Consider the following 72,089-nt stretch of genomic DNA (forward strand, 5'->3'; position numbering starts at 1 on the left):
GTGTTCAGGTGTTGTGAGGTGAATCCAGTGTTAACCCTGTCAGAATGACTGCTGAAAGATCATCCACTTTCTTGTGCCAATCCATGTGATTAATTATAAAGTACAGATGTTTAAGTGAATCAGGTTCTGCCCCACATTAACTGTCAGCTATATTGCTTTCAGAGCTCAAAATGAACAAAGCACTAAAGCTGCAAGAAAATACCTCAACTTCAGTTTCTGTCAAATTCCTTTTCGTTAAGGACATCAAACATCACTGACTTTACTAAAGTGGATTTCAAGAAAAAAAATACCATCATTGAATGCTCTCTGTGATGAAGAGACATTAGACATGATTGAAATTCAAAATCTTTATTTTTTTAAATAAAACTTTATATTAGAATTTAAAATAAATTAAAGATGGTGAAACAACATGCACACTAAAGTACATGAAATGTTCGTATTTCACCATCTTTCTCTTTTCCTGAATCATTTTCTATTTCTTCAAGTTGCTTCAACAGATCCTCGAAGCTGTCGACGTCAAAGGCTGGTACAGAATCCAGGATCTCTGTGCTGTTGTGGGGGTCTTCAGTATGATTCTGGGCTCCAGACTGGTTAAAAAATCCATATTCCTCATTTAACATGGAAAAGATGTCATTATTGAGCAAAGTGATTTCCTTCTCGTCCTCGAGCTGAACCTCACTGCTTGTACACTCAGACCCATAGCAGGTGCTGTAAACAGAAGTGCACAATTTTAGCTGCATATTAAAGTAAATGAGTGGCGATTATGGCGATTATTTAAGATGCAAAGTAAAACTTCATTTGCATGTCATTCTTCTGAAACTGTTCCAATGCAGTTTACTAACTCACTTGGTCTGGCAGAAAGTCGACTCAGAAACAGAAGGGAAAAGAGGAGGATCAAAGCAGAAGTCTTTAGGAGACAGCAGTTCTTGGTGGCTAAGGCCGGGGAACTGATCACTAACTTCAGGCACGAGGTCATGGACTGGTACTTCTTCTGGCATGTTCATGACTATATGGTGGTTTGGTTGATGATCAGGTCTCCTCTGTGAGTCACTACTCTGCACACTGCCTTTTCTCCTTCCCTTCTTTGGAAGCGGTTTATAAACCCAATCTACATGATAGAAAAGAAGAATTTAAAGAGTAAGAAGCAACATAAAAACAATAAAAATAGCAGAATTGATGTATTTGTTTTGTTATTTTGCCATTTGTCTATAAAGAAAGTTCACCTACCAGGAAACAACTGTTCATGTTCCTGTTTAAGCCTCCATGATTCAGTGTAGTAGGGTTTCTTCTGTTCTTCACTCAGTTTGTTCCACTGGATCCCAAGCTGCATGCTGATCTCTGCAGAGCTGCTATTTGGATTGGCCTTGGAAAAGATGGGCCTCTGTTTCCTCGCCCAAACCATGTAGGCATTCATTGGCCTTCTGATGTTGCCTTTTTTATCTCTGCACTTGGCAACGTTAAATTTATCTACAAAATAAAAGCTGTTACCCGTCTTATTATCTGTCATTATTTCTCCTTCTTTCTTCTGAAAGTCGCTCTTTCTGGCTGAAAAATCTTTTTTGGTGTCTTGGAGAGCGGATTGTTCAAAACATTGACACTTATCACTAAAAACAATTAAAAACATTTCAGCTGTTTGTTTGCGCTTCATTGCTGTGATCAGTAAATGTTTGTGTTGAACTGCAGCACAACAAAGTTGTCATGACAATAAAAGCGAGTCCAGGGCGCTATCAGAGATACCGACGTCACAAAAGAGGCGGGGCTTCAATGATTCAAATGCAGACACGGAAGCTGAAAACGGGTGGTGTAAAGACAAGCGAAGTGGTGTGTAATTGTAAACCCTACACGAGTTCCTATAGCGCTCCTCTGTTTAGACACAGTAAGGTATTAAAATATTTAGAATTATATTATTTAATAGAAAACACGTGTTTGCACTTTGGAATGTGATTTTGATAAAAAAAATTATGGGGTTTAATTTGATGGGTAATTAGTTTGTACTGCATGTGGTGACCTGTTGTTGTTATACTTAAAGTGACCATTAGGGGGAGTAGAAGTGCATTGAAAATAGAGAATGAGAGAACACGTGATTAGCGCGTGTCAGATGTGTGTTATGAGCTATTAGAAAATAAATCATTCATTCATGCTACCTGGCCTCATTTCCTTCTGTTTCCTGACAACACTGCACTTTTAACAAACACTTTATTAAATTTCCCTTAGATTATTCATTATACTTACCTTCTCTGAACACAAACAGATGTTTTACTTAAACACATGGTAGTATTTATAGTCTCTGTTTATCTTTCAATCATAATCATCTACTTATTAAGACGTTTCTAGGCAAGAAATTATCATAAGAATAAAATAATCTGGTAAATTAATAACAAGGTAAATTAACTGTAATACATATTTTTTATTGAATACAATCAGGTCCAAAAATGTATTTAAAAAAGAAAAAACATTAATGAAAGATGTGATTGATTTTGATCTGCTGCCAGTCTTTTTACAAGCACTTAGTGTTTTCTCAACTGGTTCACGACTACACCATAATATGTATGGGATTTTTATATCTGTATTAAAATAAGAAACTAAACTCCTATAAAATCATCTCAGCAGTATTAAAATCAAGATTTGGTGATTTCTGTAAAAAGTTTGGTGTGGAATGGACGTCTCTGTTCACCTGTGTACAGCAGCACATGGGGAGGACAACAAATAATGACAAGAAACAAACAAGTGACAAACTTCATTTGGATTTGACTTTTCCTTCATCACCCTTATAGCTGACATGCCATCATTATACACACACAATGAATGTAACACTGATTTGAGGTGATCTATGAAAAAAAAAAAAACTTCTATTAGTCAGTTCTAAAAATGGTTGTTTTAAGACTAACGAGGCATAAAAACAATTCAAATGTTTACACGTGAGATTCGTAACACCACTTCCACAAATACAAAGTGCCCTAGTGTGAGATTTGATCAGTTATCAGCAAAAACAACTTCCTCCTTTTTGCAAAATCTTGATATTCAAATCCTTGTTTAGTCAATTATTCCCTGGTTCTCCTACAGCTGATGTTCTACTGTATACACAACACATCATCTACAGGAATCTTTAATATCCCCAGTCCTGAGGTGAGATACTGAACAGGAACGAGTGAGATGAGACTTAAAACTGTTGCTCAGAGACAAGTCCATAACATCTTCTCTTCATCTTCTTCCTCTTGATCTCTTCATCTTTTTCTTTCTCCTCCTGATCCCCTGGTGTTGGACAGAAATCCCTCTGTAACCTATAACATAAAGCTGTTCAAACACTATGTGCTCTGTATTTATCTCTATGTGAGGCACATGACTGGTAGGAGACGAGCTGCTTGGAGTAGACTGAGTCCTCACAGGAGACGAGCTGCTTGGAGGAGACCGAGTCCTCACAGGGGACGAGCTGCTTGCAGGAGACTGAGTCCTCACAGGGGACGAGCTGCTTGGAGGAGACTGTATAATAATAATTTGAATAATATCAAATTTATAATATAAAATATTTAATATAATAAAAATCAAAAGTAATCTTTCAGAGTTGAATCCCAGTGGAAACGCGACTGATCTAAAGCTGCTGCTTTTCAGCTGATACACACTGTGTGGTCAAAAGTATTTGGACACTTGTCTTTTCCAGCCAGATGTGGTTCATAAATTCACATAATTCACATGCACTTTAATGCACCATACAGCCAATTAACATGCAAACTGTTGAAACACTTCATAGAAACAGAATGTAGAATCACTGAAAGCATTTTAAATGGGATTTAAATACCTGGTACAGAGGGAAGCAGGAGCTTTTCTGTAGCTATTATTGCTTTTATGTTCATGGCACAGGACCAAATATCAGTTTATTTTATCTTTCCATAATGAGATGGAATAAATCATAAATGCTGCGGTGCCAATGGAAGATTAAGGAGAGAAAGAGTCTCCAGGGACCATGATGATTTCTTGGCCTGGATGAGGACTGGCTAATAAGCTGATTTAGATTCCTACAGCTGTGCTCCTGGATCTATGTGCTGAATTGGGTCCAGTACTACAGAGGGAAACACACCAGAACCATGCCATCCCCATCCAAATACAGGTCCTCACCACTCTGGGGTTAATGACAACAGGTTGTTTCTAGTAAGAAATGGCAGACAGGAAAATACTTTATATAAATATTATATATAATCAACTTTTTTCACAAAGACCATATTTAAATATAATATAATTCTATTAAATCTCATGCTATAGGTCTGGTATCTGCCCCTGAGTGTCATAATACCTGTCATTTTGGATGTTATTATTAAGGTGGGTAGTCAATACATCAGGTTTCCCTTCACTGCGGCACACTGACCTGCTTCAGCACATGATTCCTTTATCCTGACACATAGCAGTGTAGGGAACAGACTACAGGCAGCTGCAGGACGTGATGACTGGCTTCTTGTTGAGTTTAAAAACATGTAGAAATTGTAAACATTGTCCTGAAGTAGTTTATAATATGACAGGTGACCGAGGCTTCACCCCTCAGATGCTCCTCACGCCTTAAATGCAGATGTGGAGCTCTGGATGTCTCAGCTGGAAGATTTCTATACCACCCGGAAAAAGTGTGTAAGATTATCAGGGTGTGTGGTGTTTTGCACAATGTGGCACTGAGGACCAGTTTCCCTCTCCCTCCTGACCTCCCTCCCCCTCAGCATTATGACCCCGAGCCACAGCCCCCTGCCCCACAAGAGAGATATAAACTAAGTGGAAGAATCCATGAGGAGGTCATACGGCGTTTGTAAGCAAGACAAAAATAATGGTTGTTAATAGTGTTTATTGTGACTCGCTGTAGTAAAAGATTCAAATCAGTATTTTTGACAAGACAGAAATAAAAAATGATCAAAAGACGAGACGATCTACAAGATACAATAGCTTTACACTCAGCTTTATACTATTGACTATAAGTGTAAAACTATCATAAATACCCATTAAAGAAACAGAAAGAGGAAAAAGGAATGTTCAGACTCTGTTTCTCTTGTCTTCTTTTTTTTTTCTATTTCTCGTTTTCTTTTGAATGTTTTCTTGTCTCAGCTGAGCAACAATTTTCTCCCATCGCTCATGGACCCTCATATAATGATCTGTTTTATTCTCTGAAGTCTTCTTTTCTTCGGCACAGAGCACAGTGGCATCCAACTAGCAACACGTTCTTCCAGTTGCTCTTTCTCTCTGATCAAATGATCGCTCTCCTGCTCTGCACTATTTTTTACTTTCTCACAGTGATTCTGAGTATCCTGGAGCTCCATGGTGGTCTGTTCCAAAGTGACCTCAAGCTGAGCAACATGTTGCCCCATATTCTTTTGTTCTCTCGTCCAGCTCCCTCTCTCACATTTTACAGTTTTCTTCAGTTCCTCATTGATTTTCAGGAAAGACTGGAGCTCCATGGTCGTCTGTTTCAAATTGACCTCGAGCTGAGCAACATGTTTCTCCACTTTCTTTTGTTCTCTCGTCCAGCTCTCTCTCTCACATTCTACAGTTTTCTCCAGTTCCTCATGGATTTCCAGGGAAGACTGGAGCTTCTTGGTGGTCTGTTCCAAAGTGACCTCAAGCTGAGCAACATGTTCCTCCAGTTGTTTTTGTTCTCTCGCCCAGCTCTCTCTCTTACATTCTACAGTTTTCTCCAGTGCCTCATGGATTTCCAGAAAAGACTGGAGCTTCTTGGTCGTCCGTTCCAAAGTGACCTCAAGCTGAGCAACACGTTCCTCCAGTTGTTTTTGTTCTCTCGTCCAGCTCTGGCTTCTCTCAGTTATATTCTGTTCCTGCTGCTTTCGCTCAGAAGCCAAAGTAGCCTCCAGCTTTTGCACCGTCTGTAGCAGAATGGCTTTCTCTTCTTTCTCTTCTGTTATCATCTCTATCCTTGGATTAGAAAATGCATCCAAATCTTTTTCTACTTTCTCCATGTGTTCCAGCTTCTCCTTCATTTCAGCAATCTGCTTAGTTTTCTTCTTTCTTCTGGTTTGAAAAATTTCTCTAAACCTTCTGAAGAGCCCCATGTTTACGTGTCTTTACTCAACCGCACAAACCTCGGAAATGAGAAACAGAGACGCATTCTGACTTACATACAGGTTGCCCTGCTGTGACGTCACAGAGAGATGCTCCGCCCTCTTTCTGTGACGTCACCCCTGTCTCTCTCTCTCTCTCTCTCTCTCTCTCTCTCTCTCTCTCTCTCTCTCTCTCTCTCTCTCTTTCTCTCCCCCCCCCCCCCCCCCCACACACACACACACACGCCACACTTACTGTGGCATGCGCACATTACAGAGGGAAAGTGCGGATAAATTATCATGGCGTCTTCACAACTTTTCTGTTGTTCCTGAGAGAAGAGCGATATTACAGTCATAAATAAGATAAAAACGGCTGTAAACTGTGTATAAAGCGAGTGAAGGTCAGCGGGACTCCATGCTCTCTGAGGACGGACCGGGGCTAGCTTAGCATGCTAACTTCAGTAGACATGTCTGTTACATAATACATAGAGGTTTTTAAAGTCCAAACTGTCTTTTATTCACATACAGTTGATAATTGTATTTGATTGATGAGTGTTTAAACTACACTTATTACATAGAGCTCCATAGAGAGAGCAGTTAGTACGCGGTATTTGACAGTAAACTGGGTCTGAGTTGAGAACCGGAAGTTGACCGGAGTGACTCTATGAATGTTGCAGAATCATAAATGACCTGTAGGTGGCAGTGTGATGTGTATTAGAGCTCACTGTCACAGCAGGTAATTAGAAGTAGTGGAGCTCTAATGACGTCACTAATAGCGAGGACAAGACACACAGCAGTTTGGGATTCTGGGGGGGCGTGCAAGATTGCGGCCGGGACAGTTGTCGATATTCGAGGCTAAGAGATGCTAAATGGTTTTCTAACCTTTAACGTTACAATTAATTAGTGCAAACATATCTCTTTTTCGTTGTTGGTTTTCACTGAGATAAAGATTTCGGACTCTTTGTTGACTTGATCTGTTGCCCAAAGTTTATCAGACTATAATTGCAAAAACCAAAAAGATGACAGAAAAAAGACTAAGAGACCAAGGTAAAAAGATGCTTTCATTTACAACAGAAAACAGAGATTTGACGGAGGATATTATGGAAGTTGTTAAAGCAGGTGATATGCATTCCTACACTAATTACGATGGAGGAGTTATCCCTCTTCCTGATTCAGCTCCGTGCACTCCGGTCGCAAAGAAGGGAAAAGCTGAACCAACACTCTCCGAATTGCAAGACAACATCGTGAGACTTGTGGCTGAAAAAATAAAAGAGAATGCGAATAATCTTGCAAGCTTGATAAAGAAAAATGCAGACACCATCGAGGCCTTAAAGGAATCATCAGAGTTTCTCTTCAACGAAGTTCAAGATATGAAAACAGAAATAACAACGATTAAGAAGGCAAGTGATGATCATCAGAAGAGAATAACTGGTCTGGAGGACCGGTTGAACGATATGGAACGCTATCACAGAAGATGGAACCTGAGGCTGTATGGTCTGCCAGAGCAAGAGGGAGAAGATGTTAAACAGCGTGTGGTCGACATCTGCAAGACACTCATTCAAGACTCCGGAGAGGATCTACGCTCCCAAGTTGATGTGAGCCACAGGATCGGAAGGAGAGAAGATGGCAAAACTCGACCGGTGATAACGAGATTTACGTCCAGGTCAACCAAAGAAAGAGTATGGAAATGCGCAAAGAACTCGGAATTCCTCAAAACAAAGAAGTTAAAGTTCGGCGAAGACCTGACCACAAAAAGACAAAGAGACACGCATTAAACTGTGGCCACAAATTGAAGAGGCACGAAAGCAAGGGAAAAGAGCTTTTTTCGTTGGAGCCAGAGCCATCATTGATGGTAAAGAAGTAAGATTGTAATGGTGAAAAAGCCCTGATATGTCGTTAAGAAGAAGAATGATGGGTAATTTGTCTGCCTTTCGTTAAGAAATTTTATCTCATTCTAAATTGCAGTTAGAAAGACTTTGTCTTTTTCATTGTATTCACTTAATGCGAGGGGTTTACGAGAACAGATTAAGAGGAAAGCTGTTTTTTTGTTTTGTAAATCTTTTAAGGCAGATTTTTATTTTTTACAAGAAACGCATGCTTTAGTCTCAGATTTTAATTTCTGGAAAAATCAGTGGGGAGACAATATATGGATGTCTTATGGAAACAGTAAATCAGCGGGTGTTGCTATATTAAAGGGCTCCTTTCAGGGAAAAATCCTAAAAAATGTAGTTCATGACTCAGGAAGATGGATAATTTTAGTTGTTGAATTTATGAAGAATATTTTTATTTTAGGTAATATATATGGCCATAATATTAGCCAAAGAAACACACTTCTTTTTGCTGAATTTGAAGAAAAAATAAATGCCTTGTTAAATTCTTTTGTTAATGCTAAACTAATATTTGGGGCCGACTGGAACTGCATAAATGATCCTATTAAAGACTGTCATCCTCAAAGATCCTTAAGAGGCACTTATGGAGAATTTAATAATCTCTGTTTGCACTTAAACTGTTGTGATGTGTGGAGACTAAAAAATCCACATCAAATCCAGTTCACTTGGAACAACAAAGATTTATCTAAGAGATCTAGGATTGATTTTTGGCTTATTTCAAATGAATTATTAGATAGTGTGAAGGAAACGAAAATAGAACCCTCGTTTTTTTCTGATCATAATATGATCACTTTAGCAATATGCATAAGGAATAGATCAATTAAATTTAAAGCAAATTACTGGAAATTAAATAATACACTTTTGAGTGATGAATTGTTCAAAGAAAAAGGCATAAAAATTATAAATGAAAATTTGTCAAAAGCTAAAAAAGATCAGATATATGGCAAACATTGGGACTATACAAAATTTCAGATTCGAAATATGGCAATTAAAAGAGGAAAATAATTATCTAAGGAAAAAAGAATGAGACAAGACAGAATACTTAAGGGAATTATTCTTATTTATGAAAAGGATGAGCAAACACAAGCTGATATTAATATGTTAATTGAATTACAATCTGAATTGGATGATATCTATCAAAATCTGGCACGGGGGGCCTTCATTCGTTCTAGACGGAAATGGATGGAACATGGTGAAAGGAATACAAAATATTTTCATAATTAGAAAAAATAAATATTAGTGTTAATAATATATATAAACTTAAAATTAATGAGCAGATATCCGAAGATCCTAAAACAATTTCTGATTTTGTGGAAGATTTCTATAAAAATTTATATTCTGAACGAAGTAGCCATATTTCCAAAAAATGTTGCACAAGGTATTGACGAAACCCAGAAAGAAGTTTGTGATCAAGATATATCCTTTGAAGAATTAAAAAAGAATTTTAGTAAGTTAAAAGACAATAAATCCCCCGGGAATGATGGCTTAACAGGTGAATTTTATAAAATATTCCAAGATTATATCTCTGAATTTTTGTTATTGGTTTTTAAGGAAGCTATAGAAGCCCGTAAGCTCCGCCCATCTATGTGTCAAAGCCTAATTACATTGTTACCTAAACCGAATAAGGATTGTTTGCTTCTTGACAATTGGAGACCTATAACATTAATTAATAATGATGCAAAATTGTTTGCCCATATTTTTGCTCAAAGATTAAAATTATGTTTAGATACAATCATAGATGATAGTCAATCAGGCTTTATGCAAGGCTGACATATTAGCAATAATATTAGATTAATCTTAGATTTAATTGATTATAAGGATTATATAAATGATGACAGCTTAATTTTATTTATAGATATATATAAAGCCTTTGATACTGTAAAACATAATTTTTTATTTGATCTATTAGATTTTTTTGGTTTTGGTCAATACTTTAAAAGGGCGATACAAACTTTATACAATGACTGTAATAGTTCAGTTAAACTCCCGTGGGGAACGACTCATCGATTTAGTATTTCTCGGGGCATAAAACAAGGAGACCCAGCGGCACCCTTTTTATTTCTGTTAGTTATGCAAACGATGGCGTTACATTTGCATAATGATTCCTTTCAATGCATCAGTATTAGGGACAGAGAAATTAAATGTTGTCAGCTTGCTGATGATACAGCTATTTTTTTGAAAGATCTATCACAGGCTAAGAAAAGTATAGAGTGCCTTAATCTTTTTTCTGAAGTGTCAGGTTTATGTTTAAACATAAAAAATTTACTGTTTTTCCACTTAAAGATGATGGCATTCCTTTTACCCAATTTGAAGGTATTCCGATTAGAGAGGAAGTAACTTATCTTGGTATCAATATTTGCAAAGATCAGTTAAACAGAGTACAATCTAATTTCCAACCCCTTATGCTAAAAATGAAAAAGAAATTTGATATGTGGCTCATGAGGGATTTATCACTCAAAGGCAGGATTCTTTTGTCTAAAACCGAGGGGTTGTCTCGTTTAGTACCAAAATCTTTTCTTGAAAAAACTGATTCAACTCTATTTAATTTCATATGGAAAAACAAGCCTCACTATTTAAATAAAAATAATTTATGTAATTCATATAATCAAGGAGGTCTGAATGTGATTGATTTTGCTACATCTAATGCAATTTTCAAGTTGAACTGGATTAAAAATTATATTAAACATAAAGATGAGATGTGGTATATAATTCCAAATCTTATCTTTGAAAAAGTTGGTGGCATAGAGTTTCTTTTGAAATGTGATTTTGAGGTCAACAAACTCCCTATTAAGTTATCTAATTTTCATAGACAGACTCTCTTATATTGGATTCTTATATACAAACATAACTTTTCTCCTCATAGGCAGATCATTTGGAATAATAAATACATAAAATATAAGAACAAATCAATTTTCTATACTAATTGGGTTAAAAATGATATTTTAATGGTCTCACAGTTGATAAATAATAAAGGATATTTACTTACATATACTGAATTTCTTGAGAAATTTGGTATTCCAATACCTCTGCGTGAATATTGTATTGTGATTGATGCAATTGCAGCAGGATTTCTAAGGCTGTTAAAGGGCCTCAGTGATTCTAAACCTTCAACATTTAAAAAAGAGATCTTATTAAACGGTATTGACATCAAAGATAGAAAATGTAATAATACATTTTTTTAGATGTTTAATTCATTGCCCTGCAACATTTTGAAGTAAAAAATTCTGGAATAATCACTTTCAAAATATCAACTGGAAATTGATTTGGACTTATAACTACAAATTTATTTAAATTATAACTATAATTTATCCAACTAACTATTTTCTCAAGAGATACAAAGCCGATCTTTCTGAATGTTGTGTTTTTTTGTGGAATGGATATAGAGACTGTTTTGCATCTTTTTTTTGAATGTATGTATGTTCAATTTTTCTGGACTGATGTTGAATATTTATTTACTAGGTTGAGCGGATCTAAAATTAACATAAGAAAAAGAGATGTCATATTTTATTTTGAAAATAAAGATATAGATAAAAGTCACATCTTTATACTAAATCTTTAAATATTATTAGGTAAGTTTTATACACACAAATGTAAATGGTCAGAAAGGAAGCCCAATATCTCCCAATTCAAAGTTGATCTGAGGATTTATTTTGAAACTCTTCAAGGTCTTTCAAATAGGAAAGCAACCAGAACTATGAACATATTCAAAGAACTAAACTCCTCTTTTTTATTGTGATTATTGGTATATACCCTCATTGTTTCTTTTTTCTGTCTTTTTTTTGTTGTTGTTTTTTTTTCTAGGAAATGTGAATACCATGTTTGTAACATTTTACTATATTTTTTATTGTAAACTGTTCATTATATAAAATAAATAAATAAATAAATAAATAAATAAATAAATAAATAAATAAATAAAGAAAAAAAACTTGCTGTGACAGTGAGCTCTAATACACATCACACTGCCACCTACTGGTCATTTATGATTCTGCAACATTCATAGAGTCACTCCGGTCAACTTCCGGTTCTCAACTCGGATTCACTCGCTTTATACACAGTTTACAGCCGTTTTTATCTGATTTATGACTGTAATATCGCTCTTCTCTCAGGAACAACAGAAAAGCTGTGAAGACATGATATTTTATCCGCTCTTTACCTCTGTAATGTGCGCATGCGCATAGTCCGGTTAATAGAGACCGGGTTACGTCACAGACAGAGGGCGGGGCATCTCCCTGTGACGTCACAGTAAGGCAACGTCTATAATTGGGAACGCGTCTTTGTTTCTCTCATTTCCAAAGTTTTGCGTGTGAGTAAAGAGGCATAAACATGGAGCTCTTCAGAAGGTTGAGAAAGTTTTTTCAAAGCAGAAGAACAAAGAAAACTAAGCAGATTGCTGAAATGAAGGAGAAGCTGGAACACATGGAGAAAGTAGAGAAAGACTTGGATGCATTTTCTAATCTAATGATAGAGAAGTTAACAGAAGAGAAAGAAGAGAAAGCCATTCTGCTTCAGACTGTGCAAAAGCTGGAGGCTACTTTGGCTTCTGAGCGAAAGCAGCAGGAACAGGATATAACTGAGAGAAGCCAGAGCTGGACGAAAGAACAAAAACAACTGGAGGAACGTGTTGCTCAGCTTGAGTTTGTTTTGGATCAGACCACCATGGAGCTCCAGTCTTCCCTGGAAATCATTGAGGAACTGGAGAAAACTGTAGACTGTGAGAGAGAGAGCTGGATGAGAGAACAAAAACAACTGAAGGAACATGTTGCTCAGCTTGAGGTCACGTTGGAACAGACCACCACGAAGCTCCGGTCTTCCCTAAAAATCCATGAGGAACTGGAGAAAACCTTAGAATGTGAGAAAGAGAGCTGGACGAGAGAACAAAATAATATAGAGGAACATGTTGCTCAGTTAGAGGTAAATTTGGAACAGACCACCATGGAGCTCCAGGATACTCAGAATCACTGTGAGAAAGAAAAAAATAGTGGAGAGCAGGAGAGAGATCATTTGATCAGAGACAAAGAGCGACTGGAGGAACGTGTTGCTCAGTTTGAGCCCACGTTGGATTTTGAGGAAAAACAAGAGGACGAAAGAGAGAAAACTAAACTTGACATAGAGGAGAGGAACACCTTACAGCTTCAGACCAACAGGGGGCTCCAGGATACCCAGAATCTCTGTGAGGAAGAAAAGAAGACTTCAGAGAATAAAACAGAACATTATATGAGGGTCCGAGAGCGATGGGAGGAAATTGTTGCTCAGCTGAGACAAGAAAACATTCAAAAGAAAACGAGAAATAGAAAAAGAAGAAGTCGACAAGAGAAACAGAGAGTCTGAACAATTTTACTACAGCGAGACACAATAAACACTATAAAATAAATAAAGATTTTGAATTTCAATCGTGTCTAATGTCTCTTCATCACAGAGAGCATTCAATGATGGTATTTTTACTTTAGTAAAGTCAGTGATGTTTGATGTCCTTAAAGAAAAGGAATTTGACAGAAACTGAAGTTGAGGTATTTTCTTGCAGCTTTAATGCTTTGTTAATTTTGAGCTCTGAAAGCAATATAGCTGACAGTTAATGTGGGGCAGAACCTGATTCACTTAAACATCTGTACTTTATAATTAATCGCATGGATTGGCACCAGATTATTTTATTCTCATGATAATTTCTTGCGTAGAAACGTCTTAATAAGTAGATGATTATGATTGAAAGATAAACAGAGACTATAAATACTACCATGTGTTTAAGTAAAACATCTGTTTGTGTTCAGAGAAGGTAAGTATAATGAATAATCTAAGGGAAATTAAATAAAGTGTTTGTTAAAAGTGCAGTGTTGTCAGGAAACAGAAGGAAGTGAGGTCAGGAAGCATGAATAAATGATTTATTTTCTAATAGCTTATAACACACATCTGACACGCGCTAATCACGTGTTCTCTCATTCTCTATTTTCAATGCACTTCTACTCCCCCTAATGGTCACTTTAAGTATAACAACAACAGGTCACCACATGCAATACAAACTAATTACACCCCAAATTAAACCCCACAATTTTTATCAAAATCACATTCCAAATTGCAAACACGTGTTTTCTATTAAATAATAAAATTCTTAATATTTTAATTCCCTACTGTGTCTAAACAGAGGAGCGCTATAAGAACTCGTGTAGGGTTTACAATCACACACCACTTCGCTTGTCTTAACACCACCCGTTTTCAGCTTCCGCGTCTGCATTTGAATCTTTGAAGCCCCGCCTCTTTTGTGATGTCGGTATCTCTGATAGCGCCCTCAACTCGCTTTTATTGTCATGACAACTTTGTTGTGCTGCAGTTCAACACAAACATTTACTGACCACAGCAATGAAGCGCAAACAAACAGCTGAAATGTTTTTAATTGTTTTTAGTGATAAGCGTCAATGTTTTGAACAATCCGCTCTCCAAGACATTAAAAAAGATTTTTCAGCCAGAAAGAGCGACTTTCAGAAGAAAGAAGGAGAAATAATGACAGATAATAAGATGGGTAACAGCTTTTATTTTGTAGATAAATTTAACGTTGCCAAGTGCAGAGATAAAAAAGGCAACATCAGAAGGCCAATGAATGCCTACATGGTTTGGGCGAGGAAACAGCGGCCCATCTTTTCCAAGGCCAATCCAAATAGCAGCTCTGCAGAGATCAGCATGCAGCTTGGGATCCAGTGGAACAAACTGAGTGAAGAACAGAAGAAACCCTACTACACTGAATCATGGAGGCTTAAACAGGAACACGAACAGTTGTTTCCTGGTAGGTGAACTTTCTTTATGGACAAATGACAAAATAACAAAACAAACGCATCAATTCTGACACTTTTATTGTTTTTATGTTGCTTCTTACTCTTTAAATTCTTCTTTTCTATCATGTAGATTGGGTTTATAAACCGCTTCCAAAGAAAAGAAGGAGAAAAGGCAGTGTGCAGAGTAGTGACTTGTCGGAACTCAGAGCCCGTCTCTGAGGCGACACATCGAGGGTGGATTCTTTTGTTCAGAAGATTCCCAATAATGCTCAGCCAACTCTAGAAAAACTTAAATATAATAGACACAAACTGCCAATGAAGGATCCTCAGTCTCAGATGAGTAAAAGCAAACTTCTTTATTCCATACACGTTCCAATGAGCTCAATAGAAGATGGGTACCTCACATCAAAATGAACAGCACATCAAAATGATAGAGCACGCCAAAGTGAGGAAGTACAAGTACTGTCTGTTTCACGCTTGTATTTATACTCTGTAGCCACCGTATCTTACTATTTTTTTCTAATTTCTTCACCTTGAGTAATTCCCCTTATTTTCCGATCTTGCCCTCTTTTTCAATTCCCCTTATCTTTGACCTTGGTGCTTATTCCTCCAAACAACACCATATTTGGAGTTCCTGTTTTTTCCCAATTCCCCTTATATTCGGCCTTTTCCTTGATTTTATATAAAAAAATAAGTGAGTATAAAGCCGGTATTTTTCTGGATCCAACCATACGCTGTTTTCAGTCCTCCAAGTGTGAACACCATTTTTGCGGCCTATTTTGTCTTCCTGCACCTGCAATGGGTAAGTGTTATGCTTTACTCTTTTTATAATGCTGTTTGCTATTCTACATTTATTGAATTGAGTTATCTCAGTGTATTAGATTGTCTGTATACATGTGCTTGATTATATTATTTTATTTGATAGCTGCAAGTGCCCAGGTTATATTTTAATTGTGCATTCTGAACTGATTGTTTCATAGTATATAGAATTTTCTCTTGAATGTGTGTTATCCTTTGCCTACACCTAGCAGTCACAGTGATGTTACCCTGTCTAACATCTTATCTCTGTTGGTCTCTTTTGCTCAGCTCCGCCACGCAAACGTTCTGGAATATCTCCAATGGGTCTTCTTCGCAGACAATACCGCCAGTTCCAGCTCTCCTCACTTGCTGCTGAGCTTGCTCATTTCCTTGAACAACTCTCTGGCCTAACTGTTCCAGCGAATCCCTATCTGCCTTCTCGCATAGTGCAGAGCACTGCTACGCGCGACATGGGCACACAGACCTCTCCTGATCTCTCTGCTACCCGCTATCGAGCTTATGATGACAACTGCAGTGAAGGCTCCTGTCCCCCACCGTTTTCTCCCTATCCCTCACACTGGTCTCCCAATGATTATTCCCCTACATCTCCTGCGCCAAACCAACGTGCTCCTGTGCCTTCACCCGGCCTTGGGCCAAGCTACTCCTTCATGTCTCCTGCAGCTGCAGCAGCCCAACCGCCTTGCTATCCCAATAAAAATGCTTAAAACTCCCTCAAGGTCGTTTTCTGTCCTTCTTTATCTATTCCACACACTTATAACATTCAGTCAGAGAATCTATCCTACTCACACATGTAAATATCTTATTATTACTATTTTATACTTGGTGTAAATAAAGACTTGATTAACATATAGTTAAATAGGTGTTATCAAAACTACTTCTATTGTATCTAATCAGTTCTATATTTGATTTAGGTTATTTTTTTTGTTGGATTAATGTTAGTTTGATTATAACATACGCTAGATAAGGTTGATTAAAATTATTTCTCGACATGACATCATCGAGATCTCAGAATTTGTATGTACTGTGTCCAAATCTACTGGTTGTTTAGCTGCTTCCTTAGCTACTTTATCCACTAATGTGTTTCCCTGAATTTCCTCTGAATCACCTACGGCATGTCCTTTAACCTTCACTATGGCCACTTTGGCAGGGAGTTGAACAGCTTTTAAAAGGTCGCCTATGAGATTAAAATGTGCTATGGGCTTTCCATCAGCTGTTTTAAAGTCTCTTTGCTTCCATGTTTCGGCAAAATCATGCACAAAACCATAAGCATACTTAGAATCAGTGTATATAGTCACTACTTTACCTTCAGACAACTGACATGCTCTTTTAAGTGCGACCAATTCTGCAGCTTGTGCTGATGTGTATGGTAATGATTTAGCTTCAACTGTTACATCAGGTAATCTTACAACCGCATATCCACATAAATACACACCATCAGAGGGTTTTGAACATGAACCATCTACATATAAGCAATCCCCCTCTTCCAGGGACATACCTAAGAGATCGGGCCTACAAGAGGTCTCTCGTTCAATGTGTTCAAGGCAATCATGTGCCTCGCCAAAACCATCTACGTCAATATCGTCTAGCAGATCACGCAGAGCTACTACAGCTGAATGCGGCCGAGAAAAAGGCTTGATAGTTAAGTTTTCCGTTGCCAAGAGTGTAGTTTCATAACCAGATCCACGTTGTGCTGTCATATGTTGTTTGTCGAGGTTGTATAAATTAGCTGTTACCTGATTCGAGGTGTACAGTATCAAAGGATGTGACAGCACCGTTTTCTTAGCATCCCGGACCATCAGAGCTGCAGCAGCCACTGCACGCAAGCACGAAGGCAACCCTTGTGCTATATTGTCTAAAGATTTGGAAAGATACGCAACAGGGCGATATCTGTCACCGTGTTCCTGGGCTAGGATCCCCGCAGCCGTACCACCACGTTCGTGCACATAGAGGTGAAAAGGCTTAGCATAATTCGGAAGACCTAGAGCTGGAGCAGACTGTATAGCCTTCTTGAGGGCAGCGAAACTGTCAGTCATTTCATGAGTCCACAGAATGAGATGTGATGGAGGAGCTTTGTGATCAATAGCACTACGCAAACTTTATCATGCTGTGCGCAGTCAGGGATCCATGCTCGGCAGTAGTTTACCAGTCCCAAGAAGCTCTGCATCTGTTTCACAGTCAGAGGTCTTGAAAACCTAGTCACAAGCTGTACTCGGTCCTGTGACAAGGATGTCATCTGCGTATTGAAGAATGCAGGTTATTTCCGGCAGGTGTATATCAGCCAAAGTTCTGTGCACTACAGCGGAGAATACGGCTGGCGAGTCAACAAAGCCCTGAGGAAGATGTGTCTAGGTGAATTGACGTCCCCTATAGGTAAAAGCGAAAAGCGGCTGCGTCTCTGAGGCCAAAGGGACACTGAAAAAAGCAGAACAAAGATCAATCACAGTAAAAAATCTGTGAGTCGCTGGTATAGAGATAACAATGGTAGCTACATCGGGCACCAAAGGAGCTAACAGAATAACTAATTTATTAATCTCACGTAAATCTTGCGTTAGCCTCCAGCATTTTTTATCTGCCTTTAAGACAGGATTAATCGGTGTGTTATACGGTGAATGTGTCTCGATCAAAACACCTTGTGACAATAAATTGTCAATAACTGGAGCAATGCCAACATTCTTCTCTTCCGACAATGGATATTGTTTAACAAAAATCGGATGGTGTGTTTTCATGAGTGCATGATACGGTTTTACCTGGATGAAACCTGGTAACCTCATCTTTGTGAGAGGCCCATAATTTAGGGTTAACTTCATCTAAATTTGGTTCATCAGGCACGACTTCTGTACTACCATGGAAGAAATCTTCCGAATGTGGCTGTGGCTCAGTTGAGAGCATGAGGACAGAAGGAAAAGACAGTGAGACATTGGTTTCAAAAAACAGAATTTCCATTCCCATTTTATGCATCATCTCTTCCTAAAAGGTTTAAAGGCGAGTTCGGAATTATTGTAAAGCTATGATAAAAATTTGTACCAGTTGGTGTCACCACAGGGAAAAGGTGAGTTATAGGACATGAAATTGGAACCCCATCTATTCCCACGGAGCGGATACTTTTTCCTGAAATGGGACCAGAATATTCACCCCCAGCAATTGAAGAACATGTAGCGCCAGTATCAACAAGAAAACAATAGTCTTTATTGTCTATGCCTATGGGACATTTTTCTGCCAGGAGCCTCCAGAAAACATCTGCAGTACCATCACCAGCACACTGAAGGCTCTTCTGAAAGACAAAAGTCTGACTTTCCAAAAGAGCAGTTGGTATGGTGATGATCCATAACATCATCTCTTCATCTTCTTCCTCTTAATCTCTTCATCTTTTTCCTTCTTCTCCTGATCCCCTGGTGTTGGACAGAAATCCCTCTGTAACCTATAACATAAAGCTGTTCAAACACTATGTGCTCTGTATTTATCTCTATGTGAGGCTCATGACTGGTAGGAGACAAGCTGCTTGGAGGAGAATGAGTCCTCACAGGGGACGAGCTGCTTGGCGGAGACCGAGTCCTCACAGGAGATGAGCTGCTTGGAGGAGACTGTTTAATAATAATTTGAATAATATCAAATATATAATATAAAATATTTCATATAATAAAAATCATGAAGCTCAAAAAGAGCTGAACACCTGAGCAAACTCATAGAAAACAACAAAAACAATCCCAGGTTCCTTTTCAGTACAGCCGCTAAATTAACTACAAATCAGGGATCTGAAAAATGTGTTCCATCACAGTTTAGTAGTGACGACTTTATGAATTTCTTCACTAAAAAAATGTATAACATTAGAAAAACAATTGTGGAGGTCCAACCTCTGACAGCATCTCCTGACACAATCTCACCTACAACTCCACAACTACACTGTTTTACATGTACAGGACAGGAAGAGCTGTATGATGTTATTACCAAAGCTAAATCAACAACATGTCAGTTAGATCCCATTCCCACTAATACTATCATAACTACTAATAATATCCCATTCCCACTAATCTATTGAAGGAAGTGTTACATACAGCTGGTGAGCCTCTTCTCAATATTATTAACTCCTCACTATCTTTAGGTCACGTCCATAAACCCCTCAAGTTCCTGCCTTAATTGGTAATAAAAAAAGAAATAAATACATGGTTGATTAATTATTGTGCCAAATACAGCATCCAAAAAAGAAACTTTACCAACCTATTTTATTTTACATTGACAGATCAATATTTATCATTTTCAGTTTTAATTTAAAATTAGCACTATTATTTAATTTTCCCTTTTATTTCCAAACTTATTGTTTTAAAATTACTTTCCTTTTTATGTAAAATTTTTATTTGGCACATTAATTACTTTATTAAGCCATTTTTATTTGTTTACTACCAATATTGGCAGCGTTCATCCTCCAATTTGTTTCATGTATCTGCATTATATATATAACTGACATTGAAGCCCCTGTTATTAAACGTTTGAATTATTATGTTTATTATTATTCCCAGGTTCCTCCTGCTTTACTGCTGAGACATTCATGTTGAGCATCGACAAGAAGATTGTCAACGACCACATCACAACCTTCACCTCCTCCATCTGCCTGATGTTTGGCAGTTATTACTGCTTTAACATACACTACCCAGTGGAACTACGATCAACACTGGAGTTTCTCCAACGCTAATATTCTGTTTTTATCAACACCTTTTTTGGATTTATCAAACGTATCAATTTGATATCCATCTCAGGTTGTTCATTTTCTCAATCTTTCTCTCACTCTTTTTTTTTTCCATAAAGGTGTTTCTTTTCCATAAATCCTGAGAGGCACCGAGGTTGAATCCAAGAAGAAAAAAGTGTTCAGTCAATCCCAGAGTCCTCACTCTCATCTCAGACATTGCTGACCATGAGTGGATCTAGTGCGACCCCTCTTGTTGTGGACAATGTGATAAAGGTGTGTTACAGACTCTACAGATGTTTTTGTTGTTGAAACAATTGTTACACTTCTGAATGTCAGTGAAAAGTTTAACAATTTGGAGTTTTACTAAACAAGATTTGTTAAAGTACCTGTTCATTTTTTTTTTGCTTGTTAGTTCCAGGAGTTTCTTAGATTATAATTTTCCTACAGTAATTGTGCATTCTAATGATGTAAAAAGGGGCTGCATGTACATCACTAGCTAGCATTTTGTAAATCAAACACTTCTGTAAAGTTTTCCTTTTTTTTTAATGACATGATGCAGTTTGAAGATGTAGAGTTTCAGCTTTACTGCACAGCTCTGTGTGTAAAATAAGTGAATTTTTTCCAGGAATTTCTTGAATTCAGATTTTATTAAAATAGAAATAGTTTTTAATTTCTTATAACTGCATTTGCATATTTTAAAATAAGGAACATTTAACTTGTTTAAACATTTTTGTAGTTCAAACAGCAGCAATAACACTTAAAGCACTACACTACAGAAACAATATAAAAGAAAGTTTTCTACATTTCTCTAATGCTGTCGAGTAACACAGTTTACAGGCCTAAGAATGTAACACTAGCTTCAAAATCACAACCTTGTTTGTGCCTGGTGTCGAACCAGGGACCTTTCACGTGTGAGGGGAACATGATGACCACTACACTACAGAAACTACCGCAGGGAAAAGCTTCTTGGTCACTGTTGGCACTTTTGCATACATTCACAGTTTCAGTAGAGCAGGAGAATGAACCGTTTTGCTGAGAAGTTCAAAACACTATCGTTCTTCTAGCATAGAAGCAGTCTTGCTTCTATTTGCTTCCCTTGAACACTTGGTGTTTGTGTATTAGATGGACCCACCAGTCATCATAGACACCGGCAAAACATTTCAAAATCACTTGGCTTCTTCTTCTTCTTCTTCTTCTTCTTATTATTATTATTATTATTATTCAACTCTTTTTTATTGATGCACTTCAAACAGAAAGACACTCAGGCGAGAAAGACAATGATACAGTGGTTAATTTAGTCCAACAACAAGAAATTGGTCTCTCTCTTTCTAAGTTATACACACAATCACAATCATGAATGTGAGCATCAAGAACAGGAGAAAGAAAGAAAAATAAAACAAAATAAAAGATTTGCACCTAAGTACATTAACACTCTCAAAGATATATGTTTTCCTTTCTCCTTTCTACATCTACCAAGAAGTCAGGGACAAGGGGAAGAGCTCAAAAAGGCTAAACAAAGAGAACAGGATTTTATTTTCCTCTTTCTCTTAAATATGATAAGAATGGTTGCCAGGTGGTGTAAAACCTTTCCGTAATACCAAGTAATGTAAATCTGATCTTTTCTATTTGAATAAACTGAGACAGGTCATGTATCTAATGAGAAGAACTGGGTGGGTGAGGATTCTTCCAATTCAGTAATATAAGTCTCTTTGCTACTATTAAACAAAAGGCGAGCATGTTTGATTGTAAGGATGACAATGAGGGATTTGTGGGCTTGAGTCCAAATAATGCTATTAGGGGACATGGTTTAATATCTAAAATGAAGTATTCAGAGATTGATTTAAAAATTGATGTCCAGAAAGAGGTCAAGGCTGGGCAAAGACAAAAAGTATGATAAAGAGTAGCCGGAGCCGCCGACACGATCACAAGTTGGATCCAAACCAGGGTTAATTTTAGATAGTTTGGTCTTTGTCCAATACACTCTATGCAATGATTTAAAGTGTATTAACGAATGACGGGCGCATATAGAGGAGGATGTACACGACCAAGCGCCTTGGACCATTCCTCATCCGTGAAATTATAATTAAGGTCCGATTCCCAGTTACTCTTTATTTTAGAAAGCGATGAAGAGCCCGATTGAACAACGAATGAAAAAATAGTTTTATAAATATTAGAGACAGTACCCTTACAAAGTTTTGTTTCTAAAACTCGATCAATCTCTTGTTTAGGAGGTGGGTGCAGGAAATAAGAGAATGTGTTCCTTATAAAATCACGAATTTGGTGATATCAGAAAAAATGAGATTTAGGAAGGTTGAATTTTTCTGACAGGTAGGAAAAAGTGACACATGTATTCTCCTGAAAAAGATCATTAATGTTCACAATGCCCCTTCTAAACCACAGTGCAAAGGATCCGTAATAAAGCATGCAGAGGCACGTGAGGACGGACGAGTTCAGACAGGAGTCTCTCCATGGACTATGATGTTTGCCGACGGTATTGTGATTCGTGGTGAGAGTAGGGAGCAGGTTGAGAAGAGTCTGGAGACGTGGAGGTGCATCCTGGAGAGAAGGAAAATAAAAGTCAGTAGACGTGTGTGGATGAGAGGGAGAGAAGTGGAGTGGTGAAGGTGTACGAGTTTAAATACCACAGTTTTGAAACCATCTCAGAAATCGTTTGAGGAGGTCATGACACGATCAATTGTCCTTTTAAAGATTGCGAGCTGACAACCAGTGTCCTTTCAACTTTCAGTAGCCATGAATCTGAAGGTTTGAACTTTTTCTGTCTTTTAGGCTTCTGATGTGCTGCTCAAAGAAAATCTAGAGCTCTCAGAAGGTCTACCTTTGTTTATGAGGGAAAAGTCTGGAAACTTCCTGAAGTCTTGCCTGGTAAGTGTGTTATCAGTGTGTTATAGTCATATTTTCTCATACCTGAGGTACAGATCCTGTAAAGAGAAAACTGTTCCAGCACAAATGAAGTGATACACTATATCGGCAAAAGTATTGGGACACCCCCTGAACAGGTTTGATTACTTTTATATTTATTATAGTAACAAAAACACAAAAATGTTGAATAATTTAATATTTCATTATTTTGGACATTTTCTTTGATCTTGAATCATTAGACATGAAGAGGTTCAACATTGGGTTCCTCTCATATTTCTCTGATGCGCTGCACATTTCTTCTCTTTCTCACACTGATTAAGAGAATCCTGGAGCTCCATGCTGGTTTTGTTCCAACGTGACCTCCAGCTGAGCAACTGCAATTTCCTGATTTCGTATTTTTTTGTATGTTTGTCACACGTTAATGTTTCAGATCATCAACCTCATTTAAATATTAGTAACAATAACACAAGTGAACATGCAGTTTTTAAATAGTCTCTTTCTCATGGTGGAGTCATGAACACTGACCTTAACTGAGGCAAGTGAGGCTGCAGTTCTTTGGCTGTTGTTGTGGGGTCTTTTGTGACCTCTTGGATGAGTCGTCGCTGTGCTCTTGGGGTAATTTTGGTCAGCCGGTCACTCCTGGGAAGGTTCTCCACTGTTCCATGTTTTTGCCATGTGTGAATAATTTCTCTCACTGTGGTTCACTGGAGTCTCAAAGCTTTAGAAATGGCTTTATAACCTTTTCCAGACTGATAGATCTCCATTACTTTCTTTCTCATTTGTTTCTGAATTTCTTTGGATCTCAGCATGATGTGTAGCTTTTGAGGATCTTTTGGTCGACTTCACTTTGTCAGGCAGGTCCTATTTAAGAGATTTCTTGATTGTGAACAGGTGTGGCAGTAATCAGGCCTGTGTGTGGTGAGAGAAATTGAACTCGGGTGTGATAAACCACAGTTTTAACAAGGGGGCAAACACTTTTTCACACAGGGCCATGTAGTTTTGGATTTTGTTTCCACTCAATAATAAAAATCTTCATTTAAAATCTGCATGTCGTGTTCACTTGTGTATCTTTAACTAATATTCAAATTAGTTTGACGATCTGAAACATTAAAGTGTGACAAACATGCAAATAAATATACATAGTGGTGTGAAAAAGTGTTTGCCCCCTTCCTGATTTCATACTACTACAAAAGTATGTACTTGATATACAATGCTATTTTTTTCTTTCTTTGTCTTTCAACAGTCATTTAGTTGAATCTTCTGAGGAGAAGTGGGTTCCACACACCAGCCATCAACCAGAAAAGAGGTTCAAGCAGTCTCCAAACTCAGCACCTGTTTCAGCTCTACCAGTAAGAGTGAGAGACAGAAAATCCCAGTCTTCAGTGGTTGTATCCCCCAACACACCTGAAGAGAGGTGGAATCAGGATTTTACACCCCAGCCAGTCTGTAGACCATCTGTGATGGCACTTGTTGATGAGAAGATGTTGGGAACGGGCTACAAACTGTTCGTTGACGACTTCTACACAAGTCCAGCACTGTTTAGAGATCTCCTAAAAAAAACATCTGAGCATGTGGGAAATTTCAGTCCACAAACCCTCAAACCATCACCAACAAGCTTCTGAAAAAAGCTCCTCGAGGCCTCATCACTGGCTGAGAGAAGAGGATGTGCTGTTTGTAGAATGGAAGGATAAAAGGAAGGTCCAGATGTGCTCCATCATTCACAGAGGCACTGAAGGAAGCATTGTGCTACTTTTATTTTCATTACTTTCTTCTTCTACTGTTTTTCTAATGTTCAAATACCAGTCTTATGCTTATTGTGTGAATGTTATTATTCCCAGTACATTTGGTTATCAGGCTGCTTTTCCTCAAACAGACGGAGGGAGAAAAGGACTACACACAGTCTCAGAATAATGTTTATAGGAATCTCGTTTTTATTGTATTTTCTTCAAAGTTGAAATATAAACTCATTACACATGTGACTTTTTACCCGTCACTATTCTGGATTGTTTCAGGACCGAATTCATGTATTTATATATTTAAAAAATAATATGTTTTATGACGTACACATTTTTTTCTAAGGAACTTCAGCATTTTTGGATGATGTAAAGCCCAAAGTGTGTTGTTTCAAAAGAGATGTAAATTGTGTATGTAGCACACTGTTGTCAGGAACTTTTACCATTGAAAGTCAGGAAGGTCATTTTCAGCTGTGAGGCCCAAAAGTGGGGCTGAAACCGAACAGGGTTCAAGAAACCGGGTTTATTTTCATATAAGTAACAGTATTTAGTTCAGTAAACTTAAGTTGATTTAAAGGATAATTCAGTGCTGTTTAGTTCAGTAAAGTCTTCATTTAATCCAAAACTATTCGATTCATTAAGTTCAATTATCTTCAAATTAATATTTTTACATTCAATAAAAACAAATCATCCAGTTTTCATTGATGTTTATTTAGTGAATAATGCATTTAATAAACAATTGGTTTCACTCAGAATAACATTTTATTTTTTATAAGTAAAAATGTGTTTTTTATAAAACTCATTTGAAGCATATAGATAAAAATGCACCAGTTGGTTAAAAGAAAACATTTAAAAGTAAAACATTTCTTCCAGCTCATAAATCCTATAAAACATGCAGCATTAAACATGAACTTCCAGCAGATGAACATCTCATAATACTGTCTGGAAGTGAGAAATGTACAGGTTGTTTTTACTCCATACACATGAACTTACTTTGATCAGAAACACAATCATACTCCAAATCAATTAATCAATAAAGTCAATAAAAGAATCCCAAACTGCTGTGTGTCTTGTCCTCGCTATTAATGACGTCATTAGAGCTCCACTACTTCTAATTACCTGCTGTGACAGTGAGCTCTAATACACATCACACTGCCACCTACAGGTCATTTATGATTCTGCAACATTCATAGAGTCACACCGGTCAACTTCCGGTTCTCAACTCGGATTTACTCGCTTTATACACAGTTTACAGCCGTTTTTATCTTATTTATGACTGTAATATCGCTCTTCTCTCAGGAACAACAGAAAAGTTGTGAAGACACCGTGATATTTTATCCGCTCTATAATGTGCGCATGCGCTCAGTGAGTGTGTGAGTGTAAGAGGAGAGAGCGCGGGCGCGCGAGACCGGGTTACGTCACAGACTGTGGGCGGGGCATCTCTGTGTGACGTCACAGTAGGGCAACGTCTATAATACGGAATGCGACTCTGTTTCTCTCATTTCCGAGGTTTGGGCGTGTGAGTAAAGACACGTAAACATGGTGCTCTTCAGAAGGTTTAGAGAAATTTTTCAAAACAGAAGAACAAAGAAAACTAAGCAGATTGCTGAAATGAAGGAGAAGCTGGAACACATGGAGGAAGTAGTAAAAGACTTGGATGCATTTTCTGATCTAATGATAGAGAAGATAACAGAAAAGAAAGAAGAGAAAGTTATTCTGCTACAGACGGTGCAAAAGCTGGAGGCTACTTTGGCTTCTGAGCGAAAGCAGCAGGAACAGGACATAAATGAGAGAAACCCCACACACCTCCAAAACATCACCGAGCTCCAGTCTTCCCTGAAACCCTATGAGAAACAGGAGAAAACAGTAGAACGTGAGAGAGAGAGCTGGGCAAGAGAACAGAAGCGGCTGCTGGAACGTGTTGCTCAGCTTGAGGCTAGTTTGGAATTTGAGAGAAATAAATGGAAGGAGAAAAGCAAGAAGGACCAACTAGACATTAAGGAGAGGAACAACTTACAGCTCCAGACCTTTAGAGAACTCCAGGATACTCTGAATCTCTGTAAAAAAGAGAGGAAGACTGCAAAGCATGAGAAAGATAATTTAATGAGACACCAAGAGCGACTGGAGGAACATGTTGCTCAGCAGCAGGCCACTTTGGACTTTGAAAAAAATATATGGGAGGTAAAAATAAAGAAGGCCAAACAAGACATGCAGGAGAGCACCATCTTACATCTTCAAACCATCAGAGACCTTCAAGATTCCCTGAATCAGTGTGAGGAAGAGAAGAATTGTGCAGAGCATGAGCGAGATAATTTAATTAGAGAAAGAGAACAACAGGAGTATCATGTTGCTCAGCTGAAGGCCACTTTGAACTTTGAGAGAAATAAGTGGAAGGAGAAAAGAAAGAAGGCCGAACTAGACATGGAGAGGAATAACAATTTACAGCTCCAGACCATTAGAGAGCTCCAGGATTCTCTAAATCACTGTGAGGAGGAGAAGAATAGAGCAAAGCATGAGAGAGATCATCTGATGAGATACCAGGAGCAACTGGAGGACCATGTTGTTCAGCTGAAAGCAACTTTGAATTTTGAGAGAAATAAATGGAATGAGGAAAAAAAGAAGGTTGAACTAGATATGGTTTGGAGTTCTAATATGTTCCTCTCCTTCATTCGAGAGCTCCAGGATACCGTGAATCACTGTAAGATACAGAAGAAAAGCAATTAGAGAAACATGTCGCTCAGCTGAGGGCACTTTGGGATCTGATTATGAGAAACAGCAGCAAGATGAGACGAATCTGGACATCAAAGACAGGAACAGAAAGCTGAACCTCTACAAGCCCAAAGAGTCGCAGAAAATTGCTGAGGAATCGAAGTGGCGGTGACGTCTGCGGTGAGTCTCCGAGTGCCGGAGCTGTTGCTTGGGCTGTCTGTTGACCTCGCTGTGCCTGCTGTGCTGGGGGTCTCGACCTCTCCTCGGTGGGCAACCATCCAGGTCTGGATCTGTTTTTACACACTAGAAAGAGTGTGAGTTCTGCCCCGTCCCTACCTGTGTTTTTCTGACTTCTGCTTCAAATTCCTACATGTTCGATGTAAACCAATTTACAATCCTTTTCTTTTTTGCCTTTTTTCTTTCTCTGTGTTCTATTTGTTTCTCTTTGAGCATTTCTATTATCTCAGACTGACAATTCCTCCCTCTGAGAAACCACACACAATGGAAAAAAGTGATTATAAGGAAAAATGCAATGAATCTTTTGTTCTTTATAGAAATATGATTTACAGAATAAACCATAGCCCTGTTTATTTTTATCCTTTTTAATTGTAATTTTATTATTATTACAAATTTTATTTATTTATCTTTTTTTATATATAATGTGTATATATTTAGTATTTTCATGCACCTGTTCTGTGTATTGTAATGTAAATTGTACTTGTTATTGCCACGTTGTTTGTTTATGGTTAATTGTTTAATAAAAATAAATAAATAAGACTGTTGTACTTCCTGTATATTTTGAATGACAGGTGTCTCGTCCAATGATCGGTAAGTGTTTCATTCACAAACTATACCTCCCTTTTCCGGTTTGTCTGAATTGTCGTGTTTTCTATTTTGTTAATTAGTTTTCTAAATTGTTAATGTGTTTGGCGCTTCTCAGCCACCGTAGAAATGCCTCTGTCTCTGTAATGCCACACATTGTTATATTGGGTTTTTGTATTGTATTGATGGTTTCTATAATTGTGACGTGATAGTGGTGGTATTACGAGGTGGATTAAGTTGGGTACGTCCCCACTGAAGTCACGGCCCGCAACTGACACTGTTATACCCCTAAACTGCACAGACGAACACCAGAGGATCGTCATCTTCAAACACAAAAAGTAATGCAGTCTCTCTGTTTGGATCACAATTTTTGCAAGTTGGTACGACCCAGTCTGGGGTTGGGCAGCACAGCGTGATTAAAGGCACGGGGTGGTGGATGTAAGATGTTTATGTGTAGTATATGGTAGAATATGTATATGTAGAATATATGGTCCATGTAGAAATAATGTACAGTGGTGTGAAAAAGTGTTTGCCCCCTTCCTGGTTTCTTATTTTTTTGCATGTTTGTCACACTTTAATGTTTCAGATCATTAAACTAATTAAAATATTAGTAAACAATAACACAAGTGAACACAACATGCAGTTTTTAAATTTAGGTTTTTATTATTGAGGGGAAACAAAATCCAAAACTATATCAAATAAATTTTACTACATAAATAAATGTATAGTTTTTTTCTATTATAAAACAATAAACAAAAATTTACACAATGTATAAATACTTAATTTGAGCACCAGAAAAATACAATACATACAAATTACCTCATACAAATAAAGGAAAATAAAATAACTGTATATGCCAATTACAGTATATCCTGACAATTTTAGAAATGTAGCATTAACACTGATATAGTCAGAACTTTACATCCTGATGGCCCTGATAATGATCCTAAAACAAACAGTACATGTAGCCAGCATTCACACTCTATTCATATAGACTGCCTTCACACTAATAGCTATCATCAACACAGTAATCACCTGATAATGAACACACAAAAGAAGTCGTTAAGAGGATTATCCACCTGCCTCCTCTCTACACATGTGTGAACTACTTCAAGGTCAAAGTCAACCATTTACTTCATTGATAGAACCAAAAAGCAACACTTGGAGAAAAAAAACAACACAATTGTAATGACGCAATAAAAAAGCGCAGCAGCACACGGTTATCTGGATAAGAGCAACATGTCTGCGGTGTGCGGAGAGCGATTTGCAAAACATGCAATGCTGAAATTTCAAGAGGGGGTGTATCTGCAAAGAGTTTCTCCAAGTCGGGTTTAATTTATCACCTGAAATCCAAACATCCCGATTGCCTTCTAAATATGAGAAGAACGCGGCGCAGAAAAGTAAAGTCGATCCGAGCATGCGCACTCCGTCTGTAGAGGACGTTTTTGAAAAGGCAGGAAAGTTTTCCAGTGATGTGCCAAGGCAAAAGGCATAACACACAAAAAGATGGAATTCATTGCCTTAGATCGGTGGTCTCTAGTGGCTCGACGGGTTGATCTTTGAAACAATCCCCATGGATCCCAAAAATAATAATTATTATAATATAATATTTATTACACGGCTCTTCTTAATGCTGTAGATTAGAACGTTCCATTTACTTGAATGGGCTTCCAAACGTTCGCCGGTCAATTATTTTCGTTTAACAGGCCGTCGCTAATAATAATTGACTAATTGAATAATTGCCTGTCTGTCAATACTATGAATGGTAACAAATAAATAACAATAATTTATAATAATAAATAAAACACTTTTGTTATTCTTTGAATTGCAATGCATTGATTTTAGTGAGGTTAGTACACACTCATAGCCAGAAATGCAATGGTTCTAATAATTTACAATCTGTTCTTTCGGAGTTTCGGTTTTCAGTTTTGGCCTTGGGGGGGTTCCTCATTTTTGGTTTTTGGTTTCAGCCAAGAATTTTCATTTCGATGCATCCCTAAAATATTATTGTTGGTGTGGCCCTCTGACACAATTCAGGTTTCTCATGTGGCCCCTTGTAAAAATTAATTGCCCACCCCTGCTCTACATCTTCAAACTGCATCATGTAATTAAAAAAAAGGAAAACAAAAAAACTTTACACTTTTTTAAAACTTTACAGAAGTGTTTGATTTACAAAATGCTAGCTAGTGATGTACATGCAGCCCCTTTTTACATCATTAGAATGCACAATTACTGTAGGAAAATTATAATCTAAGAAACTCCTGAAACTAATAAGCAAAAAATGCAGGAGGAACCTGGGAATAATAATAAAAATAATAATTCAAACGTTTAATAACAGGGGCTTCAATGTCGGTTATATATATAATGCAGATACTTGAAACAAATTGGAGGATGAACGCTGCCAATATTGATAGTAAACAAAAACAAAATGGCTTGATAAAGTAATTAATGTGCCAAATAAAAATATTACATAAAAAGGAAAGTAATTATTAAACAATAAGATTGGAAATAAAAGGGAAAATTAAATAATAGTGCTAATTTTAAATTAAAACTGAAAATGATAAATATTGATCTATGTCAATGTATAATAAAATAAGTTGGTAAAGTTTATTTTTTGGATGCTGTATTTGGCACAATAATTAATCAACCATGTATTTATTTCTTTTTTTATTACCAATGAAGGCAGGATCCATCTTCAATAGTTACATCCATCATAGGATGAATGATCTTACTGGCTGAGCTTCTGAGCTTGTGTTAGCCAGTGTTTCAGTACGTAAGCTAGTGAATGTGTGTGAGAATGAAGAAATGACTGAATGTATTGAAGTCCTCTGGACTACATAAAATCTTATACAAATTGTGGGAAATGATAGAACAAAACTAAACAAGCCACGAGTACAATAACATTGCAGTTACATCAGAAAAAACAGTTGCTCTATTTACTCACCACAAACAATAATGAAGGGTGTAATAGGTGCACTTGACTAGTTCTTTCACAACATCTGTACTGTAGTTCTTCTTAAACATCTTCATTTCTTCTTTTTTTTTCAAGCTGACTCTCCACAGTCTTTGAGAGTGGCAAAAGCTTTGGCTCCCAGCTAATACATCCATAGGTGTCTTGAACACTTGCTTTTGGTTCGGTAGGTAGTTCGTCTGTGTCGTCATCATCTGATGCTGCTTTGCGCTTTATAACCTTTGGTGTGTCGGGTCGCTTGACATTTTCAACTCTTGCCTGAAGTTGCTTCACGAGAGAATGATATCCTGGTCCAATAACGTCGCTATCGATCACATCTTGCAGAGACTTTGGATACCTGGCCACCATCCTTTTTGCTCTCTCTGTTATGGTGTGTTTGGTTGGATTCTTGCAAATCTTCATCATTTCAGAGACCACGATCCTTACCATTTCTCTTCGTTGTCTTGCACTAGGTGTTTTCTGTCTTTCCAAGTTCTGTATTAACTCCTCAGGGAGCCTCTGCCATGGGATTTCAAATCGCTCTAAGCAGTTTGGTATTAACGGTGTACAGATTCCTGAAGATGATGAAGAGGTGGATGATGCTGGTGAAGAAGAAATTGATGGTGCAGAGGGAAAGACAACCACTGGAGATGAATGCACAGATTTTGGTGTTGAAGTCCCGGAGACTAAAAAGAAGATATGAAATTGATATGATTTTTCTGTTTTGCTAAATTAAAATTTTTTTTAAACAGCCCCCTATTGCATAATAACATTTATTTATTCAGGAAATAATGATGATCACATCATCATTAGACTCTTAAAAATTCATATTCTAACCTTAACACCATGTTAACAAGTGTGCCATTGGGTGGTGTGGTGACATTGTTCTATACTCACTATTTTGGGTCCAGGCAGGAACCATTCTTCGGGCTTGTATGGGCTTTAACACTGGCAGCAAATCGTTTTCTGTGATGTACTTTAAATCATCTGTGGTTGTCGCACCAAGTGTTTTCAAAGTATCTTCAATGGACTTAACAAGTTGATCAGGAAGGTCCGGAAGCACTCCTGCTATCGCATCCCCTATGTTCTTTAGCAGCTGTGATTCAGCCATATCTGTGAAGACACACAAACAAAGAGTTTGGTCTCTGGTCCAATGAAATTAAGGCATTCAGTCTGACAAGATGCTGTGCTTCAGTGGAATAATCTGGTAACCATTTTTCACATAAGATGACAATGGCTACAAGTCAATCAGTTCACTGATGAGTCTGCACTCTGTCTTTTTTTACTGAGTACATGTGGTAGTAAGAAATCAATTCAGCATCATAAACTCTCATGAGAAAATGAAGATCTGAATCATCCTTAACAATAATCAGCAGAAGTTCACCAAACTCCACTGACTCATCTTACTTCATGACAAAAAACTGGCCCTTCCTGTAAACAAGCCTGATGAGAGGGCCAAATTTTAGGATCAGCCCTGGATAATGTTGTAAGTAATGGTGTTTAGGTTTTAAGTTGGTATTAGGAAACAATGCCTTTCTGGTTTCCAAATATTCTTGGATAAGAGCATCCAGATAAGTAACCTGGGCCTTGAAAATTTGCTGAGCACAAATGAAGTCAACTATGTCCTTGAGCTGCAACGTTAACTGCCAGACATCATCTTGAGGGTTCTGCACTTTGTCTCCAATTATTAGAGGTGAAAGTCTCAAGAAGTTCCAATTTTGAACAGCTTGTCCACTAAGTTTCAATGTTTTTGGACTGACCTCACAAAGCTTGGATAAAGTATCTGTTCCTTTGTATTTAAATTGCTTGATGCGTCTGTTCAGAACTGTGTAAGTGAACCATTTATTTGTGCAGATGAAATATCTGAGGTAAAGAGCACGATCGTATGAGAGGACACCCTCAAAAATGTCATGACCAAGACATGGGGGCATGCCAGGTGTGCAAACATCAAAGTTTTGTAAAGAATTAAACACAGACCTGAACTTTATCCCCTGTTCTTCTGACACGTCTTCTCTTTCCAGCTGTTCTGTGCCAGATCTATAGGTTTCTGGAGTCCTCTGGGGTCTCGTAAGTGGGAATATAACCGGGCAGCGACAATCTTTTTTAAAATCTGAGACATAAATGGGAGATTTGAAATGGGTCTGTAATTCGATAGTGTGTTTGGATCCAGATTAGGTTTCTTAATGAGGGGCTTAATAACTGATAACTTGAGGGATTTATGGACGTGACCTAAAGATAGTGAGGAGTTAATAATATTGAGAAGAGGCTCACCAGCTGTATGTAACACTTCCTTCAATAGATGAGTTGGAATGGGATCTAACTGACATGTTGTTGATTTAGCTTTGGTAATAACATCATACAGCTCTTCCTGTCCTGTACATGTAAAACAGTGTAGTTGTGGAGTTGTAGGTGAGATTGTGTCAGGAGATGCTGTCAGAGGTTGGACCGCCACAATTGTTTTTCTAATGTTATCTATTTTTTCAGTGAAGAAATTCATAAAGTCCTCACTACTAAACTGTGATGGAACACATTTTTCAGATCCCTGATTTGTAGTTAATTTAGCTACTGTACTGAAAAGGAACCTGGGATTGTTTTTGTTGTTTTCTATGAGTTTGCTCAGGTGTTCAGCTCTAGCAGCTTTTAGCGCCTGTCTGTAGCTGAGCATACTGTCTTTATACGCAATTCTAAATACCTCCAATTTAGTTTTCCTCCATTTTCTCTCCAGATTACGTGCTGTTCTCTTGAGAGCATGCGTATGACTATTATACCAAGGTGCAGGTGCTTGTTCTCGAACCTTTTTTAACCGGTTGTGGGCAACAGTGTCTAATGTGCTAGTAAGGATAAGGTCTATGTTGTTAGTCATTTCATCAAGATAATCAGCAGTTATGGGTTTAGTGAGAAATTGAGATAAATCAGGCAGGTTATTTATGAATCTGTATTTAGTGGTCTGAACAATAGTCCTACCAAGTCGATAACGTGGTGAAACACGGCTAATCTGCTCTACCGGTAGTGTGTACAGTATGAGGTAATGGTCAGTGATGTCATCACTCTGAGGTAAAATATCTATATCAGTGACGTCTGCTCCGTGGAATATTATTAAGTCTAGTGTGTGGTTAAAACGATGAGTTGATCTGGTGACGTTTTGTTTAACCCCAAAAGAGTTTAATAAGTCAACAAATGATAATCCTAGAGCATCGTTTACATCATCTACATGAATATTAAAATCTCCTACAAGCAGCACTTTATCATTGTGATCAAGAGGTCTGAAAGGAAACAAGCAAACTCTTGAAGAAAATCAGCGTAGGGTCCTGGGGGTCTGTACACGGTGACCAGAGCGAGTTTTCTATGCATGTCTGAAAGTACAACTTTAAGAACGAGCACTTCAAATGATTTAAAGCTGAATCCTAATCTCTGACTAACATTAAGAGAGGCACTATAAATGGTTGCTACACCTCCCCCACGACCAGTCTGACGGGGCTCATGCTTATAAACATATCCTGACGGTGTCGACTCGTTTAGACCCTTATAATCACCTGGTTTAATCCAGGTCTCAGTGAGACAGAGTGCTGAGAGATTATTCTCTGTGATCATCTCATTTACAATCAGTGCTTTGGGTGCAAGTGATCTAATGTTTAAAAAACCAAACTTTAGAACTTTTTGGTGTTTGCTTATCTGGCATTTTTCAGTTTTAACTGCAATAAGATTATTTCTGGATCTTGTGTATTTAATTCTTGGTTTTACTACATGAGGAATAGATACGGTTTCTATAAACTGGACTGTGTGTGAACTTGTAACTATTTGGTTTGTTGTATAAATGTTCTCATAGACGTAAATTTCCTGATGTCTTACCAGTCAGATGGTGTGAAGAATCCTAGAGATGTTATCTGATAGCACTGCTGCTTCAACACTGCTAGGGTGCAGGCCATCAGGGCGGAAGAACCTCGGACGCTCCCAGAAACAGTTCCAGTTATTAATAAAGAGAAGTTTGTGCTTTCGACACCATGACTGTAACCATTCATTTAGTGCAAAGAGTCTACTAAACTTCTCAGCCCCTCGCTGGTAAGTGGGAAGAGGTCCTGACACAATGATCCTCGTTGTGGGTGATGTGCTGCGTACCGTCTCCACCAGGATCCTGAAATCCCTCTTTAAGATCACCGTTTGCCTCAGCCGGGTGTCGTTCGTTCCGGCATGAAGAACAACCGCTGCGAAGTTCTCGTTCAGGATCGCGGGTACCTGCGCAGCGACATCGAGAACACGAGCACCAGGAAAACAGCGAGTGTGCACCTTACCTTTGTCTCCGGTAGCGCGGACATGCCGGACGATGGAATCTCCAAGAATCACAGTATGACGTTCCGTCTCGCGGAGATTTCATCCATGGTTTCATCCACGTCATGACCTGCCCCATCCTGCTGCCACCTAAAAAGATAAATTAATAACAACAATCTGCACTTACTTTATCTTTAATGAGAATTTACAGTAAATACATTTACAAATAAATACATAAATAAAATATAAAAATAAATAATAATAAATTGGCAATTCACACAACAAACAAATTAAATACATTTTTCAGTACACACACACACACACACACACACACACACACACACACACACACACACACACACACACACACACAGAGCTGCATTAATACATTTAAATCACTATCTCTCTAATCACACTTAATTCCTCCAGGATTAATTACAGGTTGGGTGACCTCTAACCTCTCGTGTGGTGCTGATGTTCCTCCTCAGAAGTCCGTCTGCTGTCTGAAGTCTCAGCTCCACCCTCTTCAGGTCATCAGACTTCATCAGGGCTGTCAATTAAACACAACCTATGTTTATCTACACTTATGATACCAGGACGAGAAAAACCCCTCTGAAGATGTTCTTCTTAAAGGCAACATTTGTGCTGGTTTAGAAATAAAACTGCATCAAGTCTACCCACCAACACACTGCTTTTTACAGCACAAACACAAACACTTTTCTCTTTTCTGATCAGACGAGCTGCCATTTGAGTTCACTGACAATGTTCTTATACTAACAAATGAAATTGATCACAGTATGATTTTTAACCCATATTGATTATTGCACATTTTTAAAAGCCCTCTGTAACAACCAGCCAAAAATATGCCGAGTCAAGCGATTAGATCAGACATAAACAATAGTATTTCAAATCAATTTTCAAGCGAAATGATTTCATAAAATAACTATGCTGTCACTTTTACTCAGCTCTTCTATTATTATTACTCAAGTAGTAGAAAATCTACTGCCCACTGGATCCTGTTTGGTCCAGATCTTCCAGTGGAGTCTAAATCTAGTGTGCAGCCAACAGCTCACCTGCTCAGTAATGAAGTTGTTCCCATCCACGGTTTCAGGAAGAAAATCAGCCCAGCTCAGTTTAGAGTCCCTACATTAGGCCTCCACTTCCTTTTGGCTCTAAAGTGAAGAAAAACACAGCAATGACTTGAACAAAAAAGAACCTTTTTCAAATAGTATGACAAAACACTTTCCTTTTTTCAGTCATATTCTATAGAAGATCTCACAGCTCACCATTTGTTTGCAGAGAAGGTTCAATATTTCTGCAAATAATATGCCGGCTCTTGCCACAGGAAGTAGTGGTTTGCTAAATTCACTGGAATTCACAAGAAATCAACAATTAAAAACAAACACCAACTTCCTTTCCAGCAAAAAATGTATATGTATAGTCTCAAATGTAACTGTAAATACATGAATAATTCTCTCAAAGAGATTCCTCCTTCCCGAAGCACAGTATTAACGAGCTCCGCTATGTACTGCCATACATAAGGAATGTCAATCGCCATATCATCTGCTATCTCGAGGGTTTCTGAGAACCTGTGTAAACAAGGATCGGTAAGAAAATGGGGGAAAAAAAAGCAAAAAAAAGTCAAGACAAGACAAAAGTCTTAATAAAGGATTCTGATTCTCATAAAATTTTCTAAAAAATGACCAAATGTAAACGCAAGCGTATTCATAATAATGCTAACAATAACCCCATTGGGTGTAAACATGTCATCAAGCTGTGGACATCTCATGACGCAGACAGTAGTGTCTCTGGCGCCAGTGGGAGACGGAGCTGTGTGGTGCAGGAATGTCACTCACCCTTTAAAAAACTGAGATGTGGAGAGGATCCCAGCCTGCAGCAGCTGATGGAACAGATGACCCATGTGGTCACGTGTGATCTGGTTTCGCTCCAGCGTGGTCTCCACACCCATCAGAACAAAAACGTACAGCATCCCGCCCTGGTCCAGTTCCTCCACGCAATGCAAGGCCTCCTGCACACGAACCCACCACGATTATGTGACGCAGTAACACGATAATAACCGATGTGTATTCAACTAAATGTGATCATAAGACACTGCATGAAATCATTACTTTGTAATCATTAATGTGTAGAAACTCCTCGATAATGGATTTAGAGCGTTTCTCCATTTCCTCCTCTGATAGCGCAGGCTTGTTTGTAGTCGAGTCTGGCACTGTGTCGAGTTTTACTGAAACACAAGAGACATGATGTGTCATGACTAAAAATGCTGATGCATTAAACTGAATTAAGTTTCAACAACAACACCTACAATCACAACCTGCTTTGAATATTTTCACAACATGAACACAGGAGAGAGCTGAAAAAGGACACAGACTACATTCACTACAGACTCACCTGATGCTCCGGATGTGGCTCTAGCGCTAGTTTCTCCATTGCAGCCGTTCTTCCAGTTCAGCCGTCGCCCCCCGAAATTCCGTCCCAAATAAATCTTATCATCTGCTGGTAACTACACACAAACACAATTCAGTTTAAATATTATTGCTTCTTATAAACCTGGTAGAAAAACGTGTACTTTAACAGATTGCCAGTTTTGAAGTAGAATTCCATAACATTACTTAAATTGTGTGAATTGTGTAACTCGAGTAATTCGAATACAAAAAAGCATCGAGGCAAATAACTTGGCTTAGTCCATTTAACTACACACAGAGCACCGCGTTTCCCCACGGACCATTCTTACTGATGCACCCGCTAAACTCTGAACAGGTAACACAGAAGACGCTGCAGAATGAAAAATGGAAGAACGGGAGGAGAAAACAGCGAGGGCTGAGGAGAAGATCCAGGCCAAAGAAAACGAAAAATGTTTCAAAAGTTTTTTATTAAAAGAGGAATGAAGCAGCTCTCCTATAGCTCTAAATCCACAACATTTGGGGGATTTCTAACGCTTAGTTCAGGCAACTCTTAAAGGTTAATACTTTTCAACTACGTAAATCGTTTCACCAGCAGGTTTGAGTTCATCTACATCTCAAGCTTTAAATGCTGACTGAAATAGTTCAAGCTTGCATTTGAAAAGCATGTTTCTGCACATGTAAAGTCAGTACCTTGTTGATTTTAGGGATCTTGTTGGGGTCTATTGTAATGTTCATGCTCACAGTGTTCATGGTCTCATGACTTGGAAATACTGTAGAAGAAACAAGAAATAACAACAAAAAGTTGCAGTGCATTGGTTAAGTGCTGTGAAAAGAAAGGGGACTAAGCTGTAAAAAGGATTAGTCTAGAACACATATGCCCTCTATAACCTCGCCTATTCATGCCCATGGATCGTAGCTTTTCTTGAACTTTTCTTTACTCCTTCTGCTCCTAAAATTTGGCATCCATGTGGATATTTACATTGTGATTCCACAGTTAGAATCACAAATAGGCTTAAATGCACTAAAACATAAAGAAGGAGATGTGATGTTTTACTTACCGCAGCCAGAGATTTACACATGATCCCGTACCCCACGGAGAAGTTGGGCTCATCAATGGCTTTCTCAAAAATCAGGTCGACGACACCCTTAAGTCGCTCCTCTGTGTCGATGTGGAGCTCTTTCACCTGCTTCATCAGCTGATTGAACATCTCTGGCGTCAGTTTGTTAAGGAAACCGGAAAAGCTCACGCAACACACAACATCAGCACGACTGTATATAAATAATATCTGCATCCAGGTATGGGTGGAAGCCCCTCTGGCTTCTGCACACAATCAGGCATGAACTGGATGCTCAAAAGAAAGTCTCTACTATATTGTATCCTCTTATTCTCCATCTCTGGCTCTGAGGAAGGAACGAGCAAAAGCAGACATGAAAAGTAGTGAAAAACATGATGAAGTGTGCGAGTCAGAAGAAGTAGGTCTCACTGTGCATTTCATCCTCAGAGCTGGGCTCGGGTTCGTTCTTCGGCGGCTCGGCTTCCTGCGCTTCGATCTCATCTGCTGGTGTTTCTGCTGAAGCCAGATGCTCCACAATCACAGGAGACACACTGGAATTCTCGACTGTGGTTGAGACTGGCTCAAGGTCAAAGTCAGACTGCTGGAAAGCGAGCTCTGGCTTATCCTAACACACAAACACACCCAATTAATAATAAAACACCAGGATTACTGTGAATTTGTAGTGTAAATGTAGGTTTCACACATTCACCGAAGTGAACGACAGCATTTCTATCTTTATATATAGTTATTTAAAGAAATACTCCAGTGTTGGCACCACAGTTTATATCTACAGTATTTGTAGTCCATGTGCAATAACTACAACCAAGAGCTAACATGCCTCCTAGTTTATTGAGACGAGCAGAAAACGTTACTCATGACTCGATTACAATGAAAGTCAAAGGTCAGTTGTGGGGAAAAGGAAGGATTATGTGAGATTTTTATACGGCATTACCAAAAGATAATATTGCATATTGAAATTTAAAGATGTCTAATTCTTTTATTTGTAGAAAACGTATTTAAAAAGTACGGGTCTTATTTCTAAAAGTACGGATTTGTTCTTTCAGGCTACTTTTGTAGTCAACACCGTTTAACATGCACAACAGTTTAACAATTTGCAATACGTCTTAATTAAAACATGTTGGAAAATGCTGGACTACACGTTTCATTTAGTCACATTGTAAAAGATCTTGACCAATTAAAATCCAGTGCAGGGACAGCGACGATCCCTAAACTCACCTCTCTGAGCGATCGGGAGTCGTCAGGACGAGGAGCTGTGTCTGTTTCGGTTATCGATGGTGAATAGAGCAGAAGCTGGAACCTCTGGGGGCACGTGCACAGGCTCTGTTTTATCTGGCTTTGGTGTGATGGCTTGTGCAGGACCGGGCTCAGCTGAAGAGGTAGACTTTTCAGCGCCATCTAATGCAGCAGATTTTACTGAATAACTCTCAAGCTGTTCATCTGTAGACAACAGAGACAGTAGCAATTAAATCACAGACTAGACGAGTCAAAAATAAAAAAATAAAAAATAATTGAGGCTCATATACTCAGTAAATGAACCAGTACTGAAACAAAGAGTAAGCACACGCACCGTTTTCCTCTTCCTCTTGGTAGATGGATGTTGCTGCAGTGGAGGGACCATTGGGAATGGAGTCTGGTTGTACACGGCCTGATCATTATAGTAGAACATCCCTGCAGCCGACACTAATAAGAACAGTATCAGTTTCAATTAAAGACCAACATGTAAGCTGTGAGGATCATAACATCCTACAAGAAAACCAGGCTTTTTGTAAGGATGACTGGAAAGGCATGATCAACTTACCATTTGTTGGGGTAGTAGGTCCAGGGAGTACAGTGTAGCATGTATTGAATCCTGTGGGATGGACTGAGTACTGCTGAGGAGGCACCACATGTACTGGAGCACTGTAATAATACTGGAACACAAACAGCATATAAGTTTGGCATAAAAATCACAAAAATGCTAAAGCTATTTGAAGGTTAACGTAAACAGTATTTGAAACTTGCAGCTATAAAAGGACACACAGGGACAAATTCAAAGCACCAGGGTACACACATGACCCCTGACCTTTCTCACAACTACATCGAACAACCTCCAAGTCTCTACCTTGTCCCTGTGTGCCTCATTACATATAGCACAGTTAGGTATGGTCATGTAGGTGAAGTAATGTGGGTGAGATAAACTCAGGCAATGCAGGAGGGAAAGACAGGGCAGAGTGAGGGAGGAAGTGCAGGCCAGACAGGGGTGGGATTTTAAAGTCAGGCTAGGAAAGGTAGGTAGAACGTATTTCCTAATTAGCACACATTAGCATACAGATATCATTTTGGTCCAAACTCAGTAATGATTTCGTTCAAATAAAGTTCATAGAGTAAGTAGTTTCATTGATTTGTACAATTCTGATATACTTCAAGAATAACCTTCACTCTGTTTAATCAAATCAGAGCCGTGTCCTTTTAGAGCGGTTGCCAGTTGCGCTCACATTCCTCTATATAGACATTCATTCCTCTTCGTTTAGTTCCCTTAAAGACAGAGGAAGTGATCAAGGGGTTTACAAAATGAGGCCGTTTGGCTGCCGTAAGTAAAATCTAAATGAATGAATGTTTAGGTGATGAGGAAGTGATGGGCTTTAGTTTATTCTGTGTGAAAAACAGTGTGTGTTTGAACTGTACATTACCAGCATTTGTTCTTCTGGAGAACTCGCAGTCATGTTCACCACCACAGGAACGTAGGTCCCCGAATACTGTTGATTAGAACAACGTGAAAATGTCTGTCACTACATGTGACATCATATTTAATGTTCTCTTTTATACTTGCTCAATACAGATCTAGAACATATACAGAATATATATTTGTCAATATTTAGTGTAATTGAAGAAATGAGAATGCAATATTTCTGTATGTTGTTGCAGTTTTAAAGTGAACATTCCTACTGCAGTAAACAAACGTCTGGTCTCAACAACGGCCTTCGATTCAATAGTAGACTTACAATGTTTGCATGTTACTATGACAGCATGACATTTGACTATGACGTTTCATTGGTGGATTAAAAAGATTGTTGCACCAATCAGGGATGCTACGTCACAGAGATGGTGACGGCGCGACTCTACATGAGCTCCTGTAGTGTTTCTCTGTAGAAACACACACCCGGGTTAGAGGCGAGCGCCCCCTGCTGGACTTTTGTTCGGTAAGCTTTCCAGTCTATTGATTATTGCTGTTTGTTTCTTGTCTTTCTTCTATCTTATTGTGTACAGGCCACAAATACGTCGTTTTCCATGCTAAGAGCATTCTTTTATTCGTTGATCCGTTCCCTGGTATTACTCGAAGCATTAGTGCCCCCGTATGGCACTCATCAGTATTACTGATCACTGCTAGTGATTGGAAGATGGCATCATTTCAGTGACTTGGTTCTTTAGATTATTTCGTTCCTTTGATCAGAAATAATATAAAATGGTACATTTCCAATAAGCAGATACCCATACACACGTCTACATACACGAACTCTGACATTAGTTCCAATAATGAAAATATGACAAGGCAGCTAAAGGACAAATGATGATAAACAGAATGAGTAGCTCACCCTCATCTCTTCTGGTCCGTATCATTCATTCCTTAATCACGTGACTCCCATAATTATTGTAACAATAACATCAAGATTCGGACAAAAAAATGTAATAAAAATACTCGCACAAGAGGATTCATGACATGAACCTTTTTATAAACCGAACAAAATAAAAATTCTTCCATGCAAATGCGTTAACACGATTAATGCTGTTGATAAGACCCAATACTTGAGGGACAAAATGTGCTTCCTCAAATCTCCACCTCCTCTTCACCTGGCATCCGTATCAGATCTCGAATCGGCCCATTTATCATTCCTTTCAGAAAATATACACAAAGTGCCCGTCACAAAGTCGTGATTGTGAACATCACATCAGCTTAGATAACGTCTCATGTAAAAAGTCCACCGCTAAATCTTTCAATCGGACTGATTTGAATCGGAATGACAGGATCGCGGGTACCTGCGCAGCGACATCGAGAACACGAGCACCAGGAAAACAGCGAGTGTGCACCTTACCTTTGTCTCCGGTAGCGCGGACATGCCGGACGATGGATTCTCCAAGAATCACAGTATGACGTTCCGTCTCGCGGAGAGGGGCGAAGCGGTTCTCGGTCGAGATCTCGAAGGCCGGTGGTGGTGGTGGGGGAGACGTCCTGGACCGGGGCTTGGCTCGAGTCTTCCGCTGCTGCAGCATCCAGGGTCCGTGGGCCTGGGCAGAGAAACATGTGGAGTTGAGGTGCTGGGAGCGTTAGATTCAACCCGGGAATTTACCTGGGACGAGTGAGCGTCCGCCCGGGATGTTTCCAGCACCGCTTTCCGCTCTCGCAGCTGGGCATCGAATGAGTCCTCACCTGTGCTTAAATGCAGACACACAAAAAAGGAGAGATAAATAGTAAAGTTTGTTTAAAAACACAGTCAAACACAGGAAGCTACGTCACAGAAAGCCTGCAAGCAGAGAGTCTCCTTTCCATGTCATGACCTGCTCCCATCCTGCTGCCACCTAAAAAGATAAATAACTAACAACAATCTGCACTTACTTTATCTTTACAGTAAATACATTTACAAATAAATACATAAATACATAAATACAATATGAATATAAATAATAATAAATTGTAATAATAATAATAATAAATACATTTTTCACTACAAAGTCATTTTCCTAAAAACAGATCTTTCTTGCTTTGTTTGTTGCAAAGTCATCAATTACATCATCGTTGCAAATCTGACCAGCACTTGTATGGTTGATGAACAGCCCCCAAAATACTTATAATTCTTATTATTATTATCATAACTGCAGTAACACACACACACACACACACACACACACACACACACACACACACGCACACACACGGACACACACACACACAGCTGCATTAACACATTTAAATCACTATCTCTCTAATCACACTTAATTCCTCCAGGATTAATTACAGGTTGGATGACCTCTAACCTCTCGTGTGATGCTGATGTTCCTCCTCAGAAGTCCGTCTGCTGTCTGAAGTCTCAGCTCCACCCTCTTCAGGTCATCAGACTTCATCAGGGCTGTCAATTAAACACAACCTATGTTTATCAACACTTATGATACCAGGACGAGAAAAAACCCCTCTGAAGATGTTCTTCTTAAAGACTGAAATCCGTATCAGAGCTCTTTTATAGAAATATATATATGACTGTATAATGCTGCTGCCATTAGGACTTTATTTCACATCACATGAATCTGCTGCACTTGTGAGTGGATTTGATTCGGACTTTTCTGATAAGCGTCTCTAATAGATCAGTGTAATTATTATAATATTAACGCTTAGTGGCGTCTCACCGTCCAGACTACAATTATCTCATACATACAACTGAGCATATCATTTAAACTCACACCTAGAGGTCGACTGATACAGGATGACCAATATATGTTGCTGATTTCTTTTGTCCGATATGTTTGTCCAAATAAAATCTCGACAAATTTAAACCTATTTTGTAATGACACTGAATTGAAATAAAAAAATTAATAAAAAATCTGTGTGACATGAACAACTCATATTTCTTGTCCACTTATTACACTATTTATAACTTTTAGAATAAACTTTAAAAACTGGACCAATATAAAGTTTGTTCACAAACTTTTACTAAACTGAGTTTATTTATATGATCATCACCATTCATTACATCTCATTACCTCTGTCTTTGTCCCGCTTTTCTTCTTCTACACTTTTTCTTCTTTTTTATTTAATTTGTATTGTTTTCCAGCACAGTAATGTGATAAATGTAAATAATGTTGTTTGCATCATTATGATATAAAACACATATTATCCCATTAAGTTCGGAGCATGCGCAGAAAGAACCGGAGACATGACTGCACAGCGTTTTTTACTCGTTTACTCTGCACACTGCAAACACACCCACATGCAGCACGAGAGTGCCCTCTAATGGCTATCAGATATTATTACATTAATGCAATGTTACCAATGTCACTATGACCATTATTAATTTAGGGGCTTCAGGAAAGTCTGCAAAGGAAACAAAACTATACCTACCTTTTCCGGTTTGTCTAAATCGTTGCACGAAACACATAAAAAAAAATCCGAAAACACAGCGACAAGTCAGACAAACCAGAAAAGGTAGGTATCGTTTGTGAATGGAAACTTATCAATCATTGGAGAAGACACCTGTCATTCACCTGTATATCTTGACTGACAGGTGTCTTGTCCAATGATCGGTAAGTTTACATTCACAAACTATACCTACATTTTCCGGTTTGTCTGACTTGTGATTTGTTATTTTGTTTTCGGATTTGTTAATCTGTTTTGCACTTCTCACACTCACACACACACACACACACACACACACACACACACACACGTGTGCAGCTCTGCTCGGTGTCTTTCTTCTTTTTCTCCTCGTCACCAGTCACTAAAACAGAGCACACTGATTAGTCCCATCAGCCACAGATCTGCTTCCCACCGCTCGTTTCCCCCCGGCTCCACCCTCCATTCACCAACCGCCGCTCGTGCACGCACCCGCTGCTCCATCCAGCAGTAGTGTTCAGGTGTTGTGAGGTGAATCCAGTGTTAACCCTGTCAGAATGACTGCTGAAAGATCATCCACTTTCTTGTGCCAATCCATGTGATTAATTATAAAGTACAGATGTTTAAGTGAATCAGGTTCTGCCCCACATTAACTGTCAGCTATATTGCTTTCAGAGCTCAAAATGAACAAAGCACTAAAGCTGCAAGAAAATACCTCAACTTCAGTTTCTGTCAAATTCCTTTTCTTTAAGGACATCAAACATCACTGACTTTACTAAAGTGGATTTCAAGAAAAAAAATACCATCATTGAATGCTCTCTGTGATGAAGAGACATTAGACATGATTGAAGTTCAAAATCTTTATTTATTTAATAGTGTTTATTGTGTCTCGCTGTAGTAAAAGTGTTCAGACTCTCTGTTTCTCTTGTCTTCCTCTTTTTTTTCTATTTCTCCTTTTCTTTTGAAGGTTTTCTTGTCTCAGCTGAGCAACAATTTCCTCCCATCGCTCTCGGACCCTCATATAATGTTCTGTTTTATTCTCTGAAGTCTTCTTTTCTTCCTCACAGAGATTCTGGGTATCCTGGAGCCCCCTGTTGGTCTGAAGCTGTAAGTTGTTCCTCTCCTCTATGTCAAGTTTAGTTTTCTCTCTTTCGTCCTCTTGTTTTTCCTCAAAATCCAACGTGGGCACAAACTGAGCAACACGTTCCTCCAGTCGCTTTTTCTCTCTGATTAAATGATCTCTCTCCTGCTCTCCACTATTTTTTTCTTTCTCACAGTGATTCTGAGTATCCTGGAGCTCCATGGTGGTCTGTTCCAAATTTGCCTCAGGCTGAGCAACATGTTCCTCCACTTTCGTTTGTTCTCCGTCCAGCTCTCTCTCTCACATTTTACAGTTTTCTCCAGTTCCTTATGGATTTTCAGGGAAGACTGGAGCTCCATGGTGGTCTGATGCAAAGTGACCTCGAGCTGAGCAACATGTTCCTCCACTTTCTCTTGTTCTCTGTTCCAGCTCTCTCTCTCACAGTCTACAGTTTTCTCCAGTTCCTCATTGATTTTCAGGGAAGACTGGAGCTCCATGGTGGTCTGATCCAAAATAAACTCAAGCTGAGCAACACGTTCCTCCAGTTGTTTTTGCTCTCTCGTCCAGCTCTGGCTTCTCTCAGTTATGTCCTGTTCCTGCTGCTTTCGCTCAGAAGCCAAAGTAGCCTCCAGCTTTTGCACCGTTTGTAGCAGAATGGCTTTCTCTTCTTTCTCTTCTGTTATCTTCTCTATCATTAGAAGAGAAAATGCATCCAAGTCTTTCTCTACTTTCTCCATGTGTTCCAGATTCTCCTTCATTTCAGCAATCTGCTTAGATTTTTTTGTTCTTCTGGTTTGAAAAAACTTTCTCAACCTTCTGAAGAGCTCCATGTTTATGCCTCTTTACACACAAGCAAAAACCTCGGAAATGAGAGAAACAGAGACGCGTTCCCAATTATAGACGTTGCCTTACTGTGACGTCACAGGAAGATGCCCCACCCTCCGTCTGTGACGTAACCCGGTCTCTCTTAACCTGACACTATGCGCATGCGCACATTACAGAAGTAAAGAGCGGATAAAATATCATGTCTTCACAGCTTTTCTGTTGTTTCTATGAGAAGAGCGATATTACAGTCATTAATAAGATAAAAACGGCTGTAAACTGTGTATAAAGCGAGTGAATCCGAGTTGAGAACCGGAAGTTGACCGGAGTGACTCTATGAATGTTGCAGAATCATAAATGACCTGTAGGTGGCAGTGTGATGTGTATTAGAGCTCACTGCCCCAGCAGGTCATTAGAAGTAGTGGAGCTCTAATGACGTCATTAATAGCGAGGACAAGACACACAGCAGTTTGGGATTCTTTTATTGACTTTATTGATTAATTGATTTGGAGTATGATTGTGTTTCTGATTAAAGTAAGTTCATGTGTATGGAGTAAAAACAACCTGTACATTTCTCACTTCCAGACAGTATTATGAGATGTTCATCTGCTGGAAGTTCATGTTTAATGCTGCATGTTTTATAGGATTTATGAGCTGGAATAAATGTCCAAAAACCTCAATTCAACACTGAGTGATTTTTGTAGTTTGGTAGACTAAAATTAAATACAATAAAAAAGTTATTAACTGAAACTAATCTGAAATAAAACTTCAAAATATAAAGAATCAAAATAAAAACCATCAGTACATTTAAAATTATAACAATATATAACAAGAATAATAATATTATTAGTTAAATGCAGTGCAGTATTACAGCCGAAATATTTTAATTTTAATTAACTTTAAATACACATTTATAAATATTAAGGCTTTTACTGTGTAATAGATTAAAAACTAAAACGACACTTAAATTAAATACCAACATAAAGTCATAATTTACTGCAATAAAATTGAAAACATCAAAATACAACAAAAATAAATAAAAATGAATATTAATATGTTTAAAACTAGAATAAATCTGGTTTAGACAGTTAAATACAGTGCAGTATTACAGCCTTATTTCATGTTCATTTTATAAAAGCAGTTTGTGATTATAATAATTATATATATATATATATATATATATATATATATATATATATATATACAGTGAGGAAAATAAGTATTTGAACACCCTGCTATTTTGCAAGTTCTCCCACTTAGAAATCATGGAGGGGTCTGAAATTGTCATCGTAGGTGCATGTCCACTGTAAGAGACATAATCTAAAAAAAAAAAAATCCAGAAATTACAATGTATGATTTTTTAACTATTTATTTGTATGATACAGCTGAAAATAAGTATTTGAACACCTGAGAAAGTCAATGTTAATATTTGGTACAGTAGCCTTTGTTTGCAATTACAGAGGTCAAACGTTTCCTGTAGTTTTTCACCAGGTTTGCACACACTGCAGGAGGGATTTTTGCCCACTCCTCCACACAGATCTTCTCTAGATCAGTCAGGTTTCTGGCCTGTCGCTGAGAAACACGGAGTTTGAGCTCCCTCCAAAGATTCTCTATTGGGTTTAGGTCTGGAGACTGGCTAGGCCCACGCCAGAACCTTTATATGCTTCTTACAGAGCCACTCCTTGGTTATCCTGGCTGTGTGCTTCAGGTCATTGTCATGTTGGAAGACCCAGCCTCGACCCATCTTCAATGCTCTAACTGAGGGAAGGAGGTTGCTCCCCTAAATCTTGCAATACATGGCCCCGGTCATCCTCTCCTTAATACAGTGCAGTCGTCCTGTCCCATGTGCAGAAAAACACCCCCAAAGCATGATGCTACCACCCCCATGCTTCACAGTAGGGATGGTGTTCTTGGGATGGTACTCCTCAATCTTCTTCCTCCAAACACGTTTAGTGGAATTTTGACCCAAAAGTTCTATTTTGGTCTCATCTGACCACATGACTTTCTCCCATGACTCCTCTGGATCATCCAAATGGTCATTGGCAAACTTAAGACTTGCCTGGACATGTGCTGGTTTAAGCAGGGGAACCTTCCGTGCCATGCATGATTTCAAACCATGACGTCTTAGTGTATTACCAACAGTAACCTTGGAAACGGTGGTCCCAGCTCTTTTCAGGTCATTGACCAGCTCCTCCCGTGTAGTTCTGGGCTGATTTCTCACCTTCCTTAGGATCATTGAGACCCCACGAGGTGAGATCTTGCATGGAGCCCCAGTCCGAGGGAGATTGACAGTCATGTTTAGCTTCTTCCATTTTCTAATGATTGCTCCAACAGTGGACCTTTTTTTAACAAGCTGCTTGGCAATTTCCCCATAGCCCTTTCCAGCCTTGTGGAGGTGTACAATTTTGTCTCTAGTGTCTTTGGACAGCTCTTTGGTCTTGGCCATGTTAGTAGTTGGATTCTTACTGATTGTATGGGGTGGACAGGTGTCTTTATGCAGCTAACAACCTCAAACAGGTGCATCTAATTAAGGATAATAAATGTAGTGGAGGTGGACATTTTAAAGGCAGACTAACAGGTCTTTGAGGGTCAGAATTCTAGCTGATAGACAGGTGTTCAAATACTTATTTGCAGCTGTATCATACAAATAAATCGTTTAAAAATCATATATTGTGATTTCTGGATTTTTTTTTTAGATTATGTCTCTCACAGTGGACATGCACCTACGATGACAATTTCAGACCCCTCCATGATTTCTAAGTGGGAGAACTTGCAAAATAGCAGGGTGGTCAGATACTTATTTTCCTCACTGTATATACAGTAGCACTGGGGTGCTTAAGTACCTAAAGGTCTACATTTAAACATATTTTTGTATTTTTAAATGATTAATTTTATTATTATTATTATATGCAGATTTACACCGGTTTTTTTCCCTGACCACCGAGCAACATAGAGTGAATAAAAATGTATTAATATTCTTCATTCATACAATTCATACAAGATGATTCATACAAATCAATACAATTCATTTTAGAATTGTATTAATAGTGTAAAGAGTAAAGTTTGAAGTCATCGAGGATGTAACATGACTTTAAAAAAGAGCTGGAATAAATAGAGTGAGAACAGCAGCCGCTGCACAGACTCCAGATCACACACTCTCATACAGTATTTGAAAAGCACTTGTATTCCTCTCAACCGAGAACAGAAAGCTGAGGGTACATTGGGAACAAGTTTCCCAAACTGTATAGTTGCAATCTGGAAAACATTTTGCCTGAATCATTATTTCTGCTCATTTATGCTGTGCAGATGATTGTGTGGATCCATAGGGTAGTGGTCGTCACATCTGCTTTACACACAGAAGGTCCTTCCAGTGGAACCATGCAGGTTGCAAACATGAGTGAGGTTTATATATTACTCACAAATTGTTACTCAATCCTGGAAATAAATAAACAGTTTTGCATGTTTCTGCATTGTGGTTGAAACAGAAATGGAGGAAAAGCATTCCAAAATTAGAATCAGAGACTCAAGGGCATGGCTCCACTGGGGCTCGAACCCAGGACCTTCTGCGTGTAAAGCAGACGTGATGACCGCTACACTATGGAACCTGCTGCTGAGAAGGTTGATGTTCAGTGTGCATAAATAGAAACACACATATAAATTAAACTTAGAAAATTCACTGACTCAAATGTCACAATCATCTCCACTGTTTTGAACGTGTTAAGGTCCAGGTTTTTATGACTGCACCATGTCTCTCAGGTCTTTCTTCACTGAAGCAGGGTCGTTGGCTGAAAACTGATTTTCCAGCTTTTTAGAGGAGCTCCTCTTAGCCACTCTATGAGGATCAATGATGAGGATTAATCTCATTAATCTCCCAAAACTGTATAGTTGCAATCTGGAAAACATTTTGCCTGAATTGATATTTCTGCTCATTATTGCTGTTTAGTTGATTGTGTGGTTCCATAATGTAGTAGTCATCACATCTGCTTTACATGCAGAAGATCCTGGGTTCAACCCCCAGTGGAACCATGCAGCTGGTGAATGAAGTTTGTTTTTGTGACCACTTATGTTAAGAAAGTTAAGATATTCCGAAATATTTTTACTCAATTCTGCAAATAAAAACAGGTTGGCATTTTTCTGCATTGTGCTTGTAACAGCATTGGACAAAAACTTTTGGCTTTCCAAAAGTAGAATGAGAGACTCAAGGGTATGGCTCCACTGGGGCTCGAAACCAGGACATTCTTTAAAAGAAGAAGAAAAACACTCTAACCTAATATTTGTTTTATACATGATGCCACTGGGAGTCAAACCCAGAACCTCCTGCATGTAAAGCAGACGTGATTACCGCTACACTATGGAACCTGCTTCTGAAAAGGATTATGTCTAATGTTATAAAGATAAACATCTCTCTCAAAATCTCAGTGGAAAAATATTAATTAAACTTAGAAAACTCACTGACTCAAATGTTCCCAGGTTTTGCCAAATAATAGTTTTAGCCATGTAAATGAGTTTCTTACTGCTGCTGACATTACTGAGCAAAATGCCACTTCCTCAGAAGACCACACACAGTAGGCTCATGACCACCGAGTGATAGATCTCCAGCATCTTAATGCACTTAATGCAAAAAACAAAAAAACCCAGGTTCCATGTAGTGATTCATCACTTCTGCTTTACATGCGGGAGGTTCTGGGTTTGACTCCCAGTGGAATCATGTATAAAACAAATATTATGTAAAAGTGTGTTTCTTCTTCTTTTGAACCATAGCGTGGTTGTAATCACCTCTGCTTCACACACAAAAGTGGCCTTAAAACAATAAGGAGAGACAAAAGCTGAGTCCCATGTGCTAGGTGGCCAAGATTAAAAAAATTATAATAAAATGAAAGTAAATATAAAGTACTAAATATACTAAAAGTACTAAAATAAACTGCATCCTGCTAGCGGGAAAGAAATTCCACCATTAGGGTACCTTAACTGGTTCCATTGTGTAGTGGTTAACACGATTTTCAAAGCCCTTTTTCTCACTCTGGATGTATACAGTTCTTGAAAAGTGGGCAGGGGGACACCGATAACCAACGCAGCCGTCTAAACTGTCCTCTGTAGTCCTCTGATGTCTGATTTTTCAGCTGAGCAGAACCAGACAGTTATTAAAGCAACCCCTGTTGAACTTTCTAAGCTGGTGAAGAAAGTACATCCTCTGTTAAGCCTTTTTAAGAGGGGGGGCTTGTATCAGTAATAAAGAAAAAGCATTCCAAAATTAGATGAAAAGGGCCAAAAGCATGGCACCACTGGGGCTCGAACCCAGGACCTTCTAAGCGTAAAGCAGACGTGATTGCCACGCTATGGAATCTTTTGCTGACAAGGATGATGTCCAATGTGCATAAATGGAAACATTCTTGATATTTTTCTTAAACAAAAATAAAGATACAAGTAAATCCTGCTAGTAGAAAATAAGAATCAGAGGCTCAAGAACATGGCTCCACTGGGGGTCAAACCCAAGACCTTCCGCATGTAAAACAGACGTGATGACCACTACACTTCGGGACCTGTTACTCAGGAAGGCTGATGTTCAATGTGCATAAATAGGAACATCTTTGATAATCTCAGTGGAATAATTTAAATTAAACTTAGAAAATAATAGTAATAATTTGCCCAATAATAGATTTAGCCATATAAATGAGTTTCTTTTTCTAACTCGCTCTGTGTTTCACTACGGGAATCGCTTTGGACGTGACCAACTACAGAAGCTCCTATGACACCACATCTGTCTTAACAGGTCAACCCGTCTGTCCCCCTCTTAAAATGTCATTCGCACTTTCTTCCCATGAGGGACCACATCAAGCTCTCTCTGCATATCCAGTTTTTTATAAGTTCAGGGAGGTTGCATCTCACCTGTGTCCTTCTTCATATGGAGGAACCATCTCGGGCAGGGACCCTCACCTGATGTTCATCGCGTGCATGGGCCCTGTAACCGCAATAGACAAAAAGCATTTAGAATCACAGCCTTAAGGGGATGGCTCCACTGGGGGTCGAACTCAGGACCTTCTGCGTGTAAAGCAGACGTGATGAGCGCTACACTATGGAACCTGCTGCTGAGAAGGTTGATGTCCAATGTGCATAAATAGAAACATATCTCTCAAACTCTAACTGGAAAAATATTAATTAAACTTAGAAAATTCACTGACTCAAATGTCACAATCATCTCCACTGTTTTGAGCGTGTTAGACTCCAGGTTTTTATGACTGCACCATGTCTCTCAGGTCTTTCTTCACTGAAGCAGGGTCGTTGGCTGAAAACTGATTTTACAGCTTTTTAGAGTAGCTCCTCTTAGCCACTCTATGAGGATCAATAATGAGGATTAATCTTCCTCATATTAATGAATTAATCATGTACTACAGTATTTGAAAATAACTTGAAATCCTGTCAACCGAGAACAGAAAGCTGGGGTACATTGGGAACAAGTTTCCCAAAGCTGAAAAGTTGCAATCTGGAAACATATGCAGGTGCAGGTGATTATGTGGATCTATAGGGTAGTGTTCAACACATCTGCTTTACATGCAGAAGGTTCTTCTGCGACCCCCAGTGGAACCATGCAGCTAGCAAACATGAATGAGGTTTATGTATTTGTCACAAATTTTTACTCAATCCTGGTAATAAATAAACAGCTTTTGGTGTTTCTGCATTGTGCTTGTAACAGAAATGGACAATAGGAATTCCAAAACGCTCAAGAAATATGCAGATTTACATATTTATGAAACCCAAAGAGATAAAATGATTACATTTCCAATAATTGGTTTGATTAAACAATGTTATTTGGGTGTTATATAATCAACACATCCTCGTCAAAGCAAGGAACATTCATAAACCCCCAAAAACTATAATAATGATGATAATAATAATAATAATAATAATAATAATAATAATAATAATAATAATAATAATAAACTGCAGTTGGTTGTCAGATGTGAGTCTCACACTGCCCTCTAGCCTCTAGTGGCCCTGTCAGGACTTTCTTTTTACTTAAATCTGTACAAATATTATTACAGTTTTTCCCAAATGCTAAAACACAAAAGCCAATCCTCTAAACCAAATGACCAGTTGTCTAAACACATTTACTAAATCTAGCCATCATTTTCCACTATCATAAACACATTTCACATGAAGACACAATTCACAAAACACAATCCTCCGTTCTCATAAATCTTAACACTTTTTTTTTTGCTAAAACACAAGTTGCAAAAGAACTCTGCTTATATTCTCAAATGAAAGCTCATGTGATGCAAAATGCTTGCCACAGTCAGCAATATTTGAACACAATGAACACACCTGGCGTCATTCATTACACACAACGACTCAAAATTGAAGACACTTGTTGCTAATGCTGTGACCACAAGTACAAAAGCAAGTTCAGAGTGCACAGTTTGCTGAAGATTCCAAACAAACACAATGGACAACCTCGCACCATCATTACGGACGAGATGCGAGCAACAGTCATTGACCATGTCATTGTCCATGGCATGACAATGGCTGAAGCAGGACTACGAGTCCATCCAAACCTGAGTAGGTTCACCATGGCCACCATTATCAGGGCATGCAGACAACACAACAGGTATTGTACTCTATTGCTTTCTTTGTCACAATACAATTTTACAAGCCTGTGAAAGTAGTCTATTGGTTTCAAATCAGTTGTTACAGTATTGTAAAACTGACAACACATGTTTCTTTCTTTATAGTTGAAAGAATGCCACATAGAGGTGGAAGGGCTGCCATATTTACAGCGGCACAAGAAACCCTCATTGTGGATATGGTTCGTGAGAACAACTTCATCAGACTCCGGGAGATCAGAGACAAAGTCATTGCCAATAATGTCAACTTTAAGAGCATTGATGATGTCAGCTTGGCCACAATAGACTGAGTTCTCTGGCGGCAAAAGATGCGGATGTCTATAGGGTCTATAAGGTTCCCTTTGAGCGCAACTCTGCACGACACAAAGACCTACGTTACGAGTATGTGCAAGTAAGTATACATCCATGTTCACAGTGCAGTTAGTGGACATACTGTGTTGCTCAGTGGCCTACATTACTTCTGGACAATACTGTGCTACCTGATTGACTGTTGTTCTGAACACCTGTGCACTTTTACATTTTCACAGAGGATATTACAGTTGGAAACGATGGCCAGACCTCATGAGTACCTCTTCCTGGATGAGGCTGGCTTCAACCTGCAGAAACGAAGGCAAAGAGGCCGTAACATCATTGTCCAAAGAGCCATCACTGAGGTTCCTGGCCAACGGGGGGGTAATATTACTCTTTGTGCAGCCATGGGTTTGGAGGGGCTTGTCCACCGGCATGCTGTCCTTGGGTCTTACAACACACAACGTCTCCTTACCTTCCTAGAGGAGCTAAAAGATATCCTCCTGGACCGCCAACAACACCATCCTGGGCCCGCACATCAAATTTATGTGATAATTTGGGACAATGTACGCTTCCACAAAACAAACCAAATCAGGGAGTGGTTCACCACCAACAGTAACCACTTTTTAAACGTCTGTCTGCCACCCTACTCCCCTTTCCTGAACCCTATAGAGGAGTTCTTTTCATCATGAGGATGGAAGGTTTATGACAGACAACCATACACTAGAGAGAACCTCCTAAGGGCAATGGAGCTGGCCTGTGTTGACATCCCAGTGAAGGCCTTCCAAGGATGGATTCGTCATTCCATGGCGTTTTTCCCGCGGTGCCTGGCAAGAGACAATATAGCCTGCGATGTGGATGAGGTGATGTGGCCCGATGCAGCTCAGCGACATGATGCCGCACAGTGTGTGTGTGTGTGTGTGTGTGTGTGTGTGTGTGTAAGTAAATAAAAAAACTTCACACCCTGATCATGTTTTTAAGAGTACCCTTGTGTGCAATAGATTCTGTTTTTGCATTGAGTTGTGTTACAGTAGTGTACATGCAGAATTTACTATAGATTTATACTCTTTATATGAAACTCTCAAATCTAAATGCCTAATCCTCTGCAGAGATCTAAGAACATCCATTACTGTAAAGTTTCAAAAATATGCATTGGCAGTTATGAAACAAAGAACCTTCTCACAAATTGAGCATTGTGTTTTCAATTGTTTTGCTGTAGTGTGTAATGATGTGTATAGTGTTTACATTTTTGAAAGCTTCGAGCTGCTCTTTTGGTGTGAAAGTTTGAGTTTTGAGGTGAGAAGGTGTGGTTGTGTTTATGTAGCTTTAGAAAAGGGTGTTGTGTTTAGACATTGGGGAACATGGAGGAAACGTTTGTGAAATGTGTTTTAGCATTTGAGAAAAACTGTAATATAGTGTGTGTGTGTATGTCTGTGTATGTATATATATATATATATATATATATATATATATATATATATATATATATATATATATATATATATATATATATATATATTTATATAATTTTTTTTTTTTTTTTTACAATATCTTAGTCTTTTCTCTGCTTGTATTCTATATGGTGGTCTGGATACATTCATTTTTTTGTATTAATACATTGATATGATGTGAGGTTTAATTACCAGTGTGACACTAAAACAGGTAGTAGTAACGGCTACTTTTTACAGTACATGTCACAGCCCAAACCTCTTTACTTTAAATTGAGTAAAAAAGTGTAGTCACTACTTCAACTTTTACTGGAGTCTTTTAAAACATGAGTATCTGTACTTCTACTTAAGTAAACGATGTGTATACTTTTGCCACCTCTGATTATAATCCATGTCTAGTTTAAGTTTTATCAGATGAAGGGTAACTTAGTGTGCAGCACTGCATTATTGTGTGGGTCAGGGGTCATTTGATCTGGTGTAGAATACCTGGGGGATTTTTGTGACATTTACATTTAACATTGTAAATTCCTGTGTTCACGTTTTCAAGGCCCAGTCTAAAAGGAGTAAGAGAAAATAAACCCTGTCAAATATACCCATTTTATTATTATTATTACATTTGACTCTTCTGTTCCTCTCAATTTTGAAATAATGGCTACACCCCTGAATGTGTCAGTAATATGCCTTTTTCTTGGCTTTCGCCACATCCCTCTTCACCTGCTGCTTTATCTTCTTGTACCACTGCTTCTTTTCTCATCTCTCTGTCGATCCAAATGCTGTTTCTCCAACCTCTTTCTCCTTACGCTTTTCTGCACTTCCTCATTCCACCACCAGATTTCTTTCATTTGTTTCTCTTTTCTTTGTTTCTCTTTCCAGATGTTACACCAAGTACCTTTCTACCTTTGTCTCCCTTATCACTTCTGCAGTAGTTGCCCAATCATCCAACACCACTGAGCCCCTGCCTGACCTCTCCCCAGAACCTCACACTACAGTCTTCTTCCTTTAGTTTCCAACGTCTTATTCTTCCTTCTTTTTTTACACTCCTCTTATTTTTCACCTTCAAAACCATCCTACAGAACACCATCCGATGCTGTTTAGCTACACTGTCCCTTGACAACACCTTACAGTCTCCAATCTCCGTCAGGTTGCATCTCCTGCATAGAACATAGTCCACCTGTGTGCACCTTCCTCCACTCTTATAGGTCACCCTATGATCCTCCTTCTTCTTAAACTAAGTGTTTACCACTGCCATTTCCATTCTTTTAGCAAAATCTACCACCATCTGCCCTTCCACTTTCCTCTCCTTCAGACCATACCTACCATCACCTCCTCATCAACCAGAGGTGGCAAAAGTACATACATCCATTACTTAAGTAGAAGTACAGATAGTCATGTTTTAAAATACTCTACACTACACTACAAATCAGGGATCTGAAAAATGTGTTCCATCACAGTTTAGTAGTGAGGACTTTATGAATTTCTTCACTGAAAAAATAGATAACATTAGAAAAACAATTGTGGCGGTCCAACCTCTGACAGCATCTCCTGACACAATCTTACCTACACCAACTCCACAACTACACTGTTTTACATGTACAGGACAGGAAGAGCTGTATGATGTTATTACCAAAGCTAAATCAACAACATGTCAGTTAGATCACATTCCAACTCATCTATTGAAGGAAGTGTTACATACAGCTGGTGAGCCTCTTCTCAATATTATTAACTCCTCGCTATCTTTAGGTCACGTAAATAAATCCCTCAAGTTCCTGCCTTAATTGGTAATAAAAAAAGAACTAAATACATGGCTTGATAAATTATTGTGCCAAATACAGCATCCAAAAAAGAAACTTTACCAACTTATTTTATTTTACATTGACAGATCAATATTTATCATTTTCAGTTTTATTTTAAAATTAGCACTTATTTAATTTTCCCTTTTATTTCCAATTTTATTGTTTAATAATTACTTTCCTTTTTATGTAATATTTTTATTTGGCACATTAATGACTTTATTAAGCCATTTTGTATTTGTTTACTACCAATATTGGCAGCGTTCATCCTCCAATTTGTTTCATGTATCTGCATTATATATATAACTGACATTGAAGCCCCTGTTAATAAACGTTTGAATTATTATTTTTATTATTATTCCCAGGTTCCTCCTGCGTCACTGCTGGGACATTCATGTTGAGCATCGACAAGAAGATTGTCAACGACCACATCACAACCTTCACCTCCTCCATCTGCCTGATGTTTGGCAGTTATTACTGCTTTAACATACACTACCCAGTGGAACTACGATCAACACTGGAGTTTCTCCAACGGTAATATTCTGTTTTTATCAACACCTTTTTTGGATTTATCAAAAGTATCAATTTGATATCCATCTCAGGTTGTTCATTTTTCTCAATCTTTCTCTCACTCTTTTTTCCATAAAGGTGTTTCTTTTCCATAAATCCTGAGAGGCACCGAGGTTGAATCCAAGAAGAAAAAAGTGTTCAGTCAATCCCAGAGTCCTCACTCTCATCTCAGACATTGCTGACCATGAGTGGATCTAGTGCGACCCCTCTTGTTGTGGACAATGTGATAAAGGTGTGTTACAGACTCTACAGATGTTTTTGTTGTTGAAACAATTGTTACACTTCTGAATGTCAGTGAAAAGTTTTTAACAATTTGGAGTTTTACTAAACAAGATTTGTTAAAGTACCTGTTCATTTTTTTTGCTTATTAGTTCCAGGAGTTTCTTAGATTATAATTTTCCTACAGTAATTGTGCATTCTAATGATGTAAAAAGGGGCTGCATGTACATCACTAGCTAGCATTTTGTAAATCAAACACTTCTGTAAAGTTTTCCTTTTTTTTAATGACATGATGCAGTTTGAAGATGTAGAGTTTCAGCTTTACTGCACAGCTCTGTGTGTAAAATAAGTGATTTTTTTCCAGGAATTTCTTGAATTCAGATTTTATTAAAATATAAATATTTTTTTATTTCTTATAACTGCATTTGCATATTTTAAAATAAGGAACATTTAACTTTTGTAGTTCAAACAGCAGCAATAACACTTAAAGCACTACACTACAGAAACAATATAAAAGAAAGTTTTCTACATTTCTCTAATGCTGTCGAGTAACACAGTTTACAGGCCTAAGAATGTAACACTAGCTTCAAAATCACAACCTTGTTTCTGCCTGGTGTCGAACCAGGGACCTTTCACGTGTGAGGCAAACGTGATGACCACTACACTACAGAAACTACCGCAGGGAAAAGCTTCTTGGTCACTGTTTGCACTTTTGCATACATTCGCAGTTTCAGTAGAGCAGGAGAATGAACCGGTTTGCTGAGAAGTTCAAAACACTATCGTTCTTCTAGCATAGAAGCAGTCTTGCTTTTATTTGCTTCCCTTGAACACTTGTGTATTAGATGGACCCACCAGTCATCATAGACACCGGCAAAACATTTCAAAATCACTTGGCTTCTTCTTCTTCTTATTATTATTATTATTAATATCCAACTCTTTTTTATTAATGCACTTCAAACAGAAAGACACTCAGGCGAGAAAGACAATGGAACAGTGGTTAATTTAGTCCAACAACAAGAAATTGGTCTCTCTCTTTCTAAGTTATACACACAATCACAATCATGAATGTGAGCATCAAGAACAGGAGAAAGAAAGAAAAATAGAACAAAATAAAAGATTTGCACCTAAGTACATTAACACTCTCAAAGATATATGTTTTCCTTTCTACATCTACCAAGAAGTCAGGGACAAGGGGAAGAGCTCAAAAAGGCTAAACAAAGAGAACAGGATTTTATTTTCCTCTTTCTCTTAAATATGATAAGAATGGTTGCCAGGTGGTGTAAAACTGTTCTGTAATACCAAGTAATGTAAATCTGATCTTTTCTATTTGAATAAACTGAGACAGGTCATGTATCTAATGAGAAGAACTGGGTGGGTGAGGATTCTTCCAATTCAGTAATATAAGTCTCTTTGCTACTATTAAACAAAAGGCGAACATGTTTGATTGTAAGGATGACAATGAGGGATTTGTGGGCTTGAGTCCAAATAATGCTATCAGGGGACATGGTTTAATATCTAAAATGAAGTATTCAGAGATTGATTTAAAAATCGATGTCCAGAAAGAGGTCAAGGCTGGGCAAAGACAAAAAGTATGATAAAGAGTAGCCGGAGCCGCCGACACGATCACAAGTTGGATCCAAACCAGGGTTAATTTTAGATAGTTTGGTCTTTGTCCAATACACTCTATGCAATGATTTAAACTGTATTAACGAATGACGGGCGCATATAGAGGAGGATGTACACGACCAAGGGCCTTGGACCATTCCTCATCCGTGAAATTATAATTAAGGTCCGATTCCCAGTTACTCTTTATTTTAGAAAGCGATGAAGATCCCGATTGAACAACGAATGAAAAAATAGTTTTATAAATATTAGAGACAGTACCCTTACAAAGTTTTACAAGTGCTAATAAAGAGCATAATAAAGCATGCAGAGGCACGTGAGGACGGACGAGGTCAGACAGGAGTCTCTCCGTGGACTATGATGTTTGCCGACGGTATTGTGATTCGTGGTGAGAGTAGGGAGCAGGTTGAGAAAAGTCTGGAGACGTGGAGGTGCATCCTTGAGAGAAGGAGAATGAAAGTCAGTAGACGTGTGTGGATGAGAGGGAGAGCAGTGGAGTGGTGAAGGTGTACGAGTTTAAATACCACAGTTTTGAAACCATCTCAGAAATCGTTGAGGAGGTCATGACACGATCAATTGTCCTTTTAAAGATTGCGAGCTGACAACCAGTGTCCTTTCAACTTTCAGTAGCCACGAATCTGAAGGTTTGAACTTTTTCTGTCTTTTAGGCTTCTGATGTGCTGCTCAAAGAAAATCTAGAGCTCTAAAGGTCTACCTTTGTTTATGAGGGAAAAGTCTGGAAATTTCCTGAAGTCTTGCCTGGTAAGTGTGTTATCAGTGTGTTATAGTCATATTTTCTCATACCTGAGGTACAGATCCTGTAAAGAGAAAACTGTTCAAGCACAAATGAAGTGATACACTATATTGCCAAAAGTATTGGGACACCCCCTGAACAGGTTTGATTACTTTTATATTTATTATAGTAACAAAAACACAAAAATGTTGAATAATTTAATATTTCATTATTTTGTACATTTTCTTTGATTTTGAATCATTGGACATGGAGAGGTTCAACATTGGGTTCCTCTCATATTTCTCTGATGCGCTGCACATTTCTTCTCTTTCTCACACTGATTTAGAGAATCCTGGAGCTCCATGCTGGTTTTGTTCCAAAGTGACCTCCAGCTGAGCAACTGCAATTTCCTGATTTTGTATTTTTTTGTATGTTTGTCACACGTTAATGTTTCAGATCATCAACCTCATTTAAATATTAGTAACAATAACACAAGTAAACATGCAGTTTTTAAATGGTCTCTTTCTCATGGTGGAGTCATGAACACTGACCTTAACTGAGGCAAGTGAGGCTGCAGTTCTTTGGATGTTGTTGTGGGGTCTTTTGTGACCTCTTGGATGAGTCGTCACTGTGCTCTTGAGGTAATTTTGGTCAGCCGGTCACTCCTGGGAAGGTTCTTCATTGTTCTATGTTTTTGCCATGTGTGAATAATTTCTCTCACTGTGGTTAACTGGAGTCCCAAAGCTTTAGAAATGGCTTCATAACCTTTTCCAGACTGATAGATCTCCATTACTTTCTTTCTCATTTGTTTCTGAATTTCTTTGGATCTCAGCATGATGTGTAGCTTTTGAGGATCTTTTGGTCGACTTCACTTTGTCAGGCAGGTCCTATTTAAGAGATTTCTTAATTGTGAACAGGTGTGGCAGTAATCAGGCCTGTGTGTGGTGAGAGAAATTGAACTCAGGTGTGATAAAGTTAGCACAGTTTTAACAGGGGGGCAAACACTTTTTCACACAGGGCCATGTAGATTTGGATTTTGTTTCCCCTCAATAATAAAAACCTTCATTTAAAATCTGCATGTCGTGTTCACTTGTGTTATCTTTTACTAATATTTAAATTAGTTTGATGATCTGAAACATTAAAGTGTGACAAACATGCAAATAAATATACACAGTGGTGTGAAAAAGTGTTTGCCCCCTTCCTTATTTCATACTACTACAAAAGTATGTACTTGATATACAATGCTATTTTTTTCTTTCTTTGTCTTTCAACAGTCATTTAGTTGAATCTTCTGAGGAGAAGTGGGTTCCACACACCAGCCATCAACCAGAAAAGAGGTTCAAGCAGTCTCCAAACTCAGCACCTGTTTCAGCTCTACCAGTAAGAGTGAGAGACAGAAAATCCCAGTCTTCACTGGTTGTATCCCCCAACACACCTAAAGAGAGGTGGAATCAGGATTTTACACCCCAGCCAGTCTGTAGACCATCTGTCATGCCACTGGTTGATGAGAAGATGTTGGGAACGGGCTACAAACTGTTCGTTGACGACTTCTACACAAGTCCAGCACTGTTTAGAGATCTCCTAAAAAAAGAACATCTGAGCATGTGGGAAAATTCAGTCCACAAACCCTCAAACCATCACCAACAAGCTTCTGAAAAAAGCTCCTTGAGGCCTCATCACTGGCTGAGAGAAGAGGATGTGCTGTTTGTAGAATGGAAGGATAAAAGGAAGGTCCAGATGTGCTCCATCATTCACAGAGGCACTGAAGGAAGCATTGTGCTACTTTTATTTTCATTACTTTCTTCTTCTACTGTTTTTCTAATGTTCTAATACCAGTCTTATGCTTATTGTGTGAATGTTATTATTCCCAGTACATTTGGTTATCAGGCTGCTTTTCCTCAAACAGACGGAGGGAGAAAAGGACTACACACAGTCTCAGAATAATGTTTATAGGAATCTCGTTTTTATTGTATTTCCTTCAAAGTTGAAATATAAACTCATTACACATGTGACTTTTAACCCGTCACTATTCTGGATTGTTTCAGGACCGAATTCATGTATTTATATATTTTTTAAAAAATATATGTTTTATGACGTACACATTTTTTTCTAATGAACTTCAGCATCTTTGGATGATGTAAAGCCCAAAGTGTGTTCTTTCAAAAGAGATGTAAATTGTGTATGTAGCACACTGTTGTCAGGAACTTTTACCATTGAAAGTCAGGAAGGTCATTTTCAGCTGTGAGGCCCAAAAGTGGGGCTGAAACCGAACAGGGTTCAAGAAACCGGGTTTATTTTCATATAAGTAACAGTATTTAGTTCAGTAAACTTAAGTTCATTTAAAGGAGAATTCAGTGCTGTTTAGTTCAGTAAAGTCTTCATTTAATCCAAAACTATTCGATTCATTAAGTTCAATTATCCTCAAATTAATATTTTTACATTCAATAAAACCAAATCATCCAGTTTTCATTGATGTTTATTTAGTGAATAATGCATTTAATAAACAATTGGTTTCACTCAGAATAACATTTTATTTTTTATAAGTAAAAATGTGTTTTTTATAAAACTCATCTGAAGCATATAGATAAAAATGCACCAGTTGGTTAAAAGTAAAACATTTCTTCCAGCTCATAAATCCTATAAAACATGCAGCATTAAACATGAACTTCCAGCAGATGAACATTTCATAATACTGTCTGGAAGTGAGAAATGTACAGGTTGTTTTTTACTCCATACACATGAACTTACTTTGATCAGAAACACAATCATACTCCAAATCAATTAATCAATAAAGTCAATAAAAGAATCCCAAACTGCTGTGTGTCTTGTCCTCGCTATTAATGACGTCATTAGAGCTCCACTACTTCTAATGACCTGCTGTGACAGTGAGCTCTAATACACATCACACTGCCACCTACTGGTCAACATTCATAGAGTCACTCCGGTCAACTTCCGGTTCTCAACTCAGACCAAGTTTACTGTCAAATACCGCGTACTAACTGCTTTCTCTATGGAGCTCTATGTAATAAGTGTAGTTTAAACTTATTAATCAAATACAATTATCAACAGAATGTGAATAAAAGACAGTTTGGACTTTAAAAACCTCTATGTATTATGTAACAGAGATATCTACTGAAGCTAGCCCCGGTCCGTCCTCAGAGAGCATGGAGTCCCGCTGACCTTCACTCGCTTTATACACAGTTTACAGCCGTTTTTATCTTATTTATGACTGTAATATCGCTCTTCTCTCAGGAACAACAGAAAAGTTGTGAAGACACCATCATACGCTAGCTGTGCTTTCTCTCTGTAATCTGCGCATGCGCATGTGTGTGTGTGTGAGAGAGAGAAAATATACTTGTGTGACGTCACAGGCGGTGGATCAGGACACGTCTATATCAGCCAGAACGCGCCTCTGTTTCGCATTTGTGAATTTGCTAATTGTAAGTTAGGAGACATAAAAATGAAGCTCTTCAGAAGATTTAAAGAAATATTTCAAAGCTGGAGACAAATAAAATATAAAAAGCTTGCTGAAGAGGAGGATGAGGAAGTTGATGAAAGAAATGAGAGAAATGCCATACATCTCCAGAGCTGGTTGATAGAAAAAGAACAACTGGAGGAACGTGTTGCTCAGCTTGAGTTCAGTTTGGAACTGACCACCATGAAGCTTCAGTCTTCCATGAAAATCCATGATGAACTGCAGAAAACTGTGGAACTTGTGAAAGACAGCTGGGTGAGAGAACAAAAGAAAGTGGAAGAACATGTTGCTCAGCTTGAGGCCACTTTGAAACAGACCACCATGGAGCTCCAGTTTTACTTAAAAAACTATAAGGAACTGAAGAAAACTGTAGAATGTGAAAGAGAGAGAGCTGGGCAAGAGAACAAAAAAAAGCGGAGGAACTTGTTGCTGAGCTTTAGGTCACTTTAGAACGGACCACCATGAAGCTCCAGGATACTCAGAATCACTGTGAGAAAGAGAAGAAGACTTCAGAGAATTAGACAGATTATTATTTGATCTTTTAGACAATTTAATATTATCAAGAAAAATATCTTGCTTTGTAAAAGATCAACATCACATTTAACTAGACAACAAAACACCATTAATAATATTTGTACAGAATTAAGTAAAAATTAAGTCCTAACATGGCCACTAGAGGGCAGTGTGAGACTGACATCTGACCAGCAACTGCAGTTATTATTATTATTATTATTATTATTATTATTATTATTATTATTATTATTATTATTATTATTATTATTATATTATTATTAATATTATCATCATTATTATTATTATTTTTATAATTATTATAATTGTTGTTGTTGTTTTGGTGGGGTTTATGAATGTTCCATGCTTTGATCAGCAAGATCAGTCCAGTCCAGTTTTATAATATGTATAAGATGAGGGTGTGCTGATTGTATAACACTCAAATAACATTGTTTAATGAAACCAATTATTTGGAATTTAATCATTTTATCTTTTTGGGTTTCATATATGTGTAAATTTGCAAATAATAATATTAAAAATTAATCATTATGAAAAAAAGGTATATGTGTAAATGTAGATCTTTAGGCACTAAAGCCCCTCAGTGCAATAAAGTATTACATTCTAAAGTCCAGCAAACACGACATGGGAGTCAATTCCTTGTAGCATTTTCTTGAACTTGGTTTGCAGGAAAAAAACTGGTTTTGTTGAAATAACAGGTTAACAGATGATAACTGGATAAATAACTAATGAATAAATGCTTCATCCAGCTCATTAACATGCAAACTGATGATGAGTTCCATTACCTGCTGTATGAACCTGAACAGAATCCACATTGTATTTCTAGTTGGAGATGCTGAGATTCTCTTTTTATTGAAATCTTTTGATTAAAACAGCAGGATGAGTTACTAAAGCTGAGCTTTTCCTCTCACTGAGACGTGAATTCTGTAGCACTGTAGAACAGAATTCTGTAGAACTTTAATGGAGGAGTCTCCCCCGTGTCGGTGGAGGAGGAACTGCTACAGTTTAGAGCCTGATTTGAGGTCAGATCAAGTTGAGTTCTAACAGTAAGTTTAATGTTCTAACACAGGGATGTCAAACTCAATTGCACAGGGGGCCAAAACTCAAAGCACACTTTAGGTCGTGTGCTGAACAGGATAAACATTTATTAAACACACTAAAACACATTTTTTTTTAAACATAAATATGAATAAAAACAGACAGGAATATTATTCCAGAATAAATAAAATTAAACTTTAAATAACTTAAAATATTTTGCTCTCCATAAAAATATCTCCAGTCAAACTCAAGACGTCTCACAGCTTCATCATGCAGCTCTTCAGAAACTGTCCTCAGTAAATAACCGGCTGATGTGCCTCTGATTTCTCCTCTGTTTTCACACCAGCTTCACTTTGTGATTTTGCTCTGGTGAAAAACGTCTGCTGAAATGCCAGATTCTTCTTTAAATCTTCTACTTTCTGTATCTTCTACTCTGCATTCAGGTTTTTCAGCTTTTCCTGATGTTTTGTCTCGTAGTGCGTCTTAGATTCAATTCTTTAATTACAGCCACATTCGCTCCACATATAATACACACGTGTTTACCGGCAGTTAAAAAAAGTTACTGATTCTCTCTCCAAAAGTAGCATCATATTTAACCAATAAAATAAACAAGGCTAAAATAAGAATGAAGGATAAGAACTTCGTCCAATGTGGAGTGGTTTTTGATTGTTGTCAATCAATCTATTTTAAAGGAGAGAACACTATGTACAAATAAAATCTCCACAAATTTAAACCTATTTTGTAATGACACTGAATTGAGATAAAAAAATGTAAATAAAAATCTGTGTGACATGAACTGCCTCATATTTATTGTCCACTGAAATCCCACCCTCCCTCCATCTTCTACGCCGGCTCCAACAGTTCAACACACTCCCTCCATCCTGCACAGGGCCGGCCCTGGTCAATTTTCTGCCCTGGGCAAGATTTTACTTGGTGCCACTTCCCTCACAGCCCATTCACCAATAATCATTGTGTTCAAACATTCATAACCTTATTTTAAATTGTTTCCAGTGAAACTATAAAATATAGGTGCTGTCTGGGTCACATTATAAATGAAACACAAACAGTAAGAATAATTACATCTGGTCTTCCTGCACATAAATGTCTTTAAACACTTCTTTATCATACAGTACTGTTTAATCTTCCTCTTCATTTTAAAAAGTGTTCAATGTCCAGTAGATGGCAGTAATGTTCTACTAAACTTTAGCTCCCTCTAGCGTTATCACGATGAATTACACTGTACTACACTTTTAAAGGGAATTTTACATAAAATGTTATTTTTTTTAAATAAGCCAAGTTATAAACAAACATTACCAAATTAGTACGGTGGCTGAGAAGTGCAAAACACATTAACAAATCCAAAAAACAAAATAACAAATGCAAAAACAAAACAAATCAAAAAACAAATGAACAAATTCAAAAACAAAATAACAAATCTAAAAACAAATTAACAAATGCAAAAACAAATGAACAAATCTGAAAAAAAATTAACAAATATGAAAACAAATTAACAAATCCAAAAACAAATGAACAAATGCAAAAACAAAACAAATCCGAAAACAAATGAACAAATTTAAAAACACTTTAACAAATCTGAAAACACAGCGACAAGTCAGACAAACCGGAAAAGGTAGGTATCGTTTGTGAATGTAAACTTACCGATCATTGGACGAGACACCTGTCATTCACCTGTATATCTTGACTGACAGGTGTCTTGTCCAATGATCTGTAATCAAATATATAATATATAATATAAAATATTTTATATGATCAAAAGTAATATTTCAGATTGAATCCCAGTGGAAACGTGACTGATCCGAAGCTGCTGCTTTTCAGCTGATACACACTGTGTAGTCAAAAGTATTTGGACACCGGTCTATTCAAGCCAGATGTGGTTCATAAATTCACCTAAAATGCACTTTATGACTTTTATCTGAAAGAAATATTCACATTTACTATTATTTATACAACACCATGTCACTATTAGGGTTTATCAGAAGATTACACACGGCAGTAGTATTTGAGTGATGTAGTGGTGAAGCTCTAGAAGTTTTTTGTGTATAAGTGCAATATAAATAAATGAAATTCAAGTTAAATAAAGCTGATTAATATTAATGTAATAAACTAAATGATCCAGAAAAAACGAGTACAGATTTAATAACATTTATTTTGTCCAAAAATGTTTTTATAAAATTCACTATTTATGCTGAGAACCTGCATGAAGGTCGTACTAAATTTATTAAATGAACCATTTACATGTTAGAACTCAATCAAACTTACTGTAAGAACTCAACTTGATCTGACCTCAAATCAGGCTCTAAACTGTAGCAGTTCCTCCTCCACCCACACGGGGGAGACTCCTCAACTTGATATAACTAGACAACGAAAACGATTAATAATATTTGTACATATTTAAGTAAAAAGAAAGTCCTGACAGAGCCACTAGAGGGCAGTGTAAGACTAAAATCTGAGAACCAACTGCAGTTATTATTGTTATTATTATTATTATTATTATCATATTTTATTATATATATATATATATATATATATATATATATATACTTCCCGTGGGCTCACCACCTGCAGGAGGGACCGTAAGGGACGGTGCTGTGAGGATTGGGCAGCAGTCGAAGGCGGGGGCCTGCTTAGACTGCTGCCCCCGCGACCCGAATTACGGATAAGCGGGAGAAAATGGATGGATGGATGGAGATATATATATAATTTTATTTTTTTAATTTTTTTTCTTGATAATATTAAACCGTCTTAAACTAAAACTGTTTACTGTTTTACATACAGGGGGTTCATGTTTAATTTTTAAGCTTAATTTTTGTAATATAAATAAATGAAACTGAAGTTAAATGAAGCTGATTAAAATTAATGTAATAAATAATGTAGAAATAACGAGTACAGATTTAAAAACATTGAAACAATTTATTTTGTCAAAAGGTTTTTATAAAATCCAGTCTTTATGTTGAGAAACTGCATGAAGTTAGTATTAAATTTATTAAAAGTATCATCTACATGCAAGAACTCAATCAAACATGTTAGAATAAAATGTAAACTTGATCAAACCTCAAATCAGACTCTGAACTGTACGAATGCTATTTGTTCTGTTATTGAACTAGAAACAGTGAATGTTGAGATGTTTGGGAACTGATTATCGCCTGTATATATGCAGGTCAGGGTTTTTTCATGCTGGAACACTACAATGTTCATTACAATGAGACGATGATGTAAGATGACGAGCCAAACCACGGAGACGAAGCTGACTGAGGAGAACCCTTCAAACTAACCCAGGAACAGAGAAGGAACTTTCTGACCAGATGCTGGTTTTGCACAAACAGAACAAACGTTTATTTTTCTTGAGTGAGACTGCTGAAAGAAATATTTTTAAGGAGACAGAATTTTTTATGTTACAGATTTTGTTAGAACTGTGGAATCGAGTCATTTTCCAGTGAATCTTTTGATTCAGACTCAATTGAACCGAATCCAGTGAACCGACTCTTCTGGACCTTATTATTTTTAAATGAATTTATTGAACTCTTTTGAACCGAGTTACTTGAACTGAAATTAAGTTATTAAAATTAATTTATTGAATTAAATTATTTTGTAATGTGTTGAATGCCAAAGTGTTATTTCTGATGTTTTTAACTAACTGAGGTTGTTAAAAGTTCTATTTTAACAGTAGATGTTATAAGGCTGCATTCTAACTAAACTTTACATTTTTAGTTAGGATTTAAATGAAGTCCAACACTTTAAGAAAAGAAACAAAACACAACAAAATTTAAAATAGTAAATTTTTATTAAACATTACAATAATTATAGATTTTTACTTTATTATATGTAAGACATGTGCTCACATGCTGAATCTAAACCTGCCCAGAGCTTTACAGATTTTTGCTCTCCAGTGCTGCCATTTTCTGTTCCTCAGGAATTATTGAGGAAGTTGTAAGGATGGTCAGATCTTTTCATGAGGTCAGACCCCAAGAACTGCCCTGCAACAGAACATTAAACTTTCTAATCTGAGGAGAAGATCTCTTTAATTTGAGGAGAGGAAGACATCTGTTCAGCAGCCCACTCACCCATCCTTGAGCCCCTCTTTCCCTTCTGGGGATATGACCGGGTCATGGAAAGATGATTAAGAAGTTCCTGGAATTCAAGCTACTATACTTGCATACTGTAGTTATTATAATTTAAGAATGTATGAATTTTAACTTTACATGTTTGGTATCATTTTAAAGGTCTCAGTGGGATTGGAAATATGATCTCAGTACAATATCAGTAGAACAGACCAAAAATAAAGATCTCAGGTTTGGGGAAAATTCTGTCCTACTGATGTGAGATTTGTCCCGGAGAAGATCTTTATCAGGTGTTAGTTTTTTGTTTTTGTATTTTTTACCACAGGTTTTTGTTTTTTATTTATCTATCTGTACAAAAAATTAAAAATAGCTCCTACAGTGAAATAAATTGTTTTTATTGTCATTTTAATCATATGCTGTACAGTTGGTGCAGTACACAGTAAAACAAAACAATATTGCTTAAGGACCGAAGTGCTCCATAATACAAGACAAAATGACACAAAGCAACACAGAACTAAAATCTAAGTAAGATGTAAGGTGCCCACCCAATGGCCCAATGACGGATTTCACGCGGCTGTAAAAGATTACTCAAATGGATTGCACTTTGTTACATGAATCTAATTTTTTACCTCTAATCTGACTCCAATTTATAATAAAGATTTAATTTGAATATCTCTAATTTAAGATGATCACCTTATTGGTTGCATTCCGTTTTTTCAATTAATCATTCGTTATGGATCCGGAGTCGCTTAGAAGCTTGTGCTTGGCAAACGATACCTGCTCAAGGAGGCACATTGGCCAGTCCGAATCTTAGTCAGAGGATATAACGGTAAACTAATATTTTTTAAGTAGACCTCTCAATGCTTGCTCATGCATAAAGAATAATGTATTTAACCACTTAGTTATAACTTGCTAAATCAGTGATAGTCAGAAATCAGAAGGTCTCAGACATTGTGCTCTATGCTCCATCCGTTCATGAGCCTTCAGTTTGTACTATCCTGGTCGTAGATTTGCGGTAACACCAGGCTACATAATCAACTAGATATAAATGATTTCAGGAAGTTACAGAGTTAATCAAGAATTTTACATTTATTTGCCAGGCAATAATCAATAAACAAATGTCACATCTAAAACAAATAATAGAAGCATGACATGATCAGCATAAAACCAAATATTTTAACAATGCAGTTTACTAAAGAAATGTTAAAGAATCACTGTACCTGGCAATAGAGACACACAGAGAAGTTCTGACTACAGAATGCTTGTTTCGCCAAATTTCAAAGTGATAAAAGCTTTGCAAACCCTTTCTTGGGACAGGATGTCCCCTATAAACCAAATGTCACCTAGAACACCTGGTAAGGATCTTCTCTGGGGCAACCCTTATGTCAGTAGGACAGAATTTCCCCAAACCTGCGGTCTGATATGGGACTGAGATCATATTTCCAATCACACCAAGACCTTTAAAATGATACCAAACATGTGAAGGTAAAATGTATACATTCCAAAATTGTAATTATTACAATATGCAAGTAAAGTAGTTTGAATTCCGGGACCCTCTAACCCAGCCAACATTGTCATGTGGGCCCCATCTGGGTTTTTGATGGGCCGTCACTTGGGCCCTGCATGGGCAGCCCAAATAGGGCCCAGAGAAATTTGTCG

General features: G+C 37.9%; 1 protein-coding gene and 3 long non-coding RNA genes across 4 annotated transcripts; all 4 read right to left on the reverse strand.

Annotated features, from left to right (window-relative positions):
• Positions 1–6,837: 6,837 nt before the first annotated feature.
• Positions 6,838–8,920, reverse strand: LOC310732872. Its single transcript, XR_014535567.1, has 2 exons — positions 8,049–8,920; positions 6,838–7,950 (listed from the first exon to the last, which is right to left on the reverse strand). It is a non-coding gene; the product is annotated as an uncharacterized lncRNA (long non-coding RNA).
• Positions 8,921–31,287: 22,367 nt separating this feature from the next.
• Positions 31,288–34,052, reverse strand: LOC310725462. The gene is made up of 3 exons (XR_014533374.1): positions 33,248–34,052; positions 32,168–32,383; positions 31,288–31,956 (listed from the first exon to the last, which is right to left on the reverse strand). It is a non-coding gene; the product is annotated as an uncharacterized lncRNA (long non-coding RNA).
• A 3,718-nt stretch (positions 34,053–37,770) lies between these two features.
• Positions 37,771–40,433, reverse strand: LOC310733946 (uncharacterized protein; the record flags this gene model as incomplete). Its single annotated transcript, XM_083555489.1, has 7 exons — positions 37,771–37,781; positions 37,949–38,060; positions 38,653–38,732; positions 39,021–39,172; positions 39,313–39,363; positions 39,447–39,642; positions 40,254–40,433. 5 exons carry the CDS (start codon positions 40,431–40,433, stop codon positions 38,709–38,711), a joined length of 603 nt encoding a protein of 200 aa, XP_083411615.1. The 3' UTR covers positions 37,771–37,781; positions 37,949–38,060; positions 38,653–38,708.
• Positions 40,434–40,605: 172 nt separating this feature from the next.
• LOC310733021 lies at positions 40,606–41,775 on the reverse strand. The gene is made up of 3 exons (XR_014535611.1): positions 41,708–41,775; positions 40,837–40,948; positions 40,606–40,718 (listed from the first exon to the last, which is right to left on the reverse strand). It is a non-coding gene; the product is annotated as an uncharacterized lncRNA (long non-coding RNA).
• Positions 41,776–72,089: the final 30,314 nt, after the last annotated feature.

This window comes from Silurus aristotelis, assembly GCF_946808225.1.
Source record: "Silurus aristotelis genome assembly, chromosome: 1".
In the NCBI taxonomy this organism is placed as follows: Eukaryota; Metazoa; Chordata; class Actinopteri; order Siluriformes; family Siluridae; genus Silurus; species Silurus aristotelis.